Source organism: Papio anubis, chromosome 12 (genome assembly GCF_008728515.1).
Source record: "Papio anubis isolate 15944 chromosome 12, Panubis1.0, whole genome shotgun sequence".
Lineage (NCBI taxonomy): Eukaryota > Metazoa > Chordata > Mammalia > Primates > Cercopithecidae > Papio > Papio anubis.
This window is the reverse complement of record NC_044987.1, coordinates 12,657,094-12,729,182: the sequence shown is the minus strand read 5'-3', so window position 1 is coordinate 12,729,182 and position 72,089 is coordinate 12,657,094. Positions and strand designations below refer to the sequence as shown.

General features: G+C 39.6%; 1 long non-coding RNA gene across 1 annotated transcript; it reads left to right on the top strand.

The window, feature by feature from the left end:
* The first annotated feature begins 36,550 nt into the window (after positions 1-36,550).
* LOC108582065 lies at positions 36,551-58,426 on the top strand. The gene is made up of 3 exons (XR_001895221.3): positions 36,551-37,637; positions 40,620-40,726; positions 58,253-58,426. It is a non-coding gene; the product is annotated as an uncharacterized LOC108582065 (long non-coding RNA).
* The last annotated feature ends 13,663 nt before the right edge of the window (positions 58,427-72,089 follow it).

The window sequence follows — 72,089 nt, the reverse complement described above, 5'->3', positions numbered from 1 at the left end:
ATTCTGACAGTAAGGAAAATAAGATATTTATCTTTTGGGTAGATTTTTCTTAGGCTTCTTTGTGAGCAGAAAAGGGAATTCAGTAGAAAACGTGAAAATGGCAATGTCATTATCATTACTATTTAAGATGCTGTGATTTGGTAGTGGAGGAATGAAATGCTTCAGACTTGCCTGCAGAGTGCTAGATAATCCATTACCCAATTATTCGGACCGATGTCTGACCTATGATTCTATACACATCACCTGATTCAAAAGACATACTTCTCTCTTTGCATAAAGGGTAGCTACTTAGTACGGTAACTTACATGGTATTGTGGAATTCAAGAGCCAGAAGTGGCTTTTATGAGCCAACAGCACATCTTTAGAGGATGTAACTTTGAAGAAAATGTTCCAAACAAGAGATGAAATGAAAAAGATAGTTTGAAAGATATCAGGTGAAAATTACTCCTTGCCTAAATAGAGAGTAAGAATATAACCGTAAGATAATTATAATCTACTTGGAGCATAAAACAAAGTTAAGCCCCACATGGCTCTCCTTTCATTTCATCCCTACTCTGTGCTTGCCTTGTCTTCTTTTCAGGCTAGGATTTCTTCACTTCAACCACGCACACCCACAGCTAACTTTACTAACTCCTGCCTCTGAGCCTTCATCCCCATCTTTCCTCAACAGCTGGAACGTTCCCCTTGTTTCTAGCCATGACTCCATAAGCCACCCTGTCCTAAAAAACTATGCAGGTACTCCTTCAAACAGTTGCCTTATTTGCATTTTTAGGCATTCTTCACAGACATTTGTCTCATCTTGTCCACTGGTGTTTAAATTATTGGAAAGACAGAATTGTCACTCCTCTTTATCTTTCCTTACCACATCTTGTCCTATCTCTTCTGCTTTTTGAGACGCAAGTTGGTAATATTTTTAATAGAAAAATAGTCTTCTGACCAGAGCAGTTTAGTTTCAGCAAGATATAATCCTAGGCTACTCAATGCCTTACAGTGCCTGCCTGTGGAGAGTAAAAGCCATTTTGGGGTGACATTTGATCCCTCCCATATACTTGAAATACAAAGGAGCCTAAATGTCAACCAAGTTTTAGGTTACTTACAGACAAGCTTTCCACTTCAGTGATTTCAGAAATTGAGTGGATTGTTCTTTGTCTCATAAACAATTCATTTTTAAGATGCTGATGGCCTCAGCTCTGGCTTGTGGCCAGCTTCAGGAAGTGTGGTTCACAAGCCATCAAGGCCTGTGCATACTCCGCATTCCTTGGGTAATGCAATTCTGGACCAAAATCGATTCCAGAAGTCTGGTCTTCCGAGAGGAGGCAATGCTCTGAGGTAGTTGAACAGCCCCCTCCAACTCCCCCTGCCCACTACCTCAATCGGCCTGGAAGGGTTAAGCAACCAATCAAAAAGCTAAGCGAGCAGTTTGGTGAGACCAAAGTTGCAGGGATCTGAACAAGTAGATGAGCTTGGCAGCTTGTGTTTGAAGAATTTGTTTCATGTTTTGGATAAAGTCTGGGAATTTATCCTTCAAAATTCCTTAGATTTAGTAACATGTCAATGCACTGTGTTAATGCAAGGAGTTTTCTTTCTCTTTTTCTTTTCTCTTCTTCTTTTTTTTTTTTAAGGTTAAAAGCCGCCTTCCTTTTTAACTATGAGTAATCCATCCAAATCCTGCCTAAGAGAACAAAAGGGGTGCCGGTAATTTTCTCTTTCACAAAATGCAGAGACTTCCTCTCTGTCCTCTCCAAGTACCATTCTATGAAGTGAAGGGAAATTACACTCCTCACCATTGAAAAAGAGATTATGCAAAATGAGAAGGTAAAGCCAATCGCCATAATACAAATACAAATACCCGCTTAATTCCTTCCATCTAGAGCCCTGTGCCTTTTCTTTCCAGATGTGGATGTATATTTGGAAGTATATCCACATCTGCCTTTAAAAAAAACAAATTCTATTATCTTGTATTTTTAAGGACTCATGCAGAGTAGAATCTTCAGTAGGAGCATCATGAGCTCCAGCCCTGGGCTCCACATCTTGCTAAACTCATCTCTTTTCCTTAAATATGAAACATCTCCACTGAATCACCTCACTGGGGGCTCCAAAATTCAAGGTTTATTTTTTATTTTTATTTATTATTTATTTATTTATTTTGAGACAGAGTCTGGCTCTTGTCCCCCAGGCTGGAGTACAATGGTGCCATTTCAGCTCTACTGCAACCTCTGCCTCCTGGGTTCAAGTGATTCTCCTGCCTCAGCCTCCTGAGTAGCTGAGATTACACCTGCTACTACGCCCAGCTAATTTTTGTATTTTTAGTAGAGACAGGGTTTCACCATGTTGGCCAGGCTGGTCTCGAACTCAAGACTTTAGGTGATTCACCCACCTCGACCTCCCAAAATGCTGGGATTATAGGTGTGAGCCACCGTGCCCAGCCAAGGTTTATTTTTTTAGGTAGTCTTGCCCCTTCATAATTTGGGAGTTGGTTATTCAGTTCTTCTTTCTTCCCTTACATGCACACATAATGAGTTGGGATGACTTACTCTTCAGTGTGACAAGGTAGCAGAAGCCTCTTCTGTTTCCAGCCCAGATGCTGGGATCGGACAGGAGCCTTTGTGTGCTCTGTGGAGCATCCTGGATTCATGTTAGGACTACAACAAGACAGGAGACCTGCAGTAAATGTTGGATAGAACCCTCTTAGAGCTGGGGATAATGGAAGGATGCCTGGAAATCCAAGAGTGGGGAGTTCAAATGCATTTTTTGTTGTTGAGGCTGAGTTATCTTTACTGCTTTTTTATGGTCAATATTAGGTCAACTTGCACTTCTTCAGAGTTGGTGCCAATGTGCTAAAGGGAATGATGGGTAATAGGCAAAAGCTAGCATATTTTGTAATTATTGATCTCAGATTATTTAAAATATTGATTCCCTCATTTATGAATTAATTAATTGACAGTATTGGTTGAGGTGCTGCTCTGCAACAGACACTGTGCAAGAAGTTGAGAATAATTGTAAATTTGAATCATCCTCAAGTTTCTTAGAGTGTAGATATGTTCTACACACTATAAAATATTCTGTGGCCTTTGCTGTAATGAAATATTATTTTGTTTGAGAGAACATATGAATAAAAATAAAGAGTGCAAGTTTCTAAGTTTGAATGTGTTAAAATACAGGTTCAGCTGTGATTAACCCATTAAAAACCTGTGAAAACCATGGCTTAACCAAGACACATTTATTTTTCTTTCACAAAAATAAGTCTGTAGATTGGTAGTTGAAGGCTGACATTATAGCTTTAGATGTCAACAGAAATCTGGGCTTCTCCTACATCCTTCCATGGCTCCTAGCTTCCACCTTATGATCTAAGATATCTTTACTTTGCTCCAGTTATCACATGCTCATCTGACCAGCAGGAAGGAGGAAGGGGGAGAAGACAAGACAACCCCTCCCACAAAGAACAAGGGTCAGTTGTACGCTAACACCTTACAGGTCAGAAATTTGTCACGTGGTCACAGTCAGCTGCAAGGGAAGCTGGGAAATGCAGTCTCTATTGGGACTTATATTCCTAAGGAAGAAGAGAATACAGTTCTGAGTTTGAATCCCAGCTGTGTCATTTACCAGCTAGGCGACCTCTGGTGAATTAGTCTTGTGAATCTGAGTTTTGAGTTTTCTTATCCCTCAGATGGAAAGATAATATCAAACTTATATGGTTATTGCAGAAGTTGAGTAATAGTGTGACTTGATAATATCTGACACACAGCTTAACTGTACTTGCTATCTGTAGGAGCAGTTACTATTTTGACAAGATGTCATTGTGGGACAAAAAGGGGAATGTCGTATCTCAGAATGTCAGGAAAGGATCCAGAGCAGTGATCACTGACAGCTGAAATATTAATGTGTGTGATTCTGTTATAGTTCTTATTTAGTTAAAAAGCTCGTCTCAAACTAGAACTGTAACAGTTGGCACAGTTGTTTCTTATTTACTTCCTCATCTCTTATTTGGGGGCCTATTCACCAGTTCATGTCTGTTAGCTACTCAGTGTCTGCCTATGTGTCCCATTCTTTTAATTCCTACAACTATCACACTACTTCAGCCCCTTATTATCTTGTTGCTGGACTGAGGCAATGGCCTCTTAACTGGTCTGCCTATCTTCATTCTGTTTTTGTTTTTCCAGCTCTCTCCCCTCCCTCCACTCGCAAGAGTGATTTACTAAAATTGTAGATGCATGGTTCTTTATGGTTTGCAGGATGAAGGAACAATGCCCCAGCATGGAGTTCAGAAATTCAACCAATTTTTCTAGCCTCATCTCCACTTGTCCCTCTACAGCCTATCATACTGGAAACAAGGGCTTTTATGCTGGTTTGCATTTGTTCACGGTGTTCTGAGCCTGTATTCTCCTCCCTTTCTCTACTGACCAGCTAAATCCTACTTATACCTGAAGATGAGCTGAGATACTACCCCCTTCTTGAAGATTTTCCTTTGTCTCCTTGAGTAGATTTAAATATTTACTTTTTCATATTTTCACCACACTCAGTTCGAATTCAATTACATTCAACAAATACTTCTTGAGGGTGTTCTATATATTAGATATCGAGCATAGTCCCTGCCCTGAGGGAGCTCACAGGGGAAGAGAAATGTAAGCCCACTGTGACATAGCATGATTGTACCACACCAGAAATATGTATAGATGGTAAGTAAGTAATACATAAGAAGGACTGAATAACTGAGAAACCGTTGGGAAAGGAATAAGAGAGAGTACAAGGAAATCTTCCCCAAGAAGATGATGTCTGTGTTGGGTTTTGAAGAAGGTGTAGAAATTATTCAAACAAAAAGGGGCAAGAGGGAGAGGCTGAGAACATCTGAAACAGAAGAAACAGTTGAATAACATTTGTTAGGGAATTATAAGCAGCCCAGCATAATTTAATAGCTAACATAGTTACCACTCACAAAATGCTCACTGTGTGCCAAGCACTGGAAAAAATGCATTATATTCTTTATCTCCTTTTACCTTACAGACCCTGTGAAATATCTCCTTTTGCCTTACAGACCACATGAATAAAGTTTATCTCTATTTTATAAGTATGGACACTGAAACTGAGAATAGTTACATAATTTGCTCAAGGCCAGACGTTTAGTAAGGGATAGATATGTCATTCAAATTCAGACATACCTGGTCTCAATGGTGCTGGAGGTGGAAAGCAGTGGAATAACGGGATGCAGGATTCATTAGAAGTCAGACTCTAAGGCCGGGCATGGTGGCTCACTCCTGTAATCACAGCATTGTGGGAAGCCAAGGTGGGCGTATTGCCTGAGGTCAGGGGTTCGACACCAGTCTGGCCAACATAGTGAAACCCTGTCTCTACTAAAAATACAAAAAAAACTAGCCGGACATGGTGGCATGCACCTTGTAATCCCAGCTACTCGGGAGGCTGAGGCAGGGGAATTGCTTGAACCAGGGAGGCAGAGGTTGCAGTGCGCCAAGATTGTGCCTCTGCACTCCAGCCTGGGCCACAGAGCGAGACTCTGTCTCAAAAAAAAAAAAAAAAGAAAAAGAAAAAGAAGTCAGATGCCAAACAAAGGAATGTGGACTTTATCTTTAGGTAATATGTGATGGGAAGAGTGTAGACCCTTGGGGGAGAAGGCATGATTAGATTAGTGTTTTGGAAAGATGACTTTGTTGGCCATGTAGAGGATGAATTAGATCAGGTTATTCCATATTTTTATTTAATACTTTTATCATCAACACTGTATTAAAGTCAATAATTTTTGCAATTACTTTTCCAGTGAATGGGGCTGTGTTTATTTTTTTAATCAGTCTCATGGAGTATGTTAATTAATAAATGAAGTAATTAATTAATGCAATTTTAATTTAGAAAGTTTCTATGCATGATAAGGAGACCAAATAACCACTTAGCTGATTCTATTTGCTGACACCTAAAAAATGTCATGAATAAAAATAAAACACGGTCACTAACTTTGGAGATAAGACTTATGAAGTATGAAAATACAGTCAATATGAGGGGAAAGATTGCTAAGTGAAGCCTTAGCAAAAGTGGAAGTGAAAAAAGCTCTAGTGTTTAGGAAACTTGAATTTGACTTGTAGCTCTGCCATTTCTTAACTGTGTATTTGGGCAAATTCCTTCACCTCTCTGAGTTGGATTTTTCCCATCTCTACAAAGAGAATAACTTTTGAGTAATTCAGAGAAGGCACAAAGAAGGTGGATTCTAGGTACTAATAATGTTTAATTTCTTGATTTGAACAATGGTCGTATGAGTATGTCCACTCTGTGAAAAGTTATCAATTATACATTTATGTGTACATATTTCTGCATGTTTTTTTAATTTTGAAAAGTAAATTTATGAAAGAACATAAAATAAAGAAATTGTTTTTAACTTAACTGATTGTTTTTCCAGATTGGGTAATCAGTGGTCATAATTATTGATCCTCAACAGAAATAAAAGTATAGATGTCATATGAAAACAAATATCATGAGAGACTAGTCCATGCACTCTTTGGAGCACCTACTTAATAAATTAAAAAAGAAACTACAACAGAGGGACTGCTTGTCAAACATGTTTATCACTACTTCTGAAGCCTCGCTCAAAGAGTAGCAAAAAAAAAAAAAAAATGTGCAAATCTTCTTTGACAAAGAAAATGGGAGAGTACATGGTAGAAAATAAAAGTAATATTTGAAATTTTATTTTTATTACTTTTGATTTTGAAATAGCTTAATATTCATGATCAGTTGCAAAAATAAGTACAGAAAGTTCCTATGTTTCCTTTAACCAGCTTGCCCTAATGACAAAATTTTGCATAACCATAGTACCTTTTGAAAACCAGGAAACTGACTTTGGTACAACACTATTACTTAAGCACAAATCTCATTTGGATTTCACCAGTTTTTATATGCTTTTCTTTTTATGGTATATAGTTCTATGAAATTGTGTCATATGTTAGATTTGGTGAATAGTCATCAGAATTAGGATATACAGAAATATTCTATCACCAAAAAAAAAAATTATTTCCTGTTATACCTTACTAGTCTCACCCTTCTGTCAGCCCCTGACAATTATTGATCTGTTCTTTCTCACTATAATTTTGTCAGTTTGAGCATGTTATATAAATGAGATTGTATAATAGACAACTCTTTGATATTAACTTTAAAAAAAATCAAGTTGCTACATGTATGAGTAGTTTGTTCCTTTTTGCTGAATAGTATTCCTTGACCTGGATGTACTGGAGTTCTTTTATTTTTTATTTTTTAATTTTTTTTTAGATAGAGTCTTGCTCTGTCGCCCAGGCTGGAGTGCAGTGGTGTGATCTTGGCTCACTGCAACCTCCACCTCCCAGGTTCAAGCAATTCTCTGCCTCAGCCTCCTGAGGAGCTAGGATTACAGGCGCCCACCACCACACCCAGCTAATTTTTGTACTTTTAGCAGAGATGGGGTTTCACCATCTTGGCCAGGCTGGTCTTGAACTCCTGACCTCGCGATCCACCTGCCTCAGCCTCCCAAAGTGATGGGATTGCAGGCATGAGCCACTGCGCCCGGCCAGATGTACCGGAGTTCTTAATTCATTCACTTGTTGAAGTGAATTTGTGTTGTTTCCAGTTGTTGCCTATTGTAGTAAAGCTGCTATAAACATCCGTGTACAGGTTTTTGTGTTGACACAAGTTTACATTTTTCTAGGCAATATATGCAGGAGCATAACTGCTGGATCATATGACCTGTGTAAGTTTAATTAATAAGAAACTGCCAAACTTCTTTGGTGACTATATCAGCAATGCGTGAGAAATGCAGTCACTCCACCAGCATGTGGTTATTACAAATATTTTTATCATCAGTATTAATTTCAATATTTTAACTTTAGCCATTCTAATAGATGTGTAATGATATCTTATTTGGAGCTTTAATCTGCATTTTCCTAATGGCTAATAATGAACATCTTTTCATGTTTATATTTGTCTTCCATGTATCCATGTATTCTATTTGGTAGTGTCTGTTCAAGTTTGCCACCCATTTTTGAGTTAGATTGTTTTTTTTGCTGTTGAGTTTAGAGCATTCTTTATGTATTCTGAATCCTTTGTTACTTATATATAACATATATACATTGCAAATATTGCAAATAGTTTCTTAGGATCTTTCATAGAACACATATTTGTAATTTTGATAAAGTTCAATATATTAACTCTTTTCTTTATGGATCATTCTTTGGTGTCATGTCGAAGAACTCCCTGCCTAACCTTTAGCCATGAAGATTTTCTCCAATATTTTCTTCTAAAAGTTTCAATAATCTTATGCATTACATTTATGTACATAATTCATTTTAGGTTAATTTTTGTATAAGATGTAAAGTTTAGATTGAGGTTCATTGTTTTGCCTATCATTGTTCCAACAGCATTTGTTGAATAAACAATCCTTTCTCCGTTGAAATGCTTTTGCATCTTGCCAAAAACTAGTTGGCAATATCTGCACAGATCTGCTGTGGGACCCTATATTGTGTTCCATTGTGCTCTGAATCATATGATCAGCATATGTTTAACTTTATAAGAAACTCCCAAACTTCTCTGGTGACTATATCAGCAATGTGTGAGAAATGCCTCGATATTGTGCCTTTACCAATATGATACTCTTGATTATTGCATCTATGTAAGTCAAAATCAGGTCATACTATTCCTCTACCTTCACTCTTCTGTTCAAAATTGTTTTGGCTATTGTAATTTCTTTGCCTTTTTATGTAAATGTTAGCATCAGCCTGTGAATACCTGCAAGTAATCTTTCTACGATTTTGATAGAAATTGCTTTAACCCTATAGATCAATTTAAGGAAAATCGATCTTTACTATGTTGAGTCTTCCAATCTCTGAACACACTATGTCTCTTCACTAATTTAGTTCTTCTTTGACTTCCATCTCATTGTTAAGGGAGCCTTAAACAAAAGGTTCTCTTTTTTTTATGGACCCTAAGGCTGGGGAGAGAGTGAGTGTGGGGAGCTACTAGTAGAAAAGTACTAAGTACTGAGCCAGAATGGGGAAAACTGTCTTCAAGATTTCTTCCTCCTTCCTCCATAAAGAGACTCCCACCATCATAGTATCAAATGTTAAACTAGTATTTTATTCCTGCAATAAACCCAATTTGGTCATGATGTACTATTATTTTTACATATTTCTGCATTTAAGTTACTAATATGTTGATGGGGATTTTTTTGCAACTCTGTTCAAGAAGGATATTGGCCTGCAGTTTTGGCTATTTCTTTTATAAAAAAATTATAAATTCAATTTCTCTAATACTATAGAATTACATGCCTTATCTATTTTATCTTGAATGAGTTTTGGTAGTGTGCTGTTTTGAATGAATCAGTCAATTTCAATTGTCAAATTTATGTGTGCAGAGTAATTTCTAGTACTTTGTTATTTTTTTTTAATGTCTGTTGGGTCTGTAGTGAAATCCCCTTTTAGTTCCAGTATTGCTAACAAATATTTTCTCTTTTTCACTTTCTGGATTTACTGAAAGTTTTTTGACTTTACTATTTTTTTTCAAAGTATCTGCTTTATATTTGATGAATTTTCTGTCTTGTTACAGTTTCTTCACTGTTTTGTTTTAAATTTTATTGACTTCTGGACTTATTTTTATTATATCATTCCTTTTGCTTACTTTGAGTTTTTCTAGTTTCTTGAGATCAAATTGTAGATTATTTATCTGCTTTTTCTTTTACAATATAAGCAGTTAGTGCTATAGATTTCCTTTTCAGAACTGTTTTAGCTGCATCCCCCATATTTTAATATATTATATTATTATTTCATTACAGTTTAATATATTTTTAAATTTTAAATTTGCTTTGAGATTTTTCTGTTTGAGCCATGGATCATTTAGAAATACCTGTTCCCTTTCCAAGTGTTTGGGTTTTTCTGCTACTTTTCTTTTATTAATTTGTACTTTTGATTCCATGATAGTAAGATAATATAATTTGCATGATTTTAATTCTTTTAAATTTGTTAATGTTTGTTTTATGAACGTCCCATGAGCACTTGAAGAGAATGTATATTCTGTTGTCTTTGGGTGGAGTTTATAAATAATCAATTTGATCCCATTAGTTGAAGGTATTGTTCAGTTGTTCTAGATTCATGCTAAAATTTTGTCTCATGGTTCTATCAATTACTGAGAGGGGGTTCTGAAGTCTTCGACTATATTTGTGGATTTTTCTCTGTCTCCATTTATCTCTGGTAGTTTTTGCTTCATACATTTTGTAGCTTTGGTTTTTGGTGCATACACATTTAAGATTGTTATGTCTTCTTAGTGAATTCACCCTTTTATCATTATATAATGTCCTTATTTGCCTCTGTTAAACTTTTTTGTTCTTTAGTCTATTAACATAGCCACTTCAGCTTTCTTTTTATTAGCATCTGCATGGTATTTTTTCCCCACCCTTTTACTTTATTTTTAAATTTTTATTTATTTTTTGTTTTTGAGACAGGGTCTCTGTTGCCAAGGTGGAGTGCAGTGGCATGATCATGGCACACTGCATCCCAACCTCCTGGGATCAAGCAATCCTCCCACCTCAACCTCCTGAGTAGCTGAGACTATAATCATGTGCCACCATGCCTGGTTAATTTTTAAATTTTTTTAAACATGAGATCTTGCTATGTTGCCCAGGCTTACTTTATTTTAATCTACACTACTGCAATTATATTTGAAGTTAGTGTTTTGTAAACAGCATATAGTTGGATCATGTTCCCCCCTGCCACGTTTTTCTGCTTTTTAATTCATCCTGTCAATCTCAGTCTCTTAAATGGTACCTTTAGATGACTGACTTTTAATGAATTTACTCATATGTTGAAATTTAAATCTGCAATTTCATTTTTTGCTTTTTGTTTGTTCTCTCTATTTTCAATCTTCTGTTTTCCCTTTCCTTTCTTCTTGTGGACTACTTAAACAATTTTTAGAAATCAATTTGATCTATCTGTAATTTTTTTTAAATATACCTATTTCTGTATTTTTAAATAATAACCTCAGGGATTATCATACACATATATAGTCTTTTTGCTGTCTACTAGTATCAAAATTTTACCATTACCACTTCAAGGAGAATTATAAATACCTTATTGCTATCAGTTCCCTTTTTCCTTGCCCTTTTACAATATAGTTACCTTAAATATTACATTAAGAATTATAGAATATAATGTTTTAATTTTAACATATGTTTAATTATGTTTAATTCAACATAAAGTGTTTAAAAATTTAAGAGGTAAATATATTTATTCATATATCTATTGTTTGCATTGTCATTTGTTTTTTCCTGATTCTCATAGTTTCCTTATATTATCATTTCTGTCTGAAAAATCTTTTTAGCAAAGCTTTTAGAGTAAGTCTGCTGACAACAAATTCCCTTTAATTTTGTTCATCTGAAAATAACTTTATTTTACTTTCATTCCTGAAGGATATTTTCACTGGCTAGAATTCTGGAGTAATAGTTTTATTTATTTTTTCATTATTTGAATAATGTTTTACCATTTTCTTATGGCCTCCCTGATTTCTGACGAGAGATATGCTATCATTCAATTTTTTTTCTCTTATGGGTAGTGCATAATTTCTCTCTGTCTGCTTTCAAGGATTATTTTCTTTGTCTTTAGTTTTCAAACATTGTGTCTTGATATGAATTTATTTGGGTTTATTTTGTCTGGAGTTCACCTAACTTCTTGAATCATAGGTTTATGTCTTTTACCAAATGCAGAAATTATTCAGCCATATCTCTTCAAATGTTTCTTCAGTTTCACTCCTTCCCTTGTCCTTATGCAACCCTGATGACACAGATATTAGATCATTATTGTATACTGATTCTCTCTCCTCCCAACCCCCTGCAAGTCATAGGCTCAGATAATTTACAGGTGAGTTCAAGGAAGAGATAACCCTTGTGTTATACAACATACAAGGGCAGATATCTTCTCAAGTCACATTATGAGGAGAGTATAACTTTGATTCCAAAATTCAGGTATAGGTATTATCCCCCAAAATAAAATTGTAGTCGTTATTTTACTTATAAACATAAGTATATAGATTCTAAATAGGTGGCAAACTAAAATAGTGTATTAAATAATGCATCAATATTGTGTAGAGTTTTTACCCGAAATGAAAGGGAAAAAATTATTGTCTCAGTAAATTCTGAAAAAAACTATGATGAAGTTTAAAACCTATTTATAATTGAAAGCTATCAAATAACAAGGAATTTTTAAAAACCCTTAACATGATATAAAAAAAAAATCAAACCTAATATTCGACAGGAAAACTTTAGATGCATTTTCTCTAATGTCAGGAATAAAATGAGGATGTCCACTATTATTGTTACAACTCAACAAAGTATTGGAGGTCTTGGAAGATACAATAAAAAATAAAAAAGATGTAAAAGGTACAGTGTTAGAGAGAAAAGAGATAAAACTCTTATTATACATAGATAAGATTATCTATACAGAAAATATTATAAAACCAGGCTATTAGGACTAATAAGAGAGTTCTAAAAAAGTTATAGTGTTCTTCTACCTAAGTGATAATTACAAGAAAATAAAAAATATAATATCATTCCAAATAGCACAAAAACCTATGATATATATAAAATTAATGGAACTCTATAGCTTCATGTGGAAAAATTGAAAACCCAAAAGGACATAAATGAAGAGTTATACTGTATTTGAAAAAGTTAATATGGCAAATATAAAACTTTTCTTTCAAATTTAAATTCAATGAAATTAAAATTAAAATTAATATTTTCATAAGATATTTTTGAAAAAATCAAGAAAATGAAAACAAAGTTAATACCTAAAATCAGAAGTTTTGAATGAATGAGCCCATGACTAAGTAAATTTCATAACAAAGCAAAGAAATGTAACTACCATATCACATTTTGTCAGATATGAAGACATACTGTAAGGCATAGGAATTTAAAACAAAATGTGATACTGCTGTAGAAATATAAAAATAAAACATAATATACAGTTTAAATAGCAGCCATGTATGTAGATGAATAATATACAAGTGCCAACAAAATCAGTGGGGAAAATATTGATTGTAAATTGGTTGGTGGAAGGAAAACTGGCTCACTCTATGCAGAAGAGTAAAGTTGGATTTTTTATTGCATGCCATTTACAAATGTGAATGGCAGATGAATTAAAGGCCCAAATGTAAAAAGTAAAACTGTAAAGCTAATAGAAAAAAAAAAAAAAGAACACCACAGACTATATTTATGACCTTGTAGTGAGGAAGAACTTCTTAAACAAGACCACAAAAGTACAAAACGAACTGTGGAAAATTGATAGATTTGAGTGAAACCACTTTGGAGAACTGCCTAGCAGTTTCTTATAAAGTTAAACATGTGATTACCATATGAACCAGCAATTCCACTCCTAAGCATCTACCCCCAGTAAATTAAAACATATGTCTACACAAAAACTTGTACATAAATGTTCTTAGTGCTTTATTTTTATAAAAGTCCCAAACTGAAAACAACCCAAATGTCCATCAGCAGGAGAATGGATAAATACACTGACAAACACAACATGGATGTAGCTCAAAAACCTTATCCTGAGTAAAATAAGCAACACAAAAGAGTACATATGGTATGATTCCATGTAAATACATTTCAAGAACATACTAAACCAACCGACTGTAACAGAAAATAGGTCAATGGTCTTGAGGCCAGGATCTATTATACTTGAAAGGGGCATAAGGGAATTGTTTGAAGAGATGAACGTGTTCTATGTCATGATTGTGTGGCAGTTACATGAGTAATTTATTTGTCAAAAATATTCAAACTGTACACTTTAAAGGCAGTATATTTTACTGTGTGCAAATTATACCTCAAAGAAGTTGATTTGGAAAAACATTATTAAAAAATTATGAATCTGGCTATATCAAAGTACATGATTATTGTTCCCTAAAAACACCATAAATAATATCAATAGAAATGTGCCTTGGATCAGATGGGTGAAAGATTGGAAGAAGATATTTCAATGTCAAAAACTGAAGAGATTAATGTGTACAATAGTCACACCATCAAAGAACTTCGTTAATCAACAATAAAATTGAGAAACTCAATAGAAAAAAAATGGAAAGGGTAATAACTTGGAAATTCACAGAGGGGAAATTTAAATAACCTATAAATATATAAGGAAATGCTCAATTTCACTGGTAATTACCAAAATAAAATCAAAACAAAATTTCAAAAATATTTTACATATGGTAAAAACTAAAGTCATATAACACCAAATACTGAGCTGGAATGAGAGAAATGAGAATCTTCATGCTGCTCATGGTAGTAAAGACTGGTATAGCCATTCTAGAGATAAATCTGGCAGTATTTTAATCAACAAATATTTAAACCATTTTAAGGGCTAGGAAATCAGCAGTGAGTGAACAAAACATATAGAAATATGTGGCTTCCTTAAGCTTATAATCTAGTGGACAAAGAAAACAACAAACAAAATGCAAAACTAAGGTATGTTAGATGGTAGTAAGAGGCATAGAAAAAATAAAGACAGGATGAAAGTAAAGTAGGTGGTCAAAAGAAAAGGAAACAATTACAATTTTAAATTTGGTGGTTAGGGAAGACCCCATTGAGAAGGAGATATTTGAGCAAAGCCCAGTGAGAAATAAATCACATGTATACCCTGGAGAAGAGAGTCCTAGGCAGAGTTCATGGCAAGCACAAGGACTTAAGTGGAGAGCATGCTTAAGATATTTAAGGAAAGCAAGGTTAGTGTGGCCAATCTGAGGAAATGAAGAGGAGAAAAAGAGAAGATGCAGTAAGAGAGGTAAATTGGAGGAGATAGAAAAGGGCCTTGTAGGTGTTTTGATAACTTTGTATTTCACTCTGAATAGGATGGGAAGTTATTCAATGGTTTTGTGGAAGGGGTCGTTGTAGATATTAGATATGTATATGGTCTAACAGATAGCAATTCCACTCCTGGCCAAATTTGACAGAAAACTCAGTAGATAGATACATAATAAGACATACACAAGAATGTTTTCCTCAGGTTTTTTTTAAGAGTGAGAAATAAGAGGTTCTTGAGTAATCCATCACTAGGGGGAATGAATGAGTAAAACTCTTGAAATAGAAGTAATGAACAGCAGTTACATATAGTGTCATGGATAGATCTAAATAGTATTGAGTGAAAAAAAGGAAAGAGAATGAGACCTACTGCACAGTTCAATAAGTAAATTTAAAATACATGTACAAATGGCAATACTAAAAGTTTCCAAGACACAGTTATCCAAGGATGTTGACTGATTAGGTGTCTATGAAGGGGTAGTGAAAAAGAAATGAGAATCAAGTTGTAAATGAAAAATACATATTTTTTTAAATAAAAGGTTATGGGAAGTTAAAAAAAGATTATCTGCAATTTTACATTCCCTCTGACAAAACCAGCAGCCTAGTTGTCTTCTTTAAAAAAATATTATAAGGAATTTCAAAGATTAAAAGTGTATATTGAATAATGTAGCAAATCACCATGTAGCCACCATCCAGCCCTCCAAATCAATCTATGGTCAATCTCCATAGAGTCACAACCTATCCTCTTTCTTCCCTTTGTTTTTACTTAGTTTTTGAGCATTTAAAATCAACTTTGAGATATAATTTATACACCAAATATACCATACTATGTATACTAATATAATGTATATAATAAAATACATCATATAAGTACATTCATACTAAAAATGCATCCATTGTATGTGTACATTTTGATAATTTTTTAGTACAGTCATCACCTCAATCAAGCTATAGAACATTTGCATACTCTAAAATAATTGCTAGAGCCTCATTCCAGGCAATCTCATATCACCACCTCCAGGCAACCAATGATCTGCCTTCTGTCACTATGCATTAGATTTATCTTCTTGATTTATTCTCAGAAACATGAAGTGTCCATTGTGTTCATATTTTCCTTTAAATACTTGAACATATTTATAATATCTTAAAGTATTTTCTGCTACTTTTATCTACACATCATTTATGTGTTTGTTTTTAATGCCTGATTTTTCTCCTGGATATGAACCACATGCTTCTGCTTTTCCACATGACTAGTAATGCTTGATTAGATGTGAGATATTTAGAATGTTACTTGTTGAGTGTCTGGATTTTTTTGTGTTTATGTAAACAGTGTTGGGCTTTATTCTGGCTCGTAGTTAATTTAATTCCAGAATAGTTTGATCCTTTGAGGCTTGTTTTTGAAACGTTGTTAGGGTGGTTTTAGACTCTTAATTCTAGGGTGATTTCAGTGCTACAGTAAGGTATGCCCTTTCTGCAGTCTCTGTAGAATTCTCCAACTGTTTTAATGAGAACTTTCACTTGTCTGGAGGGAATTTGAATGTCACCCAGTTCTCTGTGAACCCTGGTAGCTATTCTTCAGTTTATTGATTAATTGATTATTACTTAGTTGTTATTCTTTACCCAGCCTTGTGTGATCTTATACTATTCATTCACTGCTTAATATTCATACAAAACTCAAGGAGACTCCTTTCCAGATTTGTGGAGCTTATTTCTCAGCATAATACCCTTCTCCCAAGTACTCCAGCCTGCATATTCCAGATATTCAAGCCTATCCAAACTTGGATATCTGTCTTTTTAACTTTGTAAGAACTCTGCTCTGCTCGCAAACCCACCTCTCAGTTTTATGCTCTGGAATGGGTGTCCAGTCAGAAAGAAAAGGCAACTGTTAGGCTTACCTAATTTTATTTCTTCTCATAAGGTTGCAGTCCATATGTGCACTATATTCGTGTCCTATATTTTGACCAATTTTATTGTTATTTAAAGTGAGAAAGCTAATCTGATACCATTTATTTCATCAAAGCCAAAGGCAGAAAACTCTGGTAGCAAGATTTTTAGAAGAATATTTAGTCTGTGGCAAGGGCCACTGGTGTATATTCTTCTATGTCCTCAATTATTTTTACCAGTATAGAACTAGCACTAACTTATGATTATACCAGAGTTTAAATTTCTCTTGCAGTACTTTGAGGCTAATATCAGACATATTTTATTTATACATACTTTACTGTATACCTTAAAAAGAGAAGGACCCTTGAAAAATAACCATAGTTCTACTATCATAGCTAAAAAGTTCAACAAGAGTTCCTTAATACCTTCAACTATCCAATGTTCAGATTTCCAATTGCTTCATAGGTGTCTTTTTTTTTTTTTTTTTACAGTTTCTTAAATTTCAGAATTCAAACAAGATTCATGAAGTATAATTGTTGATTTGCCTTTTAAGCCTTTTTTAATATCCATGTTAACTTTCCATTTCTTTTGTTTTTATCTTGACGTATATTGTTATTGCAGAATCTGGGTGTTTGTCTTGTTTGTCTTGGGTATTCTTCATTGTATGGATTTTGCTGATTGCATTTCTGTCACTATTATATGATATAGTTGCTGTGATTTGAGTGTATCCCATCCAAAACTCACATTGAAATTTGATTTCCAGTTGACAGTGTTAGGATATAGGGCCTGGTGGTAGGTTTTTGAATCATGGGGGCACTAACCTCATGAATTGATTACTGCTATCTCCTGGGAGTAAGTTCTCACTCTCTAAGAAATGAACTAGTTTCTGCCCGAGTGGGTGGTTATAAAGGCCAGCCTCTTGTGTGTGTCATTTTGCACATGCATCCTTCCCTTTCACTTCTCTGCTATTTTATGATGCAGCACAAGGCTGCCACCAGAGGCCACCAGATGTGGGCTCCAATCCTGAACTTTATAGCCGGCAGAACCATGAGCTAAATAAATCTCTTTTCTCTGTAAATTACCCAGTCTCAAGTTTTCTGTTATAGCAACACAAAATGAACTAAGTCAGTAGTTTAACATGTTCCTTTGTTAAGTGCTACTTGTAAATTGATAACTGGAGAGAGAAGTAACAATTTTTTTTTCTTTTTTCTCTTTTTTTTTGGAGATGGAGTCTCACTCTGTCATCCAGGCTGGAGTGCAGTGGTGCAATCTGGGCTCACTTCCTCCTGGGTTCAAGCGATTCTCCTGCCTCAGCCTCCCAAGTAGCTGGGGTTACAGGCTCCTGCCACCATGTCTGGCTAATTTTTGTATTTTTTAGTAAAGACAGGGTTTCACCATGTCGGTCAGGCTGGTCTCAAACTCCTGACCTCAAGTGATCCACCTGCCTCAGCCTCCCAATGTGCTGGGATTACAGGCGTGAGCTACTGTGCCCAGTGAGAAGTAACAATTTATAATAATTTATGTTTCCATTCATGAACATACTGCCCTTTATTTTTTAAGTTCTAATTTCATTATCTGCACAGTTTTATGGGGTTTCTCAATTAATGAATTGGACATTTATTGGTTTTACTCTTTGGTTCTTTACAGTTTTTCTCTTGCTGTTGTGTTTAGCCTATTTTAACTTCCTGTAGTTGGTCAGTTTGGTATTGGCCTTGTGATCGTGGCACAAACCTTACTGTCCACGTTTCTCCAAAGGATTCAGAGGAATGGCTATATGAAACATTGGACACCCTGTTTATGGTATGGAAATGCTTTTTGAAGGATTCCCCAAATAACCACAAAGGTCAAATAAATGCAATGTGGCCATTGCAGATGTCTGTGTGTATGCACGCTCATGTGACCTTTGCTTGGGTTATTGTTGCTTCTTTAAGGCTTGAGATTTGTTAGTCTCCCTTTAGCCACTTATGCACAGAATTAACAGGTTCCATCTGAGAGTCTAAGAGGTCTTTGCAAAGTTTCATTTCTGGTCTTAAGCCAAGTAACTGCACTGCCCTGGATTCTAATCAGAAGACACGGAATCAGGCTCTGTCTTTCATTCCAGGGTTTGATGAGCCGCAACTGCCTGAACCTTTGTTTTCACATCCTTAAAACAGAAATTACAACACCTATTTTGACCAAATCCCATGGTTGCTATAAAGAACAAATGGATTGATGTATTTGAAATTGTACTTTAACATCACTGTCCAATACAAATATAATATGAGCCACATATGTAATTGAAATTTTTCTAAACCACATTCAATAAAAGTGTGAAGAAACCAGTGAACTTAATTTTAATGATATGTTGTATTTAACCCAACATAACTAAAATATTATCATTTCAAATATTAAGGAGATACTTTACATTCTCTTTTCTTTACTAAGTTTATGAAATCTGGTATATTTTACGCTTATAGCATATCTCAATTTGGATGCTAACTTCTCATCAGAAATACTTGATACGTATTTAGATTGCATAATATAATTGATTAAATAGATTCACGTCCCTAAATCTCCCCAAGCCTAAAAAGGTTTTCTGGACCTGAATCGAATATCAATTTTTAAATTTAAATTAATTAAAATGTAATAGAATTAGAAATTCAGCTCCTCAGTCACATCAGCTACATTTCAGGTGCTTAATTCTTATAGATGGCTTGTAGCTACCATATTGGACAGTGCTGCTGTATGAACTGATGCGTTCTATAGATGTGACTGCCTTTACTAAAGTTCTCAAATCTCTGCTAGATTTTACATTGTTTCACTTTGATACTCCACATGAGATGAATGAATTTCCTTTGCTTTGACCTACAGAAGAATTTTCCAAGGAAAACCTCCCAGGTTTCCCGACAACTGGACAGCAGATTGCTTCCATTTCAGTAATCCAAATTTACTTTGTCTAAGAGTTGCTACACATTCTGGGAAATAAATACATCTCTAAGAGTGGAGAAAGGCTGACCAAAATAGACCGCTTTTAAAAAGCTGAAAAATCGATTCCTGGTAGTAATGCAATCTGGAGTACATGAAACCATTAACACAGGGGAGCCCACAGCGAGGTCAGGATCTATTCTGAGCCATGGAGAATCAAGCTCCATGTGACTTCAGTGCATTACCAAGAGCAAACTATGATTCCAAGCAAGGCACAACCCATCATCTCAGGGTGAGGCGCATTCTTAGGGGGTCACCTCATACAGTTGGGACCTGCTAGCAGAAGTGAGTAGGGATATCGTGGCAATGACCCAGGATACTCTACCTCAAAAACATGTTTTTAAGAATTCATCACAGAATGAATACTAGAGTATTTCTCTTCTTCTTCTAAGTGGAATAATAGAATAGGAACTTTTCACAGCTATTCCTTACCTCTCTAGGGGATCTTTTGAAAGAATCTGCTGCCTTCAGTCAGATTAGATGTTTTGAACAAATATGTACCTGGCACTCACCGTGTCTCAGACATTGTTCTAAGCTCATTTTTTTTCCTCTTTTTTTTCTTGAGACAGAGTCTCACTCTGTTACCCAGGCTGAAGTTAGTGGCATGATTTCACCTCACTGCAACCTCCATCTCCTGGATTCACGTGATTCTCCTGCCTCAACCTCCTGAGGAGCTGGAATTACAGGCATGCGCCACCACGCCCAGCTAATTTTTGTATTTTTAGTAGAGACGGGGTTTCCCTATGTTGGTCAGGCTGGTCTCGAACTCCTGACTTCAAGTGATCCACCCACCTCAGCCTTCCAAAGTGCTGGGATTACAGGTGTAAGCCATGTGCCTAATGTTATTTAAATGAACTAATTTAACCCTTACAACAATCTTAAGAGAGAGGTATTGTTATAATCCCCACTTTACAGATGAGGAAACTGAGGCAGAATGAGGTTCAATAATTTGCACAAAATCACACTGCTGGTAATGATGGGAATGAACCCAAACAATCTAGGCTTTTCATCATCGGTAAACCCTATGGCCTATGCTATGACTGAATACAGATCAGAGGCTAGCCATGTACACCCAGCTCAGAGTACTGAGCCACGTATCTAGTCGCTACAGATTCAGACACCACCTTCTCTAACGAACTAGTGAAATCAGCAGATAACTCATAACCACATCTACCTTTACAACTGTGCCTTGCGCTTCTAGAATGCTCTCTATCTGCGTGGCCACCTATCAAAAGTAGCATCCTTCAAGGCTAAGCTCAAAAGGCAACTTCATTGGGTTTGGTTCCTTCAGAACCAAAATTACTTTTTTTTTTTTTTAATCTTTCTCAACCTTTTATTACTTAATCTGGAATCCTGCAGTTTTTCTAAAGCTGCCTTAAATTAAAGCAATGTCTTTCCTCTCCTAGCATCAAGCCCTGGGAGGTTTGGAAGTGTATTTTCTTTTTAATTTTTGTATTCCTCACCTCACCTAGCATGGTGTTTTTTGCCTTCTAGGCACTCAGTAAATATTTATTAACCTAATTTGACTATAAATATAATATATTGCAAAATACACTGTAGTGGGTTTCAAGAAACTTGAGTTCCAAACTTAGCTTTGTCACCAATTAGCAGCATACATTTGGGCAAAATATGTAACCTCTCTGAGCCTGTGTTGTCTCATCTGTAATTGGATGAGATAATCTCTGAGGCCTCGTGACCGTTATGGAATAGGCTAATCTTTGTTCTGAATTTTTGTACACGAAAGGTTTTTATTTTAATTTTCTTTTTAATTTTTATTTTTTGAGATGGAGTCTCGCTCTGTCACCCAGGCTGGAGTGCAGTGGCCCGATCTCGGCTCACTGCAAGCTCCGCCTCCCAGGTTCATGCCATTCTCCTGCCTCAGCCTCCCGAGTAGCTGGGACTACAGGCGCCCACCACCATGCCCGGCTAATTTTTTGTATTTTTAGTAGAGATGGGGTTTCACCGTGTTAGCCAGGATGGTCTTGATCTCCTGACCTCGTGATCCACTCGCCTCGGCTTCCCAAAGTGCTGGGATTACAGGAGCGAGCCACCGCACCTGGCCAAGGTTTTTAAACAAGTCCCTAAAGGGGGTTTCATATATTCTGAGATCACTCCTGGTAAAGACCACCTGCTGAAAGAGGGTGGAAGGAGCATCCCACCACCTGGGGCAGTTGAAGCCCCTGAGTTGTGCTGTCTTAGTGAAGGTGATTGATGGTGAAGTAGAGAATACTGATAAATTACAAAGCATTTGTCTAATCAAAATCGACCTATGGAGTTAAGTCTTGATGTAAAATAATACATTAAGAACTAGTGGAAAAGCTCTGAAATTGTTGCTTTGATTTTCAAAACAGTTATTTTTCAGTAGGTAACACATGCACAGCTTATAAAATTTAAAAGATTTTTTTAATACTTTCATTGGAAATACCGATTTTGTCTTTTTTTCAAGTTATTTGGATAAAATGCTTATTTCCTTTTTAATGTAAGCATTGAGTGGAAATATTGGTAATTTGTCTGATATTACATGAAGGTCAGATGCCCTCCATGCAACCATGAGGTCGGATGGCAGTTCGATGCTGAACCAGCAAACAAGGGAAGGATGAAATTGTCATCCACATTGTACAGAATGGGAAGCCAAGGCCTCGAAACAGGAGATAATTTAGGCAAGGTCACCTAGAGGGATGCTGGAGGAACCGAATTTGGAAAGTCGGCTAGCCTGACTGCCCATTCATCATGGACATTATCTTTCTTCTTGTCTTTCTGCTCAGTTTAGCTTATTTAAAAGGGAAGCACACTGCAGTTCTAGGGTCAGGTCAGGCCCACCTGGTGGCTCAGCACCCGCCTGCAAAAGTAAGAAAGCCTCTCCAGTCGAGGCTTGTGATGGTGTCAGGGGAGAGTCAGGTTCTCTTTGGAGAAAAGCCTGTTGGGATCTTTGTTCCCAAACAGGTCCCATTTCTTCATGTTTATTGAGTTATCTCAATCACATACTTGATCACTGGGTCCCAGGAACGGGGGCTGGCTAAACCAAGAACATGCAAAGTTGAACTGTATTTACTCTTGATAAGAAGACCCAAAGGAAGTTAACTTTTTACCCATTTTATTCTCAAAGCTATCAAAAGAATTATGAAATCTACTTGAGAGCAAACGTGGAGGTTATTCACAAAGGCATTCACAATGAACTAATTTGCGGATCTTTTGCCCCTCTCTCACTTTGTGCAGAAATGAGCAGGATTATTTTTTCCCTGTATGTGTGGCTCTGCAGGCCGTCAGGGGACCCCACTCCTTTCTCCCTGCAGGCTTCCTCTGCCACTTGCTACTCCTTTGTACTCGTTCCACCTGGCAGAGTCTGAGGAACACAAACTAAAATGCAGGTATTGGTATCCCAATAAGAGGCTCTGAAGACAGTTCAAAAAGGGAAGTTTTGAGGCTGGGATTCTGGAGAAAGGCACTCATCTCCCAGTAGGCCCAAGTTCACTTCGTTCTCCACTACAGAACTGCCTCGATGCGTTTGAGAACATTTTGTCCTTATGGTGAATACTCCCGACTGATTTGCTCCAATCAACACATTTCTTTAACTCCTTTAAAACCAGCTTGTTAGAGCTGTCTACAATGCCATCAGGTTCCAACTTCCTCTGATTAATTAGGAGGCTCAGAAATGTGTGAGTATATTTTAGAAACTGTACTGTGGGTGCTCGTAGCAAGTTCACTTATTTAATATTTCATGGTGAGCTATTTTCTACTCTCAAGATAGATTGGGGGAAGGGACCCTTTGCCAGCCATAAACATGTGTTTTAATCTCTAGTCCTTTTTGGCATGTGTTGCTGACCTACTTGCCCCAACTCCCTACCCTGTTCCCCTCACCTTCAGCCAAATAAGAAGTGAATAAAGCAACAACATGGGAGAACCATTGTTCTTCAGAAATGTACCAAAAGGAGGCACCGCTAAAATTATCCAGGCAACTTGGATCCCAGGCTCCCTTTGGAGAGGAAAGCTTTTGGGATCTGTGCCATGATGATTTATTACAGGTGGCAAAAATACTTGTTATATAACACACTGCTGACATTTCTGCATCCCTGTTTTGCAGTAATGCTAAAGGCCAGCACATTCCAGTCAACCTAAGCTGGGCTTGGGTGTTTCTCGATCTCCTCAGCTACCCGTTTTCTGTTTGGTCTCTAGATGGCCAATCTAATCTACTTTATTTTGCATCTCATAATGTCATTGTCAGATGCAACCTTGTTCCAAAGTCTGGGACTGTCCTATGAATCTTTTCCAGTTTTCCCATAATAGTTCATTGATTCATTTACTCAATTAATATGTATTTGTAATTTCTGTGTGAGGTGTTCTGTGTTAGAGAATGAATAAGAGAGGCTGGGCGTGGTGGCTCACACCTGTAATCCCAGCACTTTGGGAGGCCAAGGCAGGTGGATCACCTGAGGTCAGGAGTTCCAGACCAGCCCGACCAACATGGTGAAACCCCATCTCTACTAAAAATACAAAAATTAGGTGGGCATGGTGGTGGGCGCCTGTAATCCCAGCTACTTGGGAGGCTGAGGCAGGAGAATCATTTGAACCTGGGAGGTGGAGGTTGCAGTCAGCTGAGTTTGTGCCATCATACTCCAGCCTGGGGGACAAGAATAAGACTTTGTCTCAAAAAAAAAAAAAAAAAAAAAAAAAAAAAAGAATGAATAAGACAGATACATCCCCTTCTTGCCTTTGGAGTGTCTTGTCTAACCTGGGAAATGATCTTTGAACAAAACATTGTGATTGTGACTAGTGTCATGCTGATATTTAGGGAGTTTTAGGAACAAATTAGAAGAGACCTAACCCTAGACTGCACGCGTATGAGCCAAGAAAGGCATCCCTAACCAAGTGCCATTTAACATGAGACCTGAAGGGAAAGAATGAGCAAGGATATGATTTCAGGTACTGAGGAATAACATATATGAAAGCTCTGGAGTAAATAGGAGTATGGTGTGTTTCAAGAAATAGAAGACCAGTGTGGCTAGAGCATAATCAAAGGTCATACGAATTTGGCATTGTATGTACCTGGCAATGTTCAAAGCAGTTTAATTTATTTAACCTTCATAACAAGTCTATGATGAGAAAACTGAGAACTCAGAGAAGTTAAGTAACTTGCCCAAGGTCACAGAGCTAGAAAATTTCACATCTGGGCCATGAGCCAAGACAATCTAGTCCCAGCCCTGTCCTCTGAATGCAGCACTGAACTGCAGAGAGAACAAAGGGAGAGACGATGAGGACCACATCACACAAATCAGAAAAAGAAGAGGAAAATCATTTAAGTAAAATATCTTGGATAGCACTGAAAGGGAAATACAGCATCCAGGTCTTTTAAATACTGACTTCCATTTCTTTCTTCAAATGGAAAATTAGAGGAACCCACTGAGAGACTCGCTATAGGTTAGGCACTGTGAGAAAAACAAGAAGCAGTTAAATTCATCCTCAACAGGTTAGTAAGGTCCACATAACTTCGAAGGACAGAAGAGGTTAGTGTGTGATAGACAGCAGAAGGATTCATGGAACAGGCTTCCCTTGAAGTGGCCTTATAGGGATAATTAGGACACAGCCTGGTGGAAGCAATGGAATGGCTTTAAGTTCATTGTCTATTTCTTTTGCATTCTTTCTTTTTTTCAGCGTATACTTGTTATGTACCTCCTACATGTCTGGTCCTCTGCTAGGAGTTAAGGGTAAAGCAGTGAATTGGACAAATAAAATAGAAACCAGCATCCACAAGGGCACAGTAATGGGTAAGTCTGTGATGGTGGGTGATATTGAAGAAATTCTGGTTGGCACCAAGGGCCATGTTGAAAATAAATAGGGCTAAACTTTAGGGGTGGGTGATGAGGGTAGAGGAGATAAAGCAATTGTCAAACTTCTAACTGTCAGAATCAAGAATGGGAATTTCTGGCCTGATGCAGTGGGTCATACCTGTAATCCCAGCACTTTGGGAGGCTGAGATGGGAGGATCGCTTGAACCTAGGGGTTTGAGATCAGCCTGGGCAATACAGTAAGATTCCATGTTTAAAAAATAAAGAATGGGGATCTTTTTCTTTTTCTTTGTCTTATAGATAATGGAAAACCATTGCTAGTTTTTGAGTTGGAAAAAAAGTAATTAAAAGAGTTTCTGGAATGATTTGCCTGGCATCTGTGCACAGGCTGTGCTAACATAAGTATTAGTACCGTGTTAAGCCAGGTAGAAGGAGGTTCAAGGAACAGAAAAGTAGGGTGAAATATTATTTATTCTTCTCACTTGTCCTGAATATGCTTTAAAATGAAAATGCTATGGATTAATAGGTTCTGTCATTCTTGAAGATCAAGATCAAACTAATTTCTCTTGATTTCTAAAAGTAGACAGGATTTCTGGCTGATAGCATGGACCAGTTTTATTAACCAAAATCTGCCTTCAACTTGGCACTTCTTCAGCCAGAAACAAACATATTATTCACCCTGGACTACCCTGAAAAGGGTAAGAGAAATGAATGTAATTTAAGAAGACCGCCCTTAATTAAAGGAGCCACTTGGTAAATTCCAATGGCTGCCTTGTTTTGGCTGAACCTTTTGTTTCCCTAAACTTTTCTCTTCTTGTTTCATTTTAATTCACTTTTCCACATTGTCCCGTTGGAACCTTTACCGCATTTGGGTTTTACCCGGTAAATTTTGATTTAATCTTTGGCGGATGCTGCTTCAGGTTGACTATAATTCAGGGACTGGCATGTACATTGTGTCTTGGCGCCAGAGCATGTGGGGCAGCGGATGGCTCTGGAGTACTGAATGCACCCTGTTGTGTGGCTCCAAGTTCTCAGGATGCCTGTGCAGTGCCCTGGCATTTCACTGCAGCCAGAGGGACAAGTGGGATGGATTTCTTTTTCTTTTTTTTTTTTCCTGGCATTTGCAATTTAGGACCTACCTTCTCTAAGTATCCTCCCTAAGTGGGTTTTTCTCCACTCTACATGTATATTTTCACTGTGAACCTCACACTGCACATTTTGCTGATTGGTAATATTTAATGTGTGGGTAGAGGTGCTGTGGCGATGAGTGCTTCCTATAGTCAGACAAATCAAAGCACAGATGATTGTGCCATTTTAGTGAACGAACTGTTTTGCCCATTCTACCTCTTGCAGAGCTAAGAGGAGGCAGTGCGTGCACACGTGCACACACACACACACGCACACACACACTCTGTTCTTTGCCCTCAAGGATTTTTTTTTAATAGCATACCAGAGCTCTGGAATTGGCAGGGACTTTATAAATGATAAAGTTTATCCCCATTCTTTATAGACAAGGAAATTGAGACCTAGACAGGAAAGAGGCACGGTTGCCAAATGCCACAGAGCGAGCAGGGGGTGCAGAGATTACAGTACAGATTCATGCTGTGGCCTAGGGTTCTCTGTACACTTCACCACCTAAAATTATCTCTCTTTTAAAAAGGAGGAAACATGGACTTGCAAGATTGATAAGTTGTAGTGTTGTATTTTAAAAGCAATGAATTTAGAAGAGTTTCACATATATATGTCTTCTTTTTTTTTTAGATTGAGTCTCATTCTGTTGTCTGGGTTGGTGGGCAATGGTGTGGTCATAGCTCACTGCAGCCTAGACAACCCAGGCTCAAGCGATCCTCCCACTTCAGCCTCCTGAGTAGCCAGGACCACAGGTGCATACCACCCTGCCTGGCTAATTTTCATTTTTATTATTATTTGTAGAGACGAGGTCTTGCGATGTTGCCCAGGCTGATCTCGAACTCCTGGGTCCAAGAGATACTCCCACCTTGGCCTTCCAATGTGCTGGGATTATAGGCATGAGCCACTGCACCCAGCCTTTAGATAGGTTTTGAACTCAGGTCTCTGGACTACCAAACCAGAATCATCTTATGGCAGTGGCATGTGGGTGGTGTTTAGATGTGCTTGAAAAAGCAGCGGTGGAATGAAAACAGTTCAAATATTCTCCAAGCACCATACTGAGTCCCGAACCCCTTCAAGCCCTGACCTCACCATCCCCAGGAATTCTGCTGGCTGTATTTTTCTTAAACATTTTAAGAGACTGCAGACAGCGTGGCTCAGGGTCTGTTGAGATAGACTGCTGAACAGATATTCTGACACAGCCCTTCTGGTTATGGTAGTGATCACTCCCCTGGTACCATATTGCCATGGTCAGAGTGCATTGCAAGAGAAGGGTTGTCTTGAACCTGCAGCCTCCAACCCTCTCATTTGCAGAAGCCCCACTACCCCTAGAAGAAAGAACTGCCCAGGGTTGCCCACTCGAGCACCTTGTTCTCATCTGTCTTCCCGTGGCAACAGTCTGTATGCTCAAATGGTCTTTCCCATCTACTCTTAGTGCCCCTTCTTCCAGCTAAACTGGCCTGTTTTGAGTTTCAGTGCTGTCAGCTGCTCTCCGTGGTGACTGTCAGGGGTCTCACTCATTGGTCCATTTGAGGACACTTTCGTTAACATGGAGAATGCATGTATTTTGGCATTTCAGACTTGTTGGCTTAAACAACAGAAATTAATATTCTCACAGTTCTGGGTGCTGGAAGTTCAAGATCAAGGTGCCGGCAGCGTGCGGTTCTCCTGAGGCCTCTCTTCTTGGTGTGCAAACAGCCACTTTTTTGCTGTGTCCTTACATGGCCTTTTCTCTGTGCATACGCATTCCTGGTGTCTGTCTTGTATAAGGACATAGGTCACATTGGATTAGGGCCCCACTCATATGACCTCATTTAACCTTAATCACCTCCTTAAAGGCCGTATCTTCAAACACAGTTATATTGGGGATTAGGGCTTTAAGATATGAATTGGAGGGGGGCATAATTCAGTCCTTAACAGCATCATAGATGGTTTTCCTCTAATAAACATATCTGCAGCCTTATCCAAGAGCAGTAACTCTCCATTAGCACTTCCACAGCAAATGAGGGAGGTGTTTTGGACAGAGGCTGCTACTCCTTAATTCACATCTATTAGGCTGCCTACAAATAAAGCTACATATGAACAACTAAAGATTTTTGTTCCAAGTCTACATGTGATGGGTAAGTACATAGTAAAATTTCCAGGATTATAACTCGTGAAGCAGCCTGGATGGCACTTTCGGTAGGTCCAGAGAGTTACCAAAGTAATGTGCCTGTATTCCTTGGGAGCCAGTTTCATTTTATTTGACAACTTAAGTTTCCAATTTAAATAATTAATTTTAGAAAATAGGAAGATGTATATGGATATCTATTTTGTAAGTGTGTGTGTATATTGTGTATCATGTATGTATGGAAAAACTTTCCTCTACCATGAGCTTTGAGAATTTTCTAGAAAGCTTACAGACTAGATCAGGTGCTGGAGAAAAAGGTCATGCCAGTTAGAGGCTTACATGTGGACTGTGAGACCATGTTACTGCGACATTGAGCCAGACACCTCTGTAAGGGACTGTTTAACATCAATAATATCTAACATACGAACAATTACTTTGATCAGTCCTCACTGTAACTCTGTGGGCTGTTACATTCTACCCATTTTATAGAGAGAAAACTGAGGCATCGAGAAGTAACTTGCTCAAGGTCACAAAACTACTCTGTGGGAAGGTGTGCCTGTCTGATATCAAAATCCAGACATCCTTGCATCTACTTGAAGAGACAAAGCGCAAACACCAGAAATAAAGACCAGAGAGTTAACCTGTGTAGTTGACTCAGTGATGTTCTATTTAAAGGAACACTGACTGATCAGGGTGAGGATAAGTTGTTGGAGAAAGCCCTGTAAAAAAGATATTACTGGAAGCAAGTTTTGAAATACAGGTAGAATTTAAAGAGGGGCAGAGGTGGAGAAAAGACTGTCTTCAGAACTGGAAGCAGAAATGGCAAATTGAGGGCAGGAAAGAGAACAAAAATTGGCATGCCTTTATCTGTGGGTTTAGAAACAAAGAATGAACAGGGAGTGTGCACTCCTATTTGTTAAGATTGGCACTGGACTCAATTTAGCATGGGTAGGATTTAGAGCTGGTAAACTTTCATAGATGGTGGTTCACATGGATCCTGGAAGTAAACTCTTGGGTCAACTGGTAAGCATTTTTATATTGAAACTATATTAATTGTAAATAGCCACCAGCCTTTCTGTCTACTGAAAATAGGAATTAAGTGACAAGAAAGTGAAAGAGAAAATCGACTCTTGCATTTTGTAATTTTGCCCTCGCTTGGGTCCAGATGGACTTGTAGGGAAGTGGTTCTTATTTACAGTGGAGCCACAGTCTGAGTGAAAGTGTGAGTCAGACAGAAAACACTTTGTACACAAGCAAACATCTTATGTTCTCACTGAAAAACATGTTTAATATTGTCAGTTCAGACTTTGAGACTCTTTTAGACATCTCGAATTACCTTGAAATTATTTAACCCCCATTCATAAAATGAAAACATATATGAATATGACCTAAGAATTAATTATTTTCCAACACAATGTGTCCCCTTTTTTCATGGGTTTATATGATCAACCATTTTAGTCACTTTACCGGAGATATCTGGTATGTTCTTGTATTAGTTAGAGTTCTCCAGAGAGATAACCAATGGGAGATAGGTAGATAGATATAGATAGATAGATATCGATAGATAGACAGATAGATAGATAGATAGACAAAAAAAATAGAAAGATAGAAGATAAATGAGATAGAAAATAGATTAGATAGTTAGAAGATGATAAATTAGATAGAAGATAGATTGATTGATAGATAAAGAGGAGCTTTATCACAGGAATTGGCTCACACAATTACGACGGGTGAGAAGTCCCACAATATGCTGTCTACAAGCTGGAGAACCACAAGAGCTGATAGCATAAGCCCTGGAGTCCAAAGCCCTGAGAAACAGGATCTCTGCTGTCTGAGGGGAGGAGAAGATGGATGGTCCAGCTTAAGAAGAGTGAGAAAAAATCCACTCCTCCATCTTTTTGTTTCATTCAGGCCTCCGATGGATTGGAGGATGCCCACCCACATTGGGCAGATCTTCCTCACCCGGTCCATTGATTCAAATGCTAATATTGTCTGGAAACAGCCTCACAGACACACCCAGAAATAATGTTTTACCCACTGCCTGGGCACCTCTTAGACCAGTCAAGTTGAGATAAAATGGATCCTCACAGTTTCTAACCAAAGACAGCTTTTTATCTGCTTCAGGACCTTTGTCTCTGTCCTCTCTCTAGATTTCTCTTCTCTTGGGAGATGAAGTGATAGGAGAGAATGAAGAACTTAGATGAAAACTTTTGTCATATGGTAATTGTGACCCCCAAAAATCATTCCACTGAGGTAGTATCAGAAGCATTGGGAGTGCCAGGCGAGGTGTCAGAGCCCTGGCATTGGAAAGTGGTTGACTCACAGGTTGGTTAAAAGAATCTACTGACAACAGTATAGGTTTGAAAAAGGAAAGTGTATTAGAAAGAAAGAATGCTGAAGAAGAGTGTAGCGGGGTGCCTCAGCCAGAGGACTGAGCGTTGACTTGGAGTTTTCCTTAGGGGTATTTATTGACCTTAAAGTGGGAAGTTAGGGTTGAAAATGAGTTTCTGCATGGCGATCCAGAGACGTATATAAATTTTAGTTACTTATAAATTTTTTTGGCGGAGGGGGTGGGAAGAAATCTGGAGTGAGATTCTTGCTTTACATAATAAGGAAGTCTAATTACTTCTAATTTTCCCCAGATAAGGAGTTTTGCCTCCGTCTCCTCCGATGGCCTGTTTTGAGAGTCACCAGGTGGTCTTTGCTTCCTTCTAAATTCCTCAGATACGGAGTTTTTGTCTCCAGGGCCTGTTCAATGGTCACCGGGTGATTTTTTTCTCCTCAGGGAGTAAGTTGCTATTGGTAGTGAGAGCACATTAGCATTATTGTATTAGATGTGGGGAAGATGGACAAGCTGGGAAGGAATGCTGGATGGGAAGTTTCTAAAAATTCCAATCCCTAGGACAAATCTCCAAGGGCTGAGTGCTTAGAGATCTGTAGGCTTCGTGATGTTAGTAAGATAGAGTTGTGCAAAACCAGCATGTCCTCAACCTGCTGCTATTAAAATTAACATCAAAACCCAGATTATCCTAGCATCATCTCCAGCAGACATTTTCTGGGTACCTCTCAATGTGAAAGGGAAGGGGAATATCAAGAAGGAGATCATAGTTCAGTTTTGGAGGCTAGATCCAACTCATGAAAAATTAACATACAAGACATGGCAATGTAGACTAAGTCCTAAACAAATCACGCAAAACCCTGTGGTGCTCAAACTAGTTTTTGCATTAAAATCAACCATGAACTTTTGAAAGTAGAGATCCTCAGGCTCTGTTCCTGGAAATTCTGCCTGGACCTCTGCATTTTTGACAAGCTGGAGAACTGTTAGTGAAGACAACAATGAGAGAGAGAGGAGGATTACCGTAGGCCGGGAGTCAGGGACTCTCCCAGCACTAAGTACAGAGATAGAAGAGGCAAGTCATGGAGCTAAGGGTATTTCTATGGGTAGACAACTGGGGTGGTGGGAGGAGGTGGCATCCATGAGGTACATGCTTAGATGGTCTGTAGATTATTTCCATCCTGTGAGAACAGGAAGATAAGAATGATTACCTTCAAACAAGGGCCCTGATTGAGAAGGTGATGAGTTAAAGAGCCAAATGGCAGGTGGAGAAAAGTGGGTGCTAGATCTTCAGTTGGGCAATCAGCTAATCAGGCCCCTCAGGAGAAAGAAAGAGCGGTGGGTGTGTTTGTGTTCCTTCCTTCTCCTTGTCTGCTCAGTAAAGTGAACAGATTTCTAGCACAATGCAGGGTTCACTTTAAACAAAACACTAAGATTAGCCAATCCACTTACCTCCCCCAAAGGAGATCATTCACCCAGAGGAAGCCTGACAAATGATCGTGTAAAATATTATGCTTTTAAGAAGGTTCCTTATATCTCTCAGAGAGTCAATATTGTCCATTATGTCAGTTCCCATCCACTGGCTTCTTTCTCAGCTATTTATATTTCCATTTAATTGAAGATTAGGCAGAGCTCACCAAGGCCCAGAAAATTAAAGTTATCGGAGACTCATTAGTTATCTGTTTTTAAGACCATCTATCTTTTTCATTCCACTCACTCTGGACCCGGCGATTTGTCTGTTGCTTCTCACTTCCTTCTGGCCCCTTCCGGTGTGAGATCCTGCCTTGATCCAATGTTTCCACTTCTGTTCTTTTGACAGTATCTTTTCCTCCACTGGCCCTCTTTCCTGTTTCTCTTTTTTGGGGGGTAGGGAGGTGGGGAGAGGATACAGGGATTGGAGGTGGGGAAAGAGCTGGCCTGTTCTGCTTCTCTAGCACTCTCTTCCTTCACTTTTCTCTCTTATAACATCGTGTTTATAGTTTATACTCCACACACCCTTGTCATTCTAATCCTCCTTAAACACCACTTGCAGAATCATAGGAGAGATGAGACAGATGAAGATTGACACAGATGTAAGCCAACAGTGACTTGAAAGATAAAGTTGGAGAGTGAGAAGAGACACTGGGGAGAAAAGGGAGAAAACGAGAGGATGACAAAGGCCAGTATGATAATAATAATAATACTTACTATGTATTAAGTACCTGATATGCATCAGGCAGTATGATAGCATAAGTCACTTAATCTTCACAATGCTCCTTTGATTCTCTGTTGTTTCCCTATTTTTGAAATAAGTGTGTTAAGACTCAAAGTTTAACCTCATTTCTCAAGGTCGTACTGCTGGGATAAAGGGCAACAGGAATTCAAGCTCTGTCTGTTTTTCGCCTCTTCATCTTGGAGAAGTAGGCAGGCAACTGATTTTAGATTTAAGCTCAAGATATATTTTTAAAAGAAAGTTCCCTACATTGCAAGAATTTGAAAGTGTAGACAATTTAAACATCCATATACACTTTGTATTTTAACAACACACATTTAAAACTGCACAAGTTCACTTATATCAAGTGTGCTTGCTTCTCCTGCCCTTCCTTCCATGTCCTCCACCTCCACTGCTTCTGCCACTCTTAAGACAGCAAGACCAACTCCACCTCTTCTTCTTCCTCCTCAGCCTACTCAGCATGAAACTATGAGGATAAAGACCTTTATGATGACCCACCTCCTCTTGGATCAATGAATAGTAAGTACATTTTTTCTTCCTTATGACTTTCTTAATAACATTTTTCCTTAGCTTACTTTATTGTAAGAATATAGTATATAATACATATAACATACAAAATATGTGTTAATCGACTATTTATGTGATCAGTAAGGCTTCCATTCAGCAGTAGGGTATTAGCAGTTGAGTTTTGAGGGAGTCAAAAGTTACGTGTTGGATTTCTGACTGAGCATTAGTGTTAGTGAGCACCACTAATTCCCATATTGTTCAAGGGTCAACTGTACTCAAGCATATGCACAAATCCACAAATCAAGTGTAAGTCATTTTATTTATTTAGTTTGGTGATATTATTTCATCTTGTCTTACAATCTTTAGAGTTGGGAGGGACCACGGGATTCTTCAAGTCCAGTGGGATGAACCTCTGGTACAGTCTCTACCTATGCTTAAGTATTTTCAGAGAAAGGGTAACTCTTTACCACAAAGGCAGTCTGGTTCATTGTTGGACAGCTCAGATGTTTATATATAATTATTTCTCCTAGGATGCTGTGAGGATTATCTCAGAGTTGTCCAACTATTTTTGCCCTCTAAAGTTACATAGAATACATCAAATCTTTCTTTTACAAGATAGCTCTTCGTATGTGTGTACAAGAATTCTCACACACACACACACACACACACACACACACACAGCCTAAAGTCTCCTCTTCCCCAGCTAAGCACTTCCAGTTGTTGCAATTATGACTCACTTGACATAGTTTTCATCTTGTTTATTGTCCTCTTGACCAACATTGGTCATAAAACTGAGTGTAGAACTCAGTATATGGTCAGACCAGCACAGCCTAAAGAGAGATGTTCCCCTCCTCTTACAGACACCAGGCTTTTGTTGAGACAGTCTAGGTTCCATCAACATTCTGAAAGCCAAGAAATATTCACAGGCAACCAAGACCTAAAGTTCTTCAATCTAAGTTCAGGACTTTAAAAGTATCCCTGTTTAAATGTAATCTTTTTAGCTTGGCCCTCCGACTGTGTTGCCAAGATCTTTCTAGATTGTTCTAGACTGTGATTCTTCCACCACCAGCTATCCCACCTGGCTTTGTATCATCTACAGTTTGTAACCATATTTTGATTTTTGTTCATAATATATTGTTAAATGTAAATAAGTTAAAAACCGTATTATGGTGTGAACTTGTTTTATTTAAAATGACAATTATTTGAACAAAAATGATTCTAAATAGACATATACCAAAATAGTAACAGTCCTTATCTCTGAGATATTGAATAATTTATAATTTAGATATTAAAATTTTAAAAAAATTTAGCTATATATAGTTTGCTGATTTAATAAATGCATTTGGTGATTTTACATATTAATATACCCAAATCAAAATCTATCATTTTAAAAGAAATTTTTCTACCTGAAAAGGCTGGTTTATTCCATATATTTTGTTTTGAATCTGTAATATCTTTGTTTTTTTCCTAATTGCCATGCATGTCTGGACTCCTGCATTTGAGTCAAAGCTCCTTGAAGACAGGGAACTGTGCTTTCATTCTCTCTCATGGCAGCTGGCACAGTGTTGAATTGATTGCTTTGCTTTTAAATTAACTTGTCCTTCATGCAGCACTGAATTCGTGACCTTTGTTTGACTTTACCTCTTGTTTATATCAGTACCTTAAGATGATGGGTACATGATGTTTCATCTATGACCCGCACTTAAACAAATTAAGCTAATTCATTTACTGGTGAGTAATACTTCACTGTGTTAACAAATCTATTTACCCAATTGAAAGAAGTGAAATGAAGACTCTTAACATCATTCCTGCTCTGAGACATGGGTTATGGATCAGAGTGGAAGAGGAGGAAGATTTGGAAGCTGGAGTTAAAAACTGGTTGGGGCCTACTAGTCTCATCTGAGAGTTCTCAGCCTAGCCCAAGTCCAGGTGTGGGCTTTCTCTCCTGGGGCCAGTCCTAGAGAGGAGGATGGGGTGGAGGGAGGGACAGAGTAGATGGAAGAGATCTAAGGATGTTAACTGGAGCTAGATTCTCCAGGTTTCTAGTGTCATGCCTTTCACCAGCCTTCGCATGCCTTAATCTACTATAAATGACAGAGACCTGGGTCCCATCTATGCAGGTCTGAGTGACAGGGCAACTGCTTTCCCCATGCAGCTGAAGCTGGGTATGGAAGAAAAAGGTCATTTTGATAGTTACTATCCCTCCCTTTGGTCGTCCCGCCTGAGTTCTAGGTAAGACTGCCAGGGCTCTAATTAAACCAGAACCAGAGCTCTTATCTTTTCCTTAAGTTCTGCCTGTGTTACCAAGTGGTAGCAAAAGATAATGTCTTCTGCTATGGCCCATTGTGGATGTATAGCATGATTTAGATTTAGATTTAAACAAACTTAAGAAATTAGTGACTCCTGATAACAAATCTCTACATATATGACATCATGAAGAAACCATTTCTTTGAAAATTTTAAAAAGAATGTGATCTAAACGTTAATCTGCAGGGAACTAGCAGATGAATGATAATCTATTCACTCATCCATCTAACACAGGAAAAGCTATGGAGTCACAGCTCGAAAGAAGGTGTGATGGTCAGAAGTGTCTGTTCTACATGGTATTCCTGGGACATTTGCTGCATGAATGGGGATATCCAGTTTCAAGGCTATCAGGTCAATAGTGGCAAGATTAATGGCTTTATCCTCTAGGACAAGCTTGTCCAACCCACAGCCCATGGACCACATGCAGCCCAGGATGGCTTGGAATGCAGCCCAACACAAATTCATAAACTTTCTTAAAACATTATGAGTTTCCTTTGTGATTTTTTTTCTCATCAGCTATTGTTAGTGTATTGTATGTATGGCCCAAGACAATTCTTCTTCCAATGTGGCCCAGGGAAGACAAAAGATTGGACACCCCTGCTTTAGGGCATAGGTCAACACCAAAGACCCTTGTGACCATACCCCAGCACCCAGCTCCACTCACCTGAGGATGTGGCATGGGATGGAATGAGGAGGAGGGAGGCAATATCCATGAAAAAGCCTACAGCTCAGGGTTCTTATTCTGATAGTGTTTAACTCACAACGTGAACTTGAAAAGTCAGTTATACTAGGCCTCAGCATATCCATTTGTGTAAAATGGGATTGCCTTTACATCAGAATGTTCAAGGCCTAGAAAGAAGGCTCTGGGAAGAGGGATCTGTTTGGGAAAGAGCTGACTCCTACTTGTGTTGCAGCTTTTCTGCAGTTATTACTCACCATGGTATCCCTAGGATGTAGCAGAGTGAATGACACTTCGTAGGCACTCAGTATGCATGGAATTTTAAAAAAATGAATGGATTGAGGCTTCTGCACTCATTCGGTCTCTCAAAGGCCATGTAAGAGTTTTTCAAAGCTGGGAGAATAACTACATTTCTTTTGTGCCTCCCAACTTTTTTCCCCGGCACTTAGTTTACAAACATCTTGGCTTGGGCCTAAGTCTGTAACACATCCTTTGCCTGTCCCACTTCCCTGCAGTTGGCTGTGAAATGGGAGTTGTGTGTGGTTGGCTTAAGACCCTGGGTCATACCCAGGGTCCATGGTGAGCAGCAGCATGGACAGTGACCCAGGCACTGGCCTTATGCACTCGGGAAGCCCATACCTTTTTTCACAGAGCTCAGAAGTGAGTGATTAGATGAATGAGTAAATGAATGAATCAATATTATTCTTACCGAGAAAATATGCCCTTGCTTATGACAACTTTGGTAAAGGATTCTAAGACTTTTCTGTTACTAAAACGTTCTCTGCCATGCTCTCCTACTGCATGTGTGATCACAATAGAAGAAAAGAACCATTGAATGACAGAATTCCATGAGATACTGATTTTAGGTGGCAAAAGATTGGAGAAAGTTCTTCTAGGCGGGAAAAACAACAACAAAGGCGTAAAGGTAAGGAAAGGACATGTTCGTGTGAAGGATAGGAGACCAATTTGACTGAAGCCCTCAGTGTTGTTGAAAACCATGAGAAGAAAGGTTGTAGAGGGAATGACGATGATGGATGGAGGATCTTCAACATTAGAAATTCAGGATATGCCATTTACTTTTGTGTCTTCAGTGCTTTGCCCAGAACTGAATTCCATAGAATATGAGCTTCATAAATGTTTACTGAATGAGTGAGTGAATAACTGAGTGGATGGATGAATAAATGGATAAATGAATAAATTTAATGGGCGAGAACATGTTTAAGCTGAAATCAATGAGCCTGGAAGAATGGGAAGGAGAGAAATGGGAAGTTTATGCATAGTAAGTTGAGATAATGGTAGAATCTTTGTGTAGAAATTTCCCATAGGAAGCTATTTGGAATTAAGAAGAGAGCAGAGAGTACCTAGGTTTGGAACTGTGTGAATCATTATTGCAATGGTCATTGAAACCATGAGCCTGGATAAACTCTTGAGGGCAGTTAATGTAAAAGCTGAAGATGTAATGTAAAAGTAAGAAAGGACTGAGCGGTGGGTTTTACACTTTCAGCAGTGGTAGAAAAGTAAGTTAGGGGAGAAACCACAGAGTTTGGGAAACCAGGAAAACAGTGTCAAAGAATTCTAGATAGAGAAACATTTTTTTAAAAAGAAGTTTGAAGGGTGACTGTGAAACAAGGTGGCAGAGCTCAGAGGCTGAGTTTGTGGAAAAGGGTGTTTCCTAGATAATCGTAGACAGTAAAAGCAGGTAGAGGCAGGGTTGGTGTCTGCTGGCAAACCAGCAGAATATAGGACATTGGCAGCTGGGGCTGAGGAGATTGCTCTGAGTATGGGAAAGCATCTGCACAGCTGAAGTTTGAAGCCCCATGCATGATCCCTTGGGGCCTGGAATGGAAGTGTTCTTGGAGAAGCTGACCAGAAGCAAAGAAATGAAGAAATGCAGAAGTAACTCATACTTGGGGCAAAGATTATAAGGGAGGTTTAGGCCAGGCCTAAGAATCTCACATCTTAGCAGTTCTTTCAAGCTATATCACTCTCGGCTCTCATACAGTATAAGCAGCCAAGTCAATTAACAGAAAGCTCAAGACACCATCTAGAAAGGAAATCACTAAAAACAATAAAAATTTAAAAATAGGAAGTCAGGATCTCTATTTGCTAGATCAATGGCTATAAAAATCCAAGGGAGACTGAAACCTCTTGGCTCCCGTTGTCTTTTTCCTGGGATGGTGCTCCCTTTGGAGCAAGAGTAGCAGAGGCAGAGCCAAGGAGACGATGCCCTGGCCCTCTGCCAGCCTTGGATAGAGGTATGTTTTAAAAAGGGAGTAAAGAGACAGCTGACAGCCTCTGAGGCCTGCAGGAAGAAAAGAAGGAACCATGTGTAGGAATCAGTCCAGGACTGAAAAAGCTGCCTGAAGGCGTAGCCATCTGCCCTTGCATATGAGACCTGGGGAAAAGTCGATGCCGGGTTACACCAGTGGCTAACCACAGGGCTTCAGAGTCCTATAGACCCAGAGCCAAATTGTGCCTTTTCCACTCACCCGCTGTGCCCTCTTGGACAAATTGCTTAATCCTGAGTTTCTCACTTATAAAATAACAATAATAAAAACAAGAGCAACAGCAATAATAGAATCTACCTTTTAGACTTCTTGTGAGGATTAAATAAAATAATTTGCCTGGTTCAGGACTTGGCACTCAAAAAATGGTAGTTTTTAGAAAAGTAGGTGCTTAACAGGACCATTAACTCTTTGGATCCTGTGGTCCTGTTGGATAACAGTAGCTCCAGCACCCATTTACCTAAGTCCTCGCCTTCCAGGCTGCTAAACAGACCCTGGGCACTAGAATATTCTCTGTGTCAGGTCACAAGAAGGGTACGTCAGTAGTTTTCCAGGATGGTAGGCAATCTATGGGGTGCCATTTAAAGCCAAGAAACTCAAATGAGACCCGAAGGAGAGAAATCCGCTAATGAGTCCATCAAGATAAAGAGGTAAGAGTGTCAGCTTCTGACCATCTGTTTTGTTCTGGCAGCGCATGCTGTCCAGACCCTACTCCCTGCGCCTCATCCAAAACTTGCCAATGCCATTGATTTGTATTAATCTGATTGAGCATTCATTACCCCAAGTACCAACCTGTCACTGTTTGCTTAGCTTGCATGAAATCAGAGCTACACAAAAATCAATGTGTGAAATCTTTGTATCAACATATAAGAAATAAAAAGGTTTATGCTGGCAGATGCAGGTTTTTAGACAGATTAAAACTGACAAATTGGCACGATCCACAATGAAGGCAATGATGAGGTGCAGTGAAATGTCAAAGGTTTTGAAAATGGCATGCTGAGGAAGACATGCATTATTGTCAAGGGGAAAAAAGGAAAAAGAGAGGATTGTTTATGATAAAAAGCATTTGGGTTTGCACAAAGACGGATGACTTTTTTGAAGAAATAACTTGCAGTCAGTAAGGCTGGTGCAGTGTGATTGTTCTCCAAGAAACCAATAAGAAAAGACAAGGGGTTAATGCTTGAGCAAGGTCAGAGTGTGCAGTAACAGTGACAGGACAGAATCGAGGAGGCTGGATGCCTACTTCCGCCAATCACTGAACCCTCTGACACTCAGAGGGAGAGACTCTCACCTCTTGCCCTCCACATGACTTCTCCTTCTAAGGGAATACTTCCCTTTCAAACAATCACAAACCCCTGACAGAATTCTAAAGCAGACTGATCAGAGCAGACATCTGTATGGTTTGCACAATTAACTGTGTGTTCTGCACTTTAATTTATAAGACACTCATGCATTGGAGCAAAATAGCTTATATTGCAAAAACATCTTTATTAAGGGTGATGGCCAACTTAATGAAAAAGAAAAAGTCACTTCTACATATGACACATTCTGCATTATACATACTTATATACGCAGCACCATAGCACTGTATAACTGTGACAAAATTTTCTTTTAATTTTCAGTCCCCATGTCTCACAGCATACTTTTGGACCATCTGCTTTCAACACCACTGGGTTGTGTATGCTTCAGGAATGCGAACTCTCTTTTTAAAGAACAGCAGCTAGGAAAGGTAAATATGCTGCTGCGGAAGGAAAAAAGGATCCTCTCCAAACAACTCAGAAAAAATGTTAATATACATGTGCACCCAAACCAAAGGGAAATCATTTTTTGGCATATATGGAGAATGATGTAGTGGAAAAAGACTAAGCATTGGAATCGGACTTGAATGTGAATCTTGTCCCCATCACTCACTGGTTTGGTTTGAGGTTTGTATCAGTTTTCTAGACTTTCTTCGGGACACTGTAAAATAGGAGCAAGACTGTGCAGGCATTTTATGAAGATTACATGAGAAAAGGAACGTGAAAGGTCTAACATCACGCCTAAAACATAGTAGACTTTCTTTCTTTTTTGTCTTTGAGACGGAATCTCGCTCTGTCACCCAGGCTGGAGTGCAGTGGTGCAATCTCAGCTCACTGCAATCTCTGCCTCCTGGGTTCAAGCGATTCTCCTGCCTCCGCCTCCCAGGTAGCTGGAATTAGGCACACACCACCACGCCCAGCTAATTTTTTGCATTTTCATCATATTGGCCAGGTTGGTCTTGAACACCTGACCTCAGGTGATCCGTCCGCCTTGGCCTCCCAAAGTGCTGGGATTACAGGTGTGAGCCACCACGCCTGGTCACATAGTAGACTTTCAATGCAGGTTTGGTCTCCATCAGATCATTCGTCATTATGGGGGACCATCTGCATCCCCATCTCCCTCGATTAGATTGGATACTATTGAAATACAATGATTAGTACTTTGTTATGTGGTTGTAAATTGATGCAGAAATATCTTCCAACTCTAAAATGTTTACTCCTCAGACTAATGGAGATACAATCAAGTAAATAAAATTGACTTTTGTTACTATTTGGCCAGATTCTTCTGTATGTGTGTTGGTTGAAGCACACAGTGAATCTTCTCCCATTGGGCCTTTTTGCTCTGGTTATCTCTTGCTGCATTAAAAACCACCCTAAAACCTAGGCACTTAAAACAACGATCATTTATTTTGTTAACAAATTTGCAATTTGGGCAGGGCTCTATCTGGAAGGCTTCTCCCTGTTCCATGTAGCATCACGTGGAGAAGTTCCACTAAGGGCTGGAGGATTCACTTCAGGATGACTCACTCTTACATCTGGAAAGCTGGTGTGCCATGTTGGCAGGCAGCTTAGCAGGGGCCAGTGGCTATGCGCTCCAGTTTCTTTCCATGTTGGTCTCCCTGTGTGGCCTGGTCTTTCTTACAGCATAATGGCTTCCAAGGGCAAGGATCCTGAGACAGAGAGAATCAGGTGGAAGCTGTATACTGGTTTATGACAATCATGTAGCATCACTTCTGTCATACTCTGTTAGCTGAGGTATTCACAAAGGCCTGCTCAGGTCAATGAGAGGGGACATAGGCTCCACCTCTTGAAGGGGACTGATAAGCTTCTGGAAGGGCACGTGTGATGAGAAATATCACTGTGGCCATTTTGGGAAAATACGATCTTCCATACCTTTTTTTCCTCTGGTCTTTTGATTGCCATCTAGTTCAAACTTTTATTACCAACTTGCCAGGGTTAGAACCTATTCTTCTTTTTATTTACTTATCCATTCAGTCTCCTCTTATTTCCTTCCACACTGAATTCCACTCTGAGTAGGAAGGACAATTCTGATTATTTCTCTGCTCCCATCCCCATTCTAAGACCTTCTTTGCCCACTGCCTGTGGAATGAGCTTCAAATCCCTTGAGGTGATACTCAGTGATTCCATGTCTTCATCATCTGAAACCAGCTTTGCAACCATAGTTCATTCTAGTCTAATACACACATCCTGACGTCTCAGAGGAATTAGACTATAGTGCATTTCCCTGAGGCAACCTTGTGAAGTTAAAAAAAAAAAAACGGTGGGCTTGTAGACTTTGGAGTGAGTCAGACCTGGTTTCCAATCCCAGTCCTGCTACTAAACCTTTGTAAAGTGAGTTTAATAATGCTTATCTTGGGGATTGCTGTGAGGATTAAATAAAACAATGTATGTAAAGTGACTGGCATAGAGTAGATTTTAAATAAATATGATTTTCTTTCTCCTTTTCCATTTTCCCTTTGCTTATCTAATTTCAGCACCTGTTTTTGAGGAGTGTCCTTCCAAAACAGGTTATGAACTGGGTCTCCCAGACCAATGTTTCCCTCTGCAGTGCCAGCAATCCAGACAGGAGGAACATTCAGGACAGCGTAGCCTGTGGAACTACCTGGCTCCATTTCACTAGCCACAGAAACCCACATTGTGAGTTGGCAGCACCAAGGCACAGGATGGACATCCCACAGTCCTTCAGCCTGGGCGCCTTAAATGGCTTGTCATACACCAACAGAAACTGATTCCTGATTTACATGCCTTTGGAAATAGTTGTGGCATTGTGGTTCGTGTTCCACAAATCCATGCCGGATTGGGCAGATGTCCAAAGCAGTGTTGCCACAATCCTTAAGAGCCTCCAGTAATTTCCTTCTTGAGTTCCTTACTCTTTGGAGCCTGTTTATAAGTCTCCGATCAGTTAGGGCATTTTTTGGCTACTTCAAAGATTTTGCCTAATCAGTTCACTTATTAATTGTGTTAAATGTATACCTTTGAAATTAGATTTGCATTTAGTAGATGATTTACTTAATCAATCAATGGGAAAGTTCCAAGAATTGCAATATCCCTATTTCCAATAATTTGTAGAGTCTTAAAGAGGTCATCCCTCTCATCTGTATCAGAAGCAGCAAATCTATGGCAAGCAAGCCAACTCATCAGACTTAACCTTTTAAGGAGTCATCCACGCTAAAATAGCTCAACATTACAGCACACTCCATTTTTAATGGAGTTATACTGAAGCTGTTCTTCATTCTAGGATAGAATTTGCTTTAACGCTGGCATCTCCCCACGTATCCTGTAAGCCAGCCGTCCACAGCCTCGCCTATGATGTACTGCTTTTACACTATTCCAAAAAGTGACTTAAAAATCTGAAAATCTGCAGAGACAGGCAGTGTTGGGAACCCACATGCAGAGATTAAACTAGCCTCCCTATGCGAGGCTGAGGGCAAAGAAATAATCCCCTTCTTGTCCTCTCCCCTAAGCCCCAATCTTGCTTTCAAATTCCTATTGCACTTTCACTTCCTCCATGAAACCTTTCCCAATTTAACTCCATTCAGTTTCATTGCTCTATTCACTCCCTAACATGAATAGTTACTATTTAAAAATTTATTTAGCTCTTCTATCTGTCAGGTCCTGTGCTGAGCACTTTATATTAATTATCTCATTTACTTCTCAAAATAACCCTGTGAAAAAGATATTATTATTTTCATTTCATACATGAGGAAACTGAAGCTCAGAGGTGAGTGAACCTGTCTGGTGTCACACAGCCTGTGTTAGAGCCAGGACTGGAAGTCAGGTCGTTCTGTCTCTAAAACCTCCCTTAACTATCCTGAAATGCCACCTATCCCACGAGGCTTTCTTGCTGTTCTCCTAACCAATCCCAACTGATTCCACAGTTCTCGTGACTGAAGAGTTTAATACTCATTTCCTTGTGTATCTGCCTCTCTAGTTTGTTAGACTAAGAATCACAAAGGCAAGACATCCATGGTCCAGACCTTTACTCTGGTGTAGTGGAAAGAGTGCTGAACTTAAGTATCATAATTTGAAGGCCAACTCTTGGCTTCCCCTCTTCTTATCTGTGTGAACTTTGGTTGAGCCAATCTTTCTGGACCCATTTCCTTATCTTTAAAATGATGGCTATAAGACCTATCGTGGAAATTCTGTGGGCACAAATGTTAGGTAAAGCACTGTAAAACTGTAGAACATTCTGTTCTGTCATCTCTCAAAGTCCCTTACAGAGAGTTTTGTTTTCAGAGGATGATAAGTCACTTGTGGTAATTTTAGAGGCCTGGGAAAACAGTGCCCCCAGTAGATACCTGGTGCAGCAGCAAAGTGACTGTTCAAAGGAGCCTGAAGATCTGGCCTGGGTTCCTGCTGGGTGACGGACGAGGAGCCAAGCAACAGATTCCCAGAGCCATTTCCTCTACTGAACAATGGGAAAGGGGAATGATGTGACTGGCAAGGTGCCAGGCAGCTGTTCTTCCAATCCTTGGAGGATAGCAATGGTCTCACATTGCAGGGATTGAAGTTAAACCTGAGGAAGTTATTTCCTGAGTATAGGCACTGTGAGGCTCTGGAATGCAAGGTTAAAGAAGGCCGGAATGCCCTTCTTTGAGAATGCTGAAAAAAGAAGAACAAAAACCCAATCTCTTTGAATGTTGCATTGCCTGGAGGCAGAAGAATGGATTAGTTCCTTTTAGACCAAGGAGTCAATATTGAGAAATAAGATCTGCTTCTTGTGTCATCTCACTTGGCATAATAGGAAACTTCTTTTCAATCCTTGTAAGAAATGACACATGTATCCCCTACTCTAGTAATTATCCCCACACCTCTTCCCTTCCCCAAACATCTGGTCCAGCTCTCTGTCGACATCAGTTCATTCAAGTGGGCTGACTTCTTGTCAATAAGTTCTTCAGAAAGCACATGTCCCTAGGAGCAAGAGCCCAATGCCTAAGAAAGCTTCAAGGGTCCAAATAGACCATGGAATACACCACGCAAGTGCGGCAGAAGATACCTTCCCAAGATTGTTTTTATAGGCAGCACCCACTTGTGGGTTTTACTTTGCAATTGCAACCTTAAGTGCTCCACCTATCAATCATCGACCACAAATACATAGCGTTGGCTATGTGAGCAAGGATGCACAACCCTTTCCCTTTATTGTCTCTTTCCTGCCAACAGAGAATACACTTAATTAAAAGTCGTTGGGAAACCCTCCAAACAAAAGAGAAATGAAGCTTTTGAAAGGTGCAACATGTGTGAGGCCTGGACCCATAAAATCATTAACCTTCGGAAACCTAGGAGTTGCCAACACAATGTTGAGGAGTGTAGTGTTTCCGTGCACAATGTCAATGAGCATGTCAAGGAAATATTCAGCCACATAAACTAACTTGTAAGGCTGCCCCACTTCTTTTCAGTGTTTCTAACCTTCTCAGTGTCCCTGAGACACAGTTGCTCCAGGTGGATACTTCTTATAATTTGAGATAAAATTCTCAGTTTCCAAGGCTTGAATTTTTCACCACAAAAACAGAATAATTTAATTGTTGTTTTAGTCCAGGGACCAGTACCATTTGCATGGTCCTCAAAAACAGCATTAAAGTAAAAATTCTTAGTTTGACATCTATGGGTGAGTTTCAGTAGTTTTTGAACCTATTAAAATTACATTGAAAATATCATGTTTATGTGCTCGTTTCTGGAGAAGATGGTCTTTCTTTCTAGTCTCTTGGTGGGCAGGTGGTGGTGGTTGGGTTAGTAATTTTAGAATGTAAACAACCACTGCATTTAAGGCAAATGCTCTTCAGTGACTCCTCTACCAACAAAGAGTCCCTGGCACATGGCTCATAGATCTCCCACCATTGATTGGCCGAAGGAGGTCCTTCTTCTTTATGGTGATATCTAAGCAGAGGCAGTAGCATTACACATCAGACAAGCCACGGGGATTTGTCATCAGAAGCAGCAGACATAGAGAGATGCTAGTCTAGATGATCTCTGGATCTCTTCACTCTGAGGTCCTAGGTGGATCCAGTAAAGTGTGACCCAGAAATGAGAACTTTGGACCACATAATGGGCATTTTATTTTTGCTTTTCTTTTAAGGCAATATGTAATTCTCATTGCCTTTTTGGTCTTCAGCAGACTGAATCTGACAAGCAGAGTAAGAATGGAGTGTTTTGGCTACAGACTCCTTTTACCCGGGGGTGTTTGGTCAGGGGATGTGGGAAGTGAGTGGATGGTTAGACAGGGTGCCCAAGGCCAAGCAAATGGCCTTTGAAAGTTCAGGTGATGCTGATGGGACACCTGTGTGCAGGAAATTGCCTGTGTTCTAATTGTGTTTGGAAAGGCCATACATGACTTTTCTTTTTTAGCATCATCAGGAATCACTTTTAATATTTTAATTTTAATTTTTATTGAGACGGAATCTCCCTCTGTAGCCCAGGCTGGAGTACAGAGGAGTGATCTGGGCTCACTGCATCCTCCACTACCCAGGTTCAAGCGATTCTCGTGCCTCAACCTCCTGAGTAGCTGGGACTACAGGCCATGCCACCATGCCCAGCTGATTATTTTGTATTTTTAATAGCGATGGGGTTTCACTGTGTTGTCCAGGCTGGTCTCGAACTCCTGACCTCAGGTGATCGGCCCGCCTTGGTCTCCCAAAGAGCTGGGATTACAGGCTTGAGCCACCATGCCAGGCCGGGAATCACTTTTAAAGAGTTGATAGTTCTGTTGTCTTTTCAATATATGGTGCTAAGAATTAATTTGGTTTTAGTCTCCACTGGTGACTTCTTGCCCTTGGGTTCAGTAGGAACAAGATCTTCCAAAACAAAATTGACACTAACAAGGTATCATAATGTGGTTACTCAATCTGTATCCAAACCTCCCTCACCTTCGGGGCTCCTAGGTCTGAGCATGAAGGGGGCAGGGTACCCATGTAATGACTGAATCATCAGCACAGCCCAGAAACCCCAGGCAGAGATCAGTGGAAAGTTACAACAAATCCCTGTTGCTCAGTAGAAGAAACAAAAAAAGCCTAGCATGAGAGAGACATAAGGTGGAGTAACTTAATTATTAATTAGCTAATTTGTTCAAAAACTGTTAATGTCCTTACCACGTAGATAGCTCTGCAGCACGGCATGAGCCACTGTGGGAGAATCTGTCCTCAAGGAACTTGTAAGCCCCTTACATAAGCCATAATACTTTGAAAGCTGAAGTGCAAAGAGCCCAATTAGCTAACTGCGTACAGACAGTAACTGCTGTGGGAATTTAGAGAAGAGAAAGATCTATGGGGACAAGAAATGCGTTACGGAAGTGGTGAATTTAGAACATGAATAAAATTGGGTGGAGATAGGTGGTAGAATTCCAAGTTTGGAGGGAAAAGATGGAATACAGTTGTAGAAGAAAGTTATCAGGTGTTATTGATCTATCATGAGTTAACATGAAACTATTGTGAAAGACCTAAATGTCATGTAAAAGGGTTTAGATTTCATCTTTTAGACAGCAGCTTTTAAAACTTTTTATTGAGGCTGGGCACAGTGGCTCATGCCTATAATCCCAGCACTTTGGGAGGTCAAGGCAGGAGGATCCTTTGAGCCAGGAGTTCGAGACCAGCCTGGGTAATGTGGTGAAACACCATCTCTACAAAAAATACAAAAAAATAGCCAGGCATGGTGGTGCATGCTTGTGGTTCCAGCTACTTGGGAGGCTGAGGTGGGAGGATCACGTGAGCCCAGGAGGTGGAGGTTGCAGTGAGCTGAGATTGCACCACTGCACTCAAGCCTGGGCAACAGAGTATGACTCTGTCTCAAAAAAAAAAAAAAAGAAAAAAGAAAAATAAAACGTTTTAATGTAAGCAACACTGTAAAATATTTTTTCTTCCTTGTTTCCCCTCTTCCTCCCTTTCTTTTCTTCCTTCCTTCTTTTTACATTTCTAGATTTAATTTTTATATTGTACACAATTAGGATTATGTATATTTCCTTCACAGTTGAGCCATGTGGTGTACTGGGATTACATTTTCCTTTTACAATATGTTGTTTTCCCTGGAATTAATAATTATACTATTCAAAATTCACTTTTGATGTAGTCACCACTAATTTACCCCCAGACTTCGCTTAGGGGCTAAATCTCCTCTTAGTACTTTAGTTCGTTTCAAACACCTCAGGGACTCTCTGTTTCAGGTTTTCCTGGAAGACTTCTGGAGCTTTCTAGGCCTCTGCTCCAATCTTAGATGGATTCTCATGGACCTATTACATAGTGTCTTTCTAACATTTTGCCTGAATCTTCTGGAAATTCCTTTCACCCCACCCCTAGGTTGGATTTCCTGTTTCTTGGATCTTGCATTTCTTATTTATGTGTTCATTTTGGCGGGGCACACCCTCCAGTATTTTAAGAATGAGTGCAGAGAAACTGCATTTTTGAGACCTTACTTGTCTGAAAAAACATCTTTGCTCTATTTCGACCTTTTATTGATAGCAAGTATAGAATTTTTTATTGTAAATTGTTTTTCCTTGGAAATTTGAAGATATGTTTCTGACATCTTTTAACTTCCAGTGTTGCTGTGAAAAATCCTATGCTATTTTGACCCACCATCCTTTATAGCTTTCTCATTCTGTTTCTGTGGAAGCTTGTAGCATGTTCTTTTATAATTTTGCTGGACACTTACAGCCATTCCTGTCTGGAGACTTGCATCTTTTTGTTCTGGAAATTTTTCTTGCACGATTTCTTTGATAATTTTTGCCTTTGTCTTTTCCATTCTCTCTTTCTAGAACTCCTCTGATTCACATGCTAGATGATCGTGAATCCTTTAATATTCTTAGGTTTTCTAGTTTCCATCTTTACTTTTGTCTCACCTTGCAATATACCTCACCTTTATTTTCCAATTTGTATATTGAATATTTTATCTCTGCTATCTTGCTTAATCTTTCTGAAGGTCATACTTACAGTTTTCTCTCTCCTCCTCCTCCTCTTCCTTTTCCCACCCCTCCTTTTACTACTCCTAGGATTGCTCTTCTTTCCTCTGAGTTTTTTGGTCCCACGGATTTGTTTTGGTCCCTGACTTTTCAGTTGTGGGTTCTCTTCAGGACATATGGTGACCTTTGTCTCTTCCTGTTTAGGAGATCAGCACTGAAAAATCCTATTGGCAACTCCTTGTACATAGGAGAGGCTTGTCTAAGGGTGACCCTCATTGTAGGTTAATACATGTGGGAAACACAGTGGTAAAAACCTTTAAGTCTTTTTTTTCATGGGCTTTTGTTCCATGGATAAGTTGGTCTTTTTCCTCTGCCAGAGGGAAATTCACCAATTTCTTAATTGGTGTGGGGAAGGGGAACAGGCCAAATCCATCAGAGTTCATGAATAGGAAAAAGAACTCTGAGATATCACCGCCCCATGTGTAGATTTTTATTTACTTCTCTTTGTTTTCAGTAACACATTCCCATCATCGGTGTGCCTGCTGATCCATGTCTAGAGTCCTCCTGGTTCACCTCGTCCAAGAGAATAAACCTCCCATCTTCTGCCAGTGTGGGGAAGAGGCAGCTACCGCTTCTCATACACCCTTTTAACTCATTTTCATTTTACAACCTAACCTTCTCTCCTGATTTCAGAGGCATTTGCTGTTTTCAATTCCTAAGCCCTAATGAAGTTCTTTGATAAAAAACCACGTCAATGAAGTCAACAGCTGCTCCCCATTGGCTTTCCAGCTTCTACATTTTTTAGGTTGTGTCTCTACTTCTAGTCTTTTAAAGATCTGTTTCCTTTCTATCCTTCTGCTGGTGTGTGTGTGTGTGTGTGTGTGTATGTGTGTGTGCGCGCGCGCGCGGGTGCGCACATATGTGAAACTTCAAGAGGGAACAGAAGTAAACATAATGTTTTAATCCATCACTTAGAACCAGAACTCAGGACAACGTCTATCAATAAAAGAAGCTGCTCATCTGAAAAACAGCAGCACATCCATGTGCCAGGCATGCTCTTCTTTCAGTCCACAGTTAAGCTGAGGTGTATATATATGAACCTGTGTGCTTGTGTTATATTCACAAGAACTCCGTAGCATCACAAGCTGGGACAACATCCTGATACTGCTGTAAGGAATTATGAACTGCTGAGGTTTTTGAAAAGAAGACGTGAGAAAAGCAGGGGCTTTAGAAAACAGATCTTCAGAACGTGGGGTAAATGATAAATTGGATATAAGAGAGTGTAAAGAGAAAGAGGGAAGCATAGAAACGTCTTCAATAGCATAAAATAAGAAGGTCTATACAGGGGATAAGGGTCATTCATTAATTCAACCACTTATATTCCTAGAGACCATCAAGTGCCAGGCATTTTGCCAAACACTGGATTTGTAGCTGTGGCACATTGTATTTTCCAAAGATGGCTGCATGAGTGCTTCCCATCCCACATGCTCTCCTTACAGCAGGTTGCTGACCCTCCTCCGTGGGACGGAGAGATGGATTACCCTCCCTCACCCTTGAGTCTGGGTGGGCCTGGGACCGTGTCAAAGTGGCACTGGGTGATTGGACTTAGTGATAGAAGGCAATACAGTTTCTGCCTGTTTCGCTCTCTTGGGACACTTGCCTTGGGAACCCTGGGGGGCCATGAAGCATGTGTGGCCACTCTGAAACTACTGTGAGGGACAGACTATCAGGAGAGACTACACAGAGGTGAAGAGGTGGCCCCAAATGTCCCAGCTGTTTGAGTTTTCCCATCACAGACATGTGAGTGATGAAGCGTCGGCAATGATTCCAGTCCAGCCCTGGTCTGATGGTTGTTACAGGGAGACCCTGAGTGAGAACTGGCTGAACTGGCTGAGCCCAGTTATACTCCAGAACCATGAGACATAACAATCATAATAAATGTTCTTTTAAGACACTGAGTTTTGAGGTGGTTTGTTTTGCAGCCATAGAGGAGGGTAAATAAATAATTACGGCACAACGTGATAAGTCTCATAATAGCTGTACTGACATTGTGCAATTGAATCATAGAGAAGAAAGTGCCTGATTCTGCCGGCACAGTGTGGGAGGGAAGGTGGTTAGGTCAGGGAAGTGTTTAAAGGAGAGGTGAAGTATGAGCTGCAACTTTAAGCGTGAGTAGGTGCATGTCAACTACATACTGCACATGGAGAGAAAGAGACGGATAAAGGCAGGAGAAAAAAGAAAGAATTGGTAGCATTTTGAAACTCCTTCACTATGGGGCAGAGAACAAAGAAAGAGACAAGCTATAAATGGCTATGAGGTGTTTACTATCTTCCTCTTATTCATGTAAAGATATTCTAGTACCAGTGGCCACTGCCTATGTAGCCTCTTTTGCCTCATTTAAATTAACTTTACCTGAATTTAATCAAAATTTACAGTGTTCAGTAAAAACTTCTTTATTAGTAGAAACAAAGCAGAGCCTGGAATCTAGAGGTACAATAGTGATACCATCTAATAACTAGCATGTGACCTCCTCTCTCTTTGTGAGATTAAAGGATCAGCTGCTGATATCGCGCAGCTCAGCATGGCTGTGTCTGAGATGCATGCCCTGAGCACTCCCTTTGCACCTGTCAGTGTGGTTGGGCCATGCTTCTCCCCTGGAGTACACATATTGAGATGAAGGGGACTCCCTCCACAGTCACTCGGCTTACTCAGCTCTCTGCACTGCTCCATCACTAAGTGAAGTATTGGGGGTGGGGAAGCAGGGTGTGTGTAAAGGAGATGAGAGGAAAAATCAGCTTTTTCCTGGAAAAGGACTTCTTGGTATTCTTTTCTGATCAGGAGCAAGAAGACAACTTAATTAAGAGACAGTGTTTAATGACAAGGAAAGAAAATGTTCCTTATCTTGTAAATTCCTTTGCTAATGGAATCTTCCAGCCCACCCTGGGTAAGTAGGTTGACTGTGCCAAAGGATTCACTGCCAGGAATGCTCCATCATTCAAGTGCAGGGCAGGAGCGTCATGATATGGGTACAGACTGGCCATCTTACCATTTTGGAATTTCAGATGCTCCCCGACTACAGAAACATACCTGCAGGCATGCTCCTGGGATTTTCTCAGAAAATGCAGCCTTGCATGATCACATTTCCTTATCATACAGTCCCACGCAACCCCATGCATGAGCCACATTTATTCCTGAAGCACGGGGTACACTTTCATGTGCTTGCCCTGTTATTTCTGTCTGGATTTCTCTCTCCTCCCTTCCTCCCCTAGGGAACTCATCCTCATCCTCAGATGCAGACTTCAATGGCACCTTTTCTGCAAAAGCTTCCCAAGGTAGAATTGTTTGTTTCTACTAGATGCTGCCTTAGTTAGTCGGTAGTAAAGTATAGACAATATGAAACATGAATATAGATTTAAGGGTCAGACAGACATGGATTCAAATCCCGATTAGCAAGATTACTAATTCTGTGATTTGGGGCAAGGTAGTTGTATTAGGTTCCTAGAGTTGCCGTAATAAAGTACCAGGAGGTAGGATGGCTTAAAACAATAGAAATTTATTATCTCACAGATCTAGAGTCTAGAGGGCTGAAGTAAAGGCGTTGGCACATCCATGTTCTCTCTGAAAGATATAAGGGGAGGAGTTTTCCTTGCTTCCTCTACCCTCTGGTGTTTGCTCACCACAATTCTTGGCTTTCTTTGGCTTGGAGAGGCACCACACCAATCTCTGCCCTGTCTCCACCTTAGCCTAGTTGTCCTCTTCTTGTGTGTGTCTACATTATCTTCCTTTGTGCATGTCTGTCTCTCGTGTCCAGATTGGTCCCCTCTATCAGGACACCAGTCACACTGCATTAGGGCCCACCCTAATGACCTCATCTGAACTTGATGACATCTGCAAAGATTCTATTTCCAAATAAGGTCACTTCACAGGTACCGGAGGCTAGAGCTTGAACACATCTTTTGAGGAGACACGATTCAACCCGTAATAGAAGTTAATCTTTCTAAGCTTTAGTTTCCTTATCTGAAAAGTGTAGGGTTATAAGAGTAGCAAAGTCAAAGAGATATTGTGGGGATTCAATTAAATAGCCTATCTGAAGTATTAGACTGGATGATTGGCAAATAGCCCTCAATAAAAGGTGGCTTTATTAAAGAAAACATCCACTGGGTGGAGAGGCAATTCAACTTTGTATTCTCAACTCCCATCCTCCAAAACCCATCATCATCTTGAGATTTCCAGCTACACCCACTGAAACTCTATATGTACAGAAACTCCTCTCAGATCTGGGTAGTGGGGACAGTAATCATTAGAAAAAGTTTACCAGAGGGAAAGTGACTTTTAAAGAAGAGAAACTGAGGCATGGTCTGCCCATTTCGCATCTCAAACTCTGACGGATCCAAGTTTGATTTTATGAATTAAGCTGGCAGCTCTCCTTATCCTAAAACCAGGTACCTTTATATTCCTTTGCATATGTGCCCAGTAATGGGATTGCTGAGTCAAATGGTATTTCTGCTTCTAGATCTTTGAGGAATTGCCACACTGTCTTCCACCACGGTTGAACACAGGAACAGAAAACCAAATACCACATATTCTCACTTATAAGTGGGAGTTGAACAGTGAGAACACATGGACACATGTGGAGAAACACATACTGGGCCAGTCGAGAGGGTTGGGGGAGGGAGAGCATCAAGAAGAATAGCTAATGGATGCTGGGTTTAATACATAGGTGATGGGTTGATCTGTGCAGCAAACAGCCATGGCACATGGCTGTGTAACAAACCTGCACATGTTACCTATGTAACAAACCTGCACATCCTGCACGTACACCCCAGAACTTCAAATAAACATTGATTAAAAAAAAGAAGAAAATAATAAAACCAGGTATCATTTGAAGGAGAAGCCACTAGCTTGACTTTATTTTCTTATTCATTGGAGAGACTTAGGAGGCTTCTCAGAAAGCATCTTGACTTCCACCCTGGAGATTCACAGGATTTCAGTACCAGAGGCCCTGAACGACAGTCAGGCAGTTCCAAGACTTCCCTTGTATGCGTTATCCACGGGCCCAAACTCAATGACACTGTCTAGCTCTCAGGAAGTAGTGCTGAGGATGTAAAGCAACCACATAACCTGCCTGGCCTTCACAACCCTAGGGAAACCACCCAGAGCCCTGATAGCTCCTTCATGTCAGTGTTGAAATGAAAGCCATCAGCCAAAATGCATTTCATCTGGGAGCCCTTCTGGTCCAGGCTCTGTTGCCTTTTCTATGTGATCATTCCTTGGCCTTCGAAATCAGTAATAGTCAAAGCAGTAAAGACTAATTTTAGGCCGGGCGCGGTGGCTCAAGCCTGTAATCCCAGCACTTTGGGAGGCCGAGACGGGTGGATCACAACGTCAGGAGATCGAGACCATCCTGCCTAACACGGTGAAACCCCGTCTCTACTAAAAAATACAAAAAACTAGCCGGGCGAGGTGGTGGGCGCCTGTAGTCCCAGCTACTCGGGAGGCTGAGGCAGGAGAATGGCGTGAACCCAGGAGGCGGAGCTTGCAGTGAGCTAAGATCCGGCCACTGCACTCCAGCCTGGGCCACAGAGCAAGACTCCGTCTCAAAAAAAAAAAAAAAAGACTAATTTTATGCTCTAGAACTTGACAGTGAAAAATATTTTAGGTGATGGTCTGTGACTGGTTGATTTAGGAAACCAACAAACCTGACAGCTGAACATAACACAACACCACAGGAGTGATGGGATGATCATATGTTCTGTTTTGCACCACGTAAGGCAACGGAAGTGCAATTCAGCAGATCAAATGTAACTCTTCTTGGCTTTTGCTCTTTTTCTTTTAGGAAATAAATATTTCAAACTACTTCCAGTATATCCTGTCATATAGGTCAAGTTTTCAAAATACTTGCATTAGTAAGTGTTCCCTAGAGAGCAGGGTGTATATAGAGAAAGAGATTTATTATACAAAATTGACTCACATGATTATGCAGGCTGACAAGTCCCAGAATCTGTCATTGGTAAGCTGGAGACCCAGGAGAGACAATGTGTAGTCCAGTCTTAGTCCAAAGTCCTGAGACCCAGGATAGCTAATGGTATAAGCTGCATTCTAAAAGCCATGGGCTCAAGACCCCATAAAAGTCAATATTTCAGTTTGAGCCTGAAGGTCAGGGAAGACTAATGCCCCAGCTCAAAGCTCATGCAGGGGCAGCTGCATCTTAATCACGAGAGGGCCAGCCTTTTACTCAATCTAGGCCTTCAACTGATTGAATAAGACTCATCTGGTTTAGGAAGGGCTATCTGCTTTACTTATTCTGGGGAATCAAGAGTTAACCTCATCCAAAAACATCTGCACAGACACATCCAGAGTAACGTTTGACCAAGTGTCCATCTGAGCACCTTGAGGCCCAGTCAGATTGACACATAAAAATATCACAATACTGGAGCTGATTTTTACACAGCTAAGAGTATGGACTTTTGATTCTGAATGCTTGAGTTCAGATGCACACTCAGCTGTTTACTAACTACATGGCCTCAGGCAGGTCACTTAATTATATGAGGGTCTCAGTTTCTTCGGCTGTGAAAAATGGAAATAATAATAGATCCTCTATCACAGGTTTGGTATAAAGATTAGATTAAGCAAAATACTTAGCATAACACTTTGCCTAGCATAACACTTTGGCTAGCATAAAGGCTCTGTAGTAACTCTTTTATTCCTCCCTCCCTTTATTCTTTCCTTCTCTATGCACTTTTAAACATACAATGTAGGAAGTATAAAGATGAATGAGATATGATTCCTGCCCTTGAGGGGTTTATGGTATAACACTGAAGGACAAGGTTGTGAACAAGAACCATGTGTATGGATCCAGGCTGGGCACAGTGGCTCACACCTGTAATCCTAGCACTTTGGGAGGCTGAGGTGGGTGGATCACCTGAAGTCAGGAGTTTGAGACCAGCCTGGCCAACATGGTGAAACCCCATCTCTACTAAATACAAAAAATTAGCCAGGCGTGGTGGCACACACCTGTAATCCCAGCTACTTGGGAGGCTGAGGCAGGAGAATCACTTGAACCCGAGAGGCAGAGGTTGCAGTAAGCCGAGATTGCACCATTGCACTCCAGCCTGGGCAACAAGAGAGAAACTCTGTCTCAAAAACAAACAAACAAACAAACAAAAAACAAACAAAAAACATGTGGATCCTGAGACAGAAGTATGAACACTCCACTGTGGGGGCATGAAGCAGAGCTATGGAGCAAAATAGTGAGATGTTCTGCACAGCTTGTCATTCTGGTACAACGTGCGGAATAGAGATTTTCATCTGGCAATCTGTGGGTATGAAAACCAGATTGGGACAGTAACCAAAAACCTCCCCTCCACTCCTCCTAGCTTCTTCCTCTTTTTACAGCCGGGCTTCCAGAAATGGTCTACATTTCATCTTCCCACCATGATACCTCCCCTCACTCCCAGACCTGCTGCAGTCAGGCTCCTGTCTCTACTCTTCCATTAAAACTTCTCTTTTGGAGGCCAACTTCAGCAGTCTCTCTTAAATTCTTACTCGGCTTTTCTGATTGACTTTGTGCCTTCCTCTTTTTTGAAACTGTCTTGTGTTACTTTTGTGGCACGGCTTTTTTCTGCTTTTCCTCCTCTGTCTCTGACTTGTCTTCCCTTCTACTCACCCCTTAAGTGCTGCACTTCTCTCCAGTTCCTCTTTTGAATATATATATTTTTTTGAGGTGGAGTCTCGCTCTGTTGCCCAGGCTAGAGTGCAGTGGTGCAATCTCAGCTCACTACAACCTCTGCCTCCCTGGTTCAAGTGGTTCTTCTGCCTCAGCCTCCAGAGTAGCTGGGACTACAAGCGCATGCCACCATGTCAGGCTAATTTTTGTATTTTTAGTAGAGATGGGGTTTCACTATGTTGGCCAGGCTGTTCTTGAACTCCTGACCTCGTGATCCACCCACCTCAGCCTCCCAAACTGCTGGGATTACAGGCGTGAGCCACTGCGCCCGGCCTCTCTTTTGAATATCTGTTTTTTCTTGGCCTATGCTCCCAGGCTGGCCTCAACTCTGACCTCAACTATCATTTGTGTGCTATATTTTCAACTTAGTTTTCCTTCCTGGATTTATTTTATTTATTTACTTATTTAATTATTTAGAGATGGAGTTTTACTGTGTCACCCAGGCTGGAATGCCGGGCACAATCTCGGCTCACTGCAACCTCTGCCTCCTGGGTTCAAGCGATTCTCTGCCTCAGTCTCCTGAGTAGCTGGGGTTACAGGCATGCACCATCACGCCTGGCTAATTTTTGTATTTTTAGTAGACTCATGGTTTTACCACATTGGCCATGCTGGTCTCAAACTCCTGACCTCAGGTGATCCACCTGCCTCAACCTCCCAAAGTGCTGGGATTACAGGCGTGAGCCACCAGGCCCGGCTCCTGGATTGTAGATGCGTGTTTCCTGAATGTTTCACCTAGATATTCTACACTATTAAATACCTGAAATTCAACATGTGTTCTTCATTTTCATTTCTGACACCTTCCTCAGCCAACCAGGCCAGAAACCTGATAGTCTCCAGGTTTTCTATCCACATCCTCTCAATTCTATGAATAAAATGTCTCTCAAATTTGTCATCTCTGACCTTCCTTGTCTTTCTTTTGTCTCACTGCAATAGACTCCTGACTGACCTTGATACCTGCAGGCTCTGCTTGGTCCTGGCTATGGACCTCACACAGTCCTCTTAGACATGCATCTGATCAAAGCCCACTCTTGCTGAAAACCCTTCTGTTGCCCACTAGTTTAGGAAAAAGTCCAGACTCCTTAGTCCAACCTTCAAGGCTCTTTACAATCTGATTTGTACCTACCTTTCTAGCTTATCTCTTCCAAGATCCTGAAATATAATGGCCTATTTGGGGCTGAATTGTGTCTTCCCAAAATACGTACATTGAAATCCTAACCTCCGATACTTCAGAATGTCACTATATTTGGAGACAAGGTCTTCAAAGAGGTAATTAAGTTAAAACGAGGTCATTAGTGTGATCCTAATCTAATGTGACTGGTGTCCTTATAGGAAGAAGAGATGTGGACATAGACATATACAGAGAGAAGAAAGACCATGCGAAGTCACAGGGAGAAGACAGCCATCTACATACCAAGGAGAGAGGCCATACACGAAACCAACCCTGATAACACCTTGATCTTGGACTTCCAGCTTCCAGATTTACAGAAAAATAAATTTCCTTTGCTTAAGCCACACAGTCTATGGCATTTTGTTATGGCAATTCTAGCAAACTAATATACAGCCTATAGCATATACTACTCAGTTTAGACTACTTTTATTTTGGAACATATTATACTTTTGCTACTTTTGCTTATGCAGTTTCTTTTGCTTAATGCCCCTTGCTAGACGATATTTATATTTAAAGATATTTTAGGCCTGGCACAGTGGCTCACACCTGTAATTCCAACACTTTGGCAGGCTGAGGTCAGGAGTTTGAGATCAGCCTGGCCAATGTGGCGAAACCCCTTCTCTACTGAAAATACAAAAATTAGCCAGGTGTGGTGGCGGGTGCCTGTAATCCCAGCTACTTGGGAGGCTGAGGCAGGAGAATTGCTTGAACCCAGGACGTGGAGGTGGCAGTGAGCCCAGATCACATCACTGCACTCCAGCCTGGGCAACAGAGTGAGACTCCATCTCAAAAAAAAAATAAACTTATTTTTCTTCAAAGTATTTCTCCAAAGCCTGTGATCATCAGACCTAAAAGTAATTTTTCCCTTTTCTACATTGTTTTTGTAATTTCCCCTTACTTCTAATAATGCAGCCATCACATTATGTTTTTATTTCTCCTGTAAAATCGCACCAGTCCTCAAAGAAAAGATCAGAGCAGTGACAACAGTCAAGTCAGACGTGATGGTTGCTTGGAATGATACGATGACAGTGTTGGTGAAAATATGTGAAAGGAGGTAAAATTGATGACTGTGGTGGTTTGTGTTAAAATGTGGGAGACAAGGTAAAAGTCCATATGAAGGATGCAGTCCTGGAATGCGGATGCTGTCATCTTGAACCATGAGACATGAAGACGAGAGTGGCATTATGAACTGAAAGGAGCCGGGAGTTTTGTTGGAACAGAACCACCATATTAACCCTGGACTTCCTGCCTGGGCTGATTTGCATTTGAGAGAGAAATAAACTACTTTACATAAGCCACTGCAATTTGTTTTCCCACTTGCAGTCAATATAATCCTAACAGAGAGAGCAGACAAGAAGGTAAGTGTTAGCCCACCCATTTCCTGCCACTTCCCACTTCCTTCTCTGTTTCTATGAAACTGTTTTTTTCATACTCAAGTCATAGTGAACTCCTTGTCTTGCCCATAGAGAAGTCTTAAAACATTCCCCAGCCAGCTGGCTGTCCTCTGTGTTCCTATAGCCCAGTGCTATGAGAAATTAGTGCACAGGGTGCCATGGGAGACTCAACAAAGGCCACGAGGGTGATAGAAATGGCAAGTAGAAAGCCATAGAGGCATGACAGAGACTGGCACTTTCAGTGTATTGCAATGAGCTTGGCATAGCTGAAGTATAACGTAAGTGATTGAGATTGAAGCTAAAGAGGTAGACAGGAGTTAATATCGAAAGGTCTCTTTTGCTAAGCTAAGGATCTTGACTTTCTCACGCCCTCTTTGGAACATTATTTCCAAAGAAAAACAAGAAGAGGGGAATATCTTTGCCATTGATTCACCCGTATAAGCATTGATGTTGAAGCAGCCTCATAACCACTGGGGCATATTTCAGAGGAAAACAGGACCAAGGCGGTGCTAAGGAGGCAGTGCTGGAAGAAGAAATAAACACATTATGGTCAACCCTATAAATAATCAAGTCGTTCCAAAAGGACTTCTTTAAACAGCTTTTCTCTTATCCCATTATCCTAAGACCTAACATTCTACTGTCAGTGATATACTTATTAATTCTTATTAAAGGTATTGTTGAGTTAAGATGAGAAACAGGGGACATTAAGAGGAGGTAAAATCCTTTACTTCCAAATGTTGCTGTTAGCTGACACTGGTGAATAGCCATGTGACAATGAACCCCAACCAAAAATTGAGGAGCAGAAATGATAGAAGATGGGTGAAGATGAGGAGGAAAAGCCTTCGCTGGAAGAGCAAGCTGAATTCCCCATGAGAGGAGAAGTCAGGGGGCTACTGCTACCGGTAACATCTCCCTTACAACTGTTGATGCAGACAATCTGGCTGGGTAGGGAGTGAACGATCCCAACAGGCTGTTAAGAAGAACTGACAGTTTAAGGGGATGGAACAGCATGTAACTGATACTACTGCATGGAGAGCAAAACGTGTGGGCCGCCTAATGTGAGTCTTCCTCGCCACCACTGCTCCTACATTCATGTTCCCCAGAGCAGGTTGAGCCTCACTTGCCAAAAGAGGCAGGGGTGGGAAGATGGTTGGCCTCATGCCCACCTGGATATCTGCTGGGAGAATTTTGCACATGCTGCTAAGTGCCCAGTGGCACCCAGGGTTCCCTTTTACATTATTAATTACCCTGAAATTCAGCCACATGGTCCCTCTGCCTGCCTGGACCAGTGCTTGATGACAGCTGCTACTGGAAACTGACTGTGCTCCAAGAGCCCTCAAGTTCCATCCTCACCCTCTCAGCAAAGGTCCTCCCAAGCCAGTGAGGAGAATGTGCATCTGTGTGTGCTTAGCTTTATGCATTTATCTCTTGGTTCCAGGCACCGATTTGCATGTATATGTGTATACGTACTTAGAGATTGTGTATGTGGGTGTGGATTCATGCTCATCTCTGAGGGCATTTCTTGATTATTGATGATGATTTTGGAATGAACCTGGTGGATGTTTTAAGATTTCTTGAGGAATCAGAAGTATTTCCATCTTAATGTGAAGAAACACAGGAATAGTAAATAATAACTATGTTTATCTTTTCTGAAAGAGGAGGGGCAAAATTTTCAGAAAGTTATTTCTGGAAATTAGGGCAAAGAGGAAAGAAAGTGAGATTGAAGATATTCTGAGAAAGTTGAGTTGGGATCACCTCACCCTCCCTACACAAATTTCTCACTTTCCCCTTTTTCTGATTCTGTTTTGGAAGGAAGGTATTGAAATGGGTATTTGTGCAGTGTATAATTTTACACACACACTCTCTCACGTGACTGTATAAACATGTATGCATTAACATGCTCGTTCAGTACATACAATGTGCAAGATATTTTGCTAGAAACTTCGGGAAGTGCAAATGTAGTTTTCCATTCACCCTCAAAGATCTCCAACTCTGTTAATTACAAAAAATTAGCAGAAAGCAGTGAGTGTTAGAAGCCAAATGGCGACTATGATCATCATGTAGCAAAGAAGTTCGGAGGTGGAGGGACTCACTCCCTCTGCAGCCAGGGCAGGCCATAAGGAGGAGCTGGAACATATGTGTGCCCAGTCTTGAAGATGAGGTGACTCTTCCTATGTGAGTACATTGCTGAAAACTGCCACTGTGGGAAATAATGGGAAAGAGCAAACCAATAACAGATAGGGACAAGTGACGAAGCTCCCAGAATGCCACGATGTTCTTATGCCCATTGTCCCTATAGTGAAAGAGTGAATCATCTGCTAATAGCATATGGGTCCATCCCCTTGGAGCCCAGCTTTCTTCTCTAACTTCATAAAGAGATCTCATCCTGACTTCATAAGGTCTCATTTTCACTTCACAGGGGAAGCTCATTCCAACTTTTCCTCTTTGCAGCTGTAGGACTGAAGAGCCAATCAAAGCAGAGGGATGAACAGATAGAAGTTACTGCCCATTCAAGATGACTGATTGATTGAGCAAGTCACCCTTTGATTAGTTCCACTCATTTAACAAAACCTGCATTAACCATTTACAAATTGTCCGGCAATAGGCTAGGCACTGCCCTCAAAATGTTTAGGAAAGGAGAAGTCATATAAAATCAAGAGCACACACAGTGGAATAATGATATATACAGGATGGTCTTGGAAGTCCTGAGGGAAAGTTAAAGACAACTGGAAATTCAGGATGACTTTATGGAGGATAAACGTCAGTGGAGTCTATTGTCTTGCTAAGTTTCGAAGAAAAAGTAGGCGTTAACTTGATGAAGGAGAAACCGTGTGGACGATGGTAAACTTGTATTGCAAACACCATGCCAATCTAATAGCCTTTGTTGCTTACAGGGAGAATATCTAGAGGATATCACTTCAAGTTTGTTTCCTGGACATATTAATTTAATGCTATCAAATCTGATGGTTTAGCTCACAGTATCAAATAGCACTGAGATAAAATTTATATCAAGATTAATTTATAAATTGTGATGGGATCTAGAATAGTTTTAAAAAGTAAATCCACCATTGTTTGTGTTTAAGTGTTTAGCTGGTAAAACACAGAGTTTAATATTGTCATTTGTGATAAATGTGGATATAAAATTGAAGATAGATGTTAAGAATTATTTTTGAAATATTCCTTGAAAAATATTTTTAACTTTTAGATCATATTAACAAAAAGTAAGAAGTGGTGTAGGTGTGTGAGCAATGTATGTGTGTTTAGAGGAAGATGGTTCACAAAAGCATGCTAAACCATTCTTGAATGGGTATATCCAAGAAAAAAGTCAAAATTATAGTCACAGTATATTTATAATGTGATCACAATGAAAACTGTTCACCAAAACTTGTAGAATATAGCCAAAGTTCTAATTAGAAACAAATTTATAGCCTAACATCATTTAATTATTAAGACTAGATTCTTAATAACATAATGACGTAACTATTCACGTCAAATAGTCAGAAAAATGAAATTAACCCAAAGAAGGCAGAGGAAGAAAATAGTAAAGATAATAGTAAAGATAGTAACAGAAAAACAGGAGTAATAAATAAATCCTCTAACATAGATAAAATTAAGAGAAATCTTAATAAGAAAATAAAGAAAAAACATATTTAAAATAAATGAATAACAAAGTGTTAATGTACATAATGTTAATGAAAATTTTATGTGAAACTTCCTGCTACTTTGTAAAACACAATAAAAAGATAAATCTCTAGGGAATTTACAAATTACCAAAGTTGTTTCAAGAAGAAATGGATACAGCCACTGTGGAAAGTAGTCTGGAGATTCCTCAAAGAACCTAAAATAGAATTACCATTTGACCTGGCAATCCCATTACTGGATATATACCCAAAGGAATATAGATTATTCTACCATAAAGACACATGCACACATATGTTCATTGCAGCAATTTGGATAACAGCAAAGACAAAATCAACCTAGATACTCATTAACAGTGGAGTGGATAAAGAAAATGTGGTCCGTATACACCATGGACTACTACACAGCTATAAAAATGAGATCCTGGCCTTTGCAGCAACATGGACGGAGCTGGAGGCCATTATCTTAAGCTAATGCTTAATGCAGGAACAGAAAAACAAACACTGCATGTTCTCACTTATAAGTAGAAGCTAAACATTGAGAACACATGGACACGAAGAAGGAAACAAGAAACACTGGGGCCTATTTGAGGATGAAGGGTAGGGAGAGGGTAATGCTTGAAAAACTGCCTATTGGGTGCTATGCTGATGACTTGGGTGAGGAAATAATCTGTACACCAAACCTACGTGACACGGAATTTACCTCTGTAACAAACCTGAACATGTACCCTTTGAACCTAAAGTAAAAGTTGAAAAGGAAAAAAAAAAGAATTGGAAATTTTGAGCCAAAGAAATAATATGACAAAAATTATCAAGGAATCATTATAGAATTATTTTATCAGATAAAAAATTAGTTTCACTGATGAGTTTTTTTAAACATTGAAAGTAATGTAAAATGTAAACATTTCAGTAATAGAGAAAAATATTCAACATTTCTTAATTTACTAAGCTAATATAATACCGATAAGAAAATCTTTTCTACAATGCACACAACAATACTGTGGAATAGCCTTATTTAAGAATGTGGATACAAAAGTTAAAATAAAACACTCATAAAGGCATGGTAAAAAGAAAAACAAAAGCTAACCCATTTTGACATAGAACAGTACATTCTTGAATAAAATAATTCACATTTATTAAAGTACTGTGTCTCTCAGTAAGTCAAAATGAAGAAAGGTTGCATGATTATGTCAATAGTTGTGATAAAATTTAATATCTAGTATTAAAAAAGTAAATTACAGTGAAGTAGTATAAGCAATATTCTTTCTTAATATGAACAAAAGTTTATATCTGCCGGGCGCGGTGGCTCAAGCCTGTAATCCCAGCACTTTGGGAGGCCGAGACGGGCGGATCACGAGGTCAGGAGATCAAGACCATCCTGGCTAACACGGTGAAACCCCGTCTCTACTAAAAAAGACAGAAAACTAGCCGGGCGAGGTGGCGGGCGCCTGTAGTCCCAGCTGCTCGGGAGGCTGAGGCAGGAGAATGGCGTGAACCCGGGAGGCGGAGCTTGCAGTGAGCTGAGATCCGGCCACTGCACTCCAGCCTGGGCGGCAGAGCGAGACTCCGCCACAAAAAAAAAAAAAAAAAAAAAAAAAAAAAAAAAAAAAAAGTTTATATCTTGAATTATAATTATCAAGTTCATTAATAAAACAGGTGGAGGTGGGAGAAAAGATGCTTACATATGAAACAGAATCAAGAAGTTAAATTATTTTCAAGGGAGAAACTAAATATTCATAATTTTCAGAATACTTGATGCTTTATTTTCAGAATCTCTAGTAGACAACAATAGTGAACTGAAAAAACATCAGAATGAATTAGTGTTAAATCAAGTGGTGGATTACAAAGTACATATATGATATTCAATTACTTTTCTGCTGTAAATATTTAGAAAATATAATGGATAAAACTAAGATAGATAAAAATGTAATAGATTAAAACATAAGAATATAATAAAAATAGGCCGGGCACAGTGGCTCACACCTGTAATCCCAGCACTTTGGGAGGCTGAGGTGGGCAGATCACCTGAGGTCAGGAGTTTGAGACCGGCCCGACCAACATGGAGAAACTCTGTCTCTACTAAAAATACAAAATTTAGCTGGGCATGGTGGCCCGTGCCTGTAATCCCAGCCACTAGGGAGGCTGAGGCAGGAGAATCGCTTGAACCTGGGAGTCGGAGGTGGCAGTGAGCCAAGATCATGCCATTGCACTCCAGCCTGGGCAACACGAGCAAAACTCCATCTCAAAAACAAATTAAATAAATAAATAAATATTTAAAAAACATGAAAAGCCTCTGTTCAAACAGAAAAACCAATCAATAAAATATAAAAAAATTAAACATATGCCGGGCGCGGTGGCTCAAGCCTGTAATCCCAGCACTTTGGGAGGCCGAGGCGGGTGGATCACGAGGTCAGGAGATCGAGACTATCCTGGCTAACATGGTGAAACCCCGTCTCTACTAAAAATACAAAAAAAATTAGCCGGGCACGGTGGCGGGCGCCTGTAGTCCCAGCTACTTGGGAGGCTGAGGCGGGAGAATGGCGTGAACCCGGGAGGCGGAGCTTGCAGTGAGCCGAGATCACGCCACTGCACTCTAGCCTGGGAGACACAGTGAGACTCCGTCTCAAAAAAAAAAAAAAAAAAAAATTAAACATATGAAAATTTAAACATAAACTGGCAAAACATGTATAGAGGGTATTCTCCAAAGAGGAAATCAAAGGCTTATTCCATTTTATTAGAATTAGAAGAAAATAAAAATAATGAAATACTATTTACACCTGTGAAAGTTTTCAAACTATTTCATTTTGAAAAGAATTTTGGAAAATTACTTTTTCCAAAAGTTTTGTTTGTTACAGTGGAAAGGTACTGACTTTCTTTGTTTTTTGTTTTTTGTTACAGTGGAAAGGTACTGACTTTCTAGAAAGAGATTTGTCAATAGTTACCAAGAACAATCGAGAAGTTTCTGCCACTTGGCCTGATAATTCCACTTGTAAGAACATATCCTCAGAAAATTATAAGAATCACTTAAGAATATATTGGATAAACAATCATCATTAATTTATTTATAATAGCAAAACATTAGAAGCAAACAAAATGTCCCACAGTAAGCAGGTGGGGATGGAAAAATTATGATATTTCCATGTAAGAGCAGAACAAATAGCGTTTGCATAGAGTAATGACGTGGGAGAATGTTCATGATATAATCTATTTATGGTGAGACAAAAAAAGAGAAAATCTAGGAGGAAACACATTGAAATATTAACAGTTGTAAATCTCTTTGTCATGAGATTACAAAATATTTCGAAATTATCTTTACACTTTTCTTCATTTTCTAAAGTTGCAAGAACTTCAGTTGGGCAAAAAGCATGAATGAAAAGAACAATATTCGTGATTGTGTTTTTATTTTTCCCAGGATCAAACATGACTGTCATAGCATCCATGTTATGGCTAGCTTATTTGTGTGGACTTTCATTCTGCTTTTCAATTCTTGTTTTATAATTTTTAACTGATAACCCTCTCCACCCCCACCAGGCTTTGTTTCAATACTTTGTGAAATATGCAGAGATGAAACAGAGACAACTGGGAAGAAATGTCACAAAGGTTATCCACACTCAGTTCTCTTTGGTTTGAGCCCAGACCATGTCCAGAACACTGCCTTGGCACCTTTCCCTCTGAGGTTAGACTTGTTCTGATGTGTCTGATTAAACTGCCCAACAGAGAGTGCCCGGGAACCAGTGACTGGCCAACCTCCTGGGAGCTACAGCCATTCTCATCCATATATGAGTGCCAGGAGAAAAGAACTGACATTTGAGAGTCAGAGAAGGTGTGGCAAATCCTACTACATCTCCATTCTCCACTTCCATGCCCAGAACCGTGCTTGAAATCTAAATATGCTTAATGCCTAATGGGCTAAGTAGGAGAGCCTTTTTATTCCCTGAAACTCCTTTGGCCATCTTTAGGGAGGTCATTTCTCCATAAAGTTTTCTTTAAATCTTTTTAATGTTTAATATATTAAAACTAAATTTTAGTAATAAAAATTCCAAGAAGAGATCCACAAAACAACCTTAAGCTTCCCCTTTTCTCATGAGAATTTTTTAAAAAAGGATCCACTTATGAAATATTTAACATAATGTTATTCCGATAAATCTGAAGAAGTGTGAGTCATTACAGAATCATTCTCTCAACACAGAACAAAAAACCTCATGGAATTACTGTGCTTTTAACCCAAAGCGTTGGGTGTGTGGAATTTCATGCACCTTTGTGGTGTCGTGCCAACCAGGTGAGCCACTTCTGAAAACAATGTATTGTTAAATCGTGGGTTTCAGCTCTATTGGGTTGATAAATGGCAGTCCATTTTATAAGACCTTTCTCGGTTAGAGAAAGGATTAAGGTATGTCCAGGAATGTTTTAAACATTTAATGTAAAGTTACATTTCATACTGAGGATTAATTAGAAGCTGTGTTATAGAATTTTTTTTCACCCAAATAGGAAGAGATGTAATGCTGAATTATTTTCATATGAAGGTTAAGTTTGTCTGCAAGACAGAATTTAACACTGTAGCAATTATTGGAATTAATGCTGAAGGGGAATTATGACCTGTTGTCTGTAAGTGTGCTTGTGTGAGTGTGCATGTGTCTATGTACATGTGAGATTCATTTGTTGTTGCAGCAAGCATAAACCAAACAGTAATAGCTCTTCCCATTAACAGGTGGGGTCACATTCTATCAGAGTTGACTGGGTAGAGAAAGTTATGGAGTGAACACTAAATCAGTGCTTTGGTTTCAACTTGAGTTTCAGCACCATAGCTGCCCTTCTTCTTCTCTCTTTTCTTCCCTTCCTCCTTCCCTTTCTTCCTCCCTTCATAATCTACTGTGTTATTATATAATATACATTATTTATATATACACATACACACTTGCAAGCTTATTTATGCTATATGTATATATAGTATAAATAAAAAGCTCAAAAGCAATGCTAAAGCCACATGAGTAACTAGTTGGTTTTATGCTAATAGATTTCCTATTTATTTTACTGTCTACATTGACTTGGTCTCCTGATTTTTCTCTATCATATTTAGAAAAAAGAGTGTTTTTTATTGTATGGTCCTATGTTTTAAATTTTCACTCTCTCTCTCTCAAAAAAAAAGACTTTGAATTGCATGAGCAAAAAAATAGTAGCACTATATGGGTTTATGAAAGTGTAGTCTAAAATTCTCTTTCTCTTTTCAGATAAGGAAACTGAATCTCAAAGCAAATGAAAATGCTATATTTTTTTAAAAATATATTTTGTCTGGAAGGTATCCTAAGGCTGTTGGGAATATCAGGATATCCTCTTCCATTCTGTTTGTGCTCAGTTGAACACATTGTATTATTTCTGTTCACGCTTGCTGCTGTAACAAACAAACCCAAAATTACATTAACGGCTCATATGTGAAATTTACTTTTTTTCTTAGGTAAAGCATAAAATAGGTGTTCCTGATTGATGGAAAGGTGTCTTCCACAGGGTGATTCAGGTCCCAGACTTCTCCCATCATCAACACTTGGCTTCCAAAACAATCATTATTCATCTATACCAAGCTAACAGAAGAAGAAAGAACATGAAGAACGGTACGTGAGGAATATTGGAGTTACAAGCATTGAAGTGAAGCCCATCACTTATGTTTAGATTCCACTGGCTAGAGCTCAGTCACATAGCCATACCCAAGTAAAAAGGAAGGTGGGGATATGTGTAGTCTGGCTATGTGACCAGGAAAAAGAGGAATCAGGCTTGGCGAACAGCTAGTCATTCTCTACCATACACATGTTCAACAGTCAGAATGTGACAGAAAGTGCTTTCTACTTTTTTTTTCTATGTTGTCCCAACTTAAAAGTTTCACTTGCTTAGCACTTTCCAAGGTTATTTTGCTTTATGAGCAAATATATTGGAGTATGATAGGGAACAAGATTAATCTAATTAGAAAAGTGTGAATCGGGACAAAAGCTCTGTACAACACAAAAGTATCTCAATAAGTAGAAATCTTTTTTGCATCCATTCAAATAAAAGGCCAGAATCTAATGATAGATTAATGATGTAATGATCAGCATCTGGATACAGCTGTCCTGGGATTAAAGCTACCCAGCTAAAGAGAACGTGAGAATGTAGTGAGTAAGAAGAGGAGCATCGGCCGGGCGCGGTGGCTCAAGCCTGTAATCCCAGCACTTTGGGAGGCCGAGATGGGCGGATCACGAGGTCAGGAGATCGAGACCATCCTGGCTAACACGGTGAAACCCCGTCTCTACTAAGAAATACAAAAAATAGCCGGGCGAGGTGGCGGGCGCCTGTAGTCCCAGCTACTCGGGAGGCTGAGGCCGGAGAATGGCGTGAACCCGGGAGGCGGAGCTTGCAGTGAGCTGAGATCCGGCCACTGCACTCCAGCCTGGGCTACAGAGCGAGACTCCGTCTCAAAAAAAAAAAAAAAAAAAAGAAGAGGAGCATCATTGCGCCCAGAAGACCTGCAGGAGCACTGTAAACTTGAAACATTGCTCCGGTTGCTGTGTCAGCTTAGATCCAGTAATGTTGACAACCATCATCATTGTAGTATAATAATGATAGCAGCACCAGGGTTAAAAATTAAAAGACCAAGCAAAGTTGACTCTCTATTCCAAACCCTATATTATTTTCTTCCATCACTTTGCTCTAGTTGGACAAACTGATTTATAAGTTATAGCCTCTGAGCCTCAATTAATTTCACTTAGGGCATTTTCACAGTTGCACAATAAATGTTTGAATTAAGACATTTCTTTTCTTCTGAAATTGAATTGCACGTTAACTGGTTATTGGCTGATGCTGGTGTGCACACAATTACAGATAAGAGCATTGATCTGGCAAGAAAACAAATTGGCTCTTAAAAGAGGGCAGTTTGGATTTGACAGCTGCAGATGATTAGGTGTCTCTCTAATGGATACTGTATATTACCATCAGAGGTGTTAAAGATCTGTAAATTCCTCCTTTCAGCTGCCTATTTTTACCAAAAAGGGTTGCTTACATCTGCCTGTCTCTTCCAGTGAATAGTTGGATCTAATGATAGGAAATAGTGTCCAAAATTATCTGGATGGCTGGTGAGTTACTAATACCCAGATCAAGCCCTGAGATGGGCAGAAGTAATGAGAAGAAGCTTCTTGGTTCAATCAAATAACTTTAGAAGTGAGGCTGATTTCAGGTACAAATACCTAACAGGCAAGAGACATAAGCCACATCACCCAAGCATGACAAAGTACTTTCCCAGGATTCTAGACCATCAAGAGTGTAACCCAGAGATCTTACTCTATTTGGAAGAACCCAAGTTGCGGCCATCTGGGCTGGAGGATATCTAATCCAATGTATCGTTAGGTGGCTTGCACAGAAGTTGGTTTGCTGGCTTTTAAGGACTTGATCTGAGTTCAAGCATTTTTGGGGAGAATGATTCAGGGCTGGTCCCATCCAGTGATCTCAATATAGAGAGGATCACATGCTTCCTTGTCATGAACATCAACAGCTTGACCTCTGCACTCCTTCTCTATCCTGCTCAAGGTAAGAGGCCTTTGGTGAATAGCTTAGTACTGCCAATCAGATATCCTAACTGCCCCTAGTAGAAGAAACATTGGGTAGGTCCCTTTTATTTTAAGAGTTATTTATATGACACCTCCAGTGTAAGACGATCTTATTGTGGAAACCTTTCTATCCCCAGGGGAGGGATAAGCAATATTCTCTTTAAGAGCTTCAGGTCAAAGTCCAGATTCCCAGCTCTGGATACATCTAAAGAAGCCTATTATGTTCCAGGGGTCAAGCTTGCAGGTCTTGCCTCATTGAGAAGATAATAAAAAAGCACTTGCAGTTGGATTTTATTCATCATTTATATAATCACTGAAATTACAGATGAAATAGGCCGTTATGTCATTGAGGCTCTCAGGCTAACCAGTGTATGTGTATTTTCTCTTTTATAACATCCCATAAAAGCATCCTACACAGGGTTGGATTGTAATAATCTCTTGGCCATTTGTGGCAAGTGCAAACTATTCCAAATGAGCTGAGTTTCTGCTTGATTCCCATCTGGAAGACTTTTGACATTGTTCAGTTTGAGCAGCCATGCCTTTTGCTTCATCTTCTATACTTCTGTGATGCCAGCATAACCAGCCAGCTCTGCTTGGACAGTGGCATAGGAACCCTGTTATTGTAGGGTGATGGAAGCCATGGTGGTTCCCTGGTCATGTTGGAGCAGAGTTTGTCAAGCAGGACTATGTGGGATCTTATAGCAGGGTGGGAAGGTTTGGTGCTGGAGCCTTATTCTTGGGAAGCGAAAAGCTCTTTATGAGAAATTTTCAAAGTTATATTTTCATTTCGATAATCTTTAAGACATGTATGAGAATATTCTGGAGCAACTGGAAAACCTCATAAAAATACTGCCATGTGATTTCAATGCCCCAGATGCATTTGCTTTAAGGGCCGACTGGTACCATTTTAATGGTCTCACTAATGCAAAAGAGCTGAAGTAGAATTCATTTTCTCCTCAGTGAAGACCAAAGAACATCAAAGTGTGCTGAAGAAATGGTGGGTTGTCATAATTTCCATAAAGAGATGCACTGAGGGGAGGGAGTCATTGCACAGCAATGATAGCAGAGGCCAATTCAACACAAAAGTAAGTGCATAACAACCCTGGGAATAATACATGCATTTGGAGTATTAGAGAGATTACTTTTTTTTTTTTTTTTTTTTTTTTGAGATGGAATCTCACTCTGTTGCCCAGGCTGGAGTGCAGTGGCGCCATCTCGGCTCACTACAACCTCTGCCTCTCGGGTTCAAGTGAATCTCCTGCCTCAGCCTCCTGAGTAGCTGGGATTACAGGCATGCACAACTGCACCTGGCTAATTTTTGTATTTTTTGTAGAGATGGGGTTTCACCATGTTAGTCAGGCTGGCCTTGAGCTCCTGACCTCGTGATCTGTCCACCTC